The sequence below is a fragment of the Pan troglodytes genome, chromosome X (genome assembly GCF_028858775.2).
Source record: "Pan troglodytes isolate AG18354 chromosome X, NHGRI_mPanTro3-v2.0_pri, whole genome shotgun sequence".
Taxonomy (NCBI): domain Eukaryota; kingdom Metazoa; phylum Chordata; class Mammalia; order Primates; family Hominidae; genus Pan; species Pan troglodytes.
The window spans coordinates 103,683,879-103,755,967 of record NC_072421.2 but is presented as its reverse complement, the minus strand read 5'-3'; the positions used below and the strand labels follow the sequence as shown (position 1 = coordinate 103,755,967).

At 35.9% G+C, this 72,089-nt stretch overlaps 1 protein-coding gene across 8 annotated transcripts; it reads right to left on the bottom strand.

Moving 5' to 3' along the window:
- Positions 1 to 36,852: 36,852 nt before the first annotated feature.
- On the bottom strand, positions 36,853 to 71,870 carry PWWP3B (PWWP domain containing 3B). Of its 8 annotated transcripts, none has more exons than XM_009439446.3 (5): positions 71,743 to 71,808; positions 68,970 to 69,097; positions 62,778 to 62,909; positions 41,741 to 41,926; positions 36,853 to 40,596 (listed from the first exon to the last, which is right to left on the bottom strand). In XM_009439446.3, exon 5 carries the CDS (start codon positions 40,380 to 40,382, stop codon positions 38,292 to 38,294), a length of 2,091 nt encoding a protein of 696 aa, XP_009437721.1. In that variant the 5' UTR covers positions 40,383 to 40,596; positions 41,741 to 41,926; positions 62,778 to 62,909; positions 68,970 to 69,097; positions 71,743 to 71,808; the 3' UTR covers positions 36,853 to 38,291. The 8 variants fall into 8 exon arrangements, with proteins under 8 accessions (XP_009437721.1, XP_001142997.1, XP_009437717.1 ...); XM_001142997.4 differs by having other exon boundaries at positions 71,684 to 71,804; XM_009439442.3 differs by having other exon boundaries at positions 62,778 to 62,903; positions 71,684 to 71,804.
- Positions 71,871 to 72,089: the final 219 nt, after the last annotated feature.

The following is a 72,089-nucleotide window of genomic DNA, read 5'->3' as shown; positions in this document are numbered from 1 at the left end:
AAACTAGTGCCATTAGAGGGGATAGAATAAGTAATCTAAGGTCTAGGCCAAAGTGGATTATGCTGTCAACCAAAGAATGAGATGGATCTAAATATATTAACATAAAAAAATCAGATGCAAAAATCAGATCAGCCAACAAGGAAATAAAATGATACTGTTAATTTAAAAATCCCATATGGATGGAAAACAATACTTTATATTCTTCTCTTACAACATAAAGAAATATACATATCCATAGAAAAAGGTTTTTTTTTTTGTTTGTTTTTGTTTTTTTTGACAGAGTCTCACTCTGTCTTGCCCGGGCTGGAGTGCAGTGGTGCAATCTTGGCTCACTGAAGCCTCCGCCTCCTGGGTTCAAGTGTTTCTCCTGTCTCTACCTCCTGAATAGCTGAGACTACAGGCATGTGCCACCACACCTGGTTACAGGCTGGTCTCAGACTCCTGACCTTAGGTGATCCACCCACCTCGGCCTCTCAAAGTGCTGGGATTACAGGCGTGAACCACCGTGTCTGGCCTGAAAAAGGTCTTGAATAGTATATACCAAACTGATAAAATGAATTTGATCTGAAAGAAGTGGAGGAAGAAGAGAATAGGCAGGTGATGGAAGTCAACTCTATTATTACAATCATATTGTAAGATATAACTAGAAGAAAGCATTTCTATTTATTTATGCACTTAAATAATGCCTTCTGAAAAAAACCTGAAAAAATATAAAAATATATTTTGAGAATATATTTTAAAAATCAAACAATGGGCCAATATTAATACAATATTTTAAAAATTGAAAGGCAATATCCTTGAAAAGTACAGAAAGAAATTTTATATTGATCAAAGAAACTATTCACCAAAATTGTATATAGCTAAGAACACAGGTTAAATTAAAACATTTTTAAAAGTAATAGAATTACATGTAGATAGTTGCGTAATCAATAGTAAATAATATTTATTGAAATGTGAAATAGAGAGTTTTAAAATAACAGATAGGCACAGTGAAAAAGAGAAAAAGTAAATGGATGATAGATAAAAAGAAATGGTCAGTCACAGTGGCTCATGCCCGTAATTCCAATACTTTGGGAGGCCCAGGCTGGTGGATCACTTGACCCCAGGAGTTCGAGACCAGCCTGGGCAACATAGTGAAACTCTGTCTCTAAAAAAATTACATCAAATTTAAAAATTAGCCAGGCGTGGTGGCATGCTCCTGTAGTCTCAACTACTCAGGAGGCTGAGGTGGGAGGATCACTTGAGCCCAAGAGGTGGAGGTTGCAGTGAGCCGAGATCATGCCACTGAACTCCAGCCTGGGTGACTGGGTGACAGATCAAGACTCTGTCTCAATAAATAAATAAATAAATAAATATTTTTAGTGATGAAGGCCAAGAAGCCAACATTATATGTTCTCACTTGTAAGTGGAAGCTAAGTTATGAGGATGCAAAGGTATAAGAATGATATAATGGACTCTAGGGGCTGGGGGAAAGGATGGGAAGGAGGTGAGGGATAAAAGACTACACACTGGGTACAGTGTACACTGCTTGTGTGATGAGTGCCCCAAAATCTCAGAAATCACCACTAAATAACTTACCATGTAACCAAACACCACCTGTTCCCCCAAAACTATTGAAGTAATAAATAAATACGCCAAAAAAAAGAAAATGTGAATAACAATATAAATTTATAGGACATACTGCAAAGGAGAGTTGAAAGGGATTGTAGAAGAAGTAATATTTGAAAACAAAATGGCTCAAAATTTCTACAAAAATAAATTATGAGAAAAACCAAGCTGCAGATTCAAGAGGTGACCCTGAAATGCACATGCTCAGAAGAAAACTGAAAACACCGCAGGGGAAAAAATAAGCATATAATATTAGGCAAAGTCCTTTCAGAAACACGTGTATATCAATCAAGGTGCTCTCAGGGAAACGGAAACAACACAGGTTAATAAGATTGAGGATTTAATAGAGGGAATTGTTTAAACAAACTTGGGATGTCTAAGTAGACATAAAGGAAGGCTAAAGTTGTACAAAGACCGAAAGGGCAAGATGGAACTTCCACCCCTAGAGTGGGGCAAAGCAAGGAAAGATCTAGTTGTTCTGAGAACCCATAATAGGGGAGGATGGACCCTCAGAGCTAGGACTCAGACCTCTGAGGAAAGCAAACTGCCCAACTAGTGGTGGTTTCTAAAGGGACTCAAGCAGGAAAACCACAAACTAGGGAATTCTATCTCTGAGGAGGGACAGCTGCCTGGATTGTGCTAAGCCTCAGAATCTCAGAAAACGACCTTGACCTGCATACCAGTTTGGACCCAGACTTCTGAACAAAGAGACATCCACAAGCAGGCGGCTGCTGCGGGGCTTTATGAGCAGGCAAAATTGAACACCTTGATGTTTGAGGATAAACAGTAAAATGGACATTCCTGAAGGTCCTCTATTGGGACGACACTAAGCAGCATGGAAAGCAGAGGGAGGTGTACTCTCCCTCTTCCCCCTACTCTCCCTTTCTCTCTTTTCTTCCCTCCCTCCTTCCTTCTTCACCTCTCTCCCCCTCCCACTTCTTCCTCTCTCTCTTATTCCCTCTCATTCTCTGTCATATACATACACACGGAGTTATTAATCCTGATTGACTTTATACACCAGTAACAGTAATTTGATCATTAAAGTGTTATAATGAATAAAAATCAACCAATGTTAATCTATTCCAAAATGCTCACGGTTGTTGAGTTTAAACAAGCATCAAAATAGCTATTTAGCTTTAACTCAAATCCACCCAAACTAGCCATAATGGTTGCATACAGGCAAATATTAAAGCTGGCAGATCCATGCTCTATATTTTTACAATCCATTGTCAATTATTTTCATCCAATGACTACCAGGAACAGACACTTAGATAAACAAGTTGGATTTACTACTTCTTGCAGGGAAAAAGAACACTAACAGGAAATACAGTAGTCTCAGTAAAAGAGTATTAGAAAGGACATATAGGATTTGGGCTTTGCGTCTATATTTTGGAGGAGGGTATGAGGAAGCAGGGATTTTACTTTAGTTTAGATGTTAGAAAGTGGGCACAATTCTGACTGGAAATTTTGTGGGTAGCGCAGTTACCAGGGTTTTTTTCTGTGGTTAGACAAAAATATAAAGTGGTCTCATTTTCTCTTATTTTATCATGATCTCAGAGTGACCTTCTCTGAGAACGGTATTCTGTGAGATTGTTTTGGTTTGATAGAAGAACATGGACTACCTGGTAGTGCCAGGTCAGCTTTATAATGTCAGGGGCTGCTTTCTCTCTCTGTTTCTTGCTAGTCCATATCATCAAGAAATAAAGTGAGTAGCTTAACATTTATTTTTTAACGTGGTAAATGTTTTTAATAAACAACAATTAACAAATATTGTTAACAAACAATCAGAGAAAGAAAGTCTTAATTAAAAATTAAAAGATCCTTAGCCATAGAAGTCATCTTTCCTGAAGCAGAGGCCTGGGACTTTAAGATATATAGGATTTAAAAAATTGATGAACACTGTAAAATCCAAATGATGGTGACAAAAGTTAAAAAGCAGAGCTTGACGTGACTTGCTTGGGAGTGAATAGAAGATGGCTTGAGGAAGAACAACCTCGATAACAATGACACTTTCAAGTTTCACAAAATTTGCAAATACCACTTATAGTTCATTTTTTTCTTCCATAAATTGCAATGAAATATAAATACTGAGAAGATCTTTACAGTTCATTATTTTAAAAATACAAAACCAACATATTAGCTAGAAATGATCACTTCTCTGACTTCTTTACTTTCTGAAAATTTCACTAGCCAACAATTGCGGTTATTTCTCCTGCCTGAGCCATTCTACGCAAAGTGAAAAAACAATTTATCAGGTCTTGGGAACTCCTATATACTTAATAAGAAAAAGACAAAAAAATACTCTTTGAACTTTAGGTTCACTCTCAAATTAAACAGCTTTCACTCTTGAACAAGTCTCACAATATGTGCAGAATATGTATCACAAAAATGGGAGAAACCACAAACCCCAAACAAGAAATGACATTTACAGCATGGTATTTAAGATCAGGGGTTCTGGACCAAAATTGCCTGTGGAATACTTAGAATTTTGCCTGGAATATGGTAAGTGTTATAATTTCCAGCTATTAATCCTCTGTAATGTAACAAAAATACAGAACATGTAGGGCAACATCAACTAATTGACAACAATGAAAAAACTTAATTGAAAAATGTGAGGCACAAAATGAAACTTTGAAAGACTTTTTTAGAAATAAAGATGAGCTTGCAGAAAACACAATATTTTATCATATCTTTATTCCAGTTTAACATGCTGAAATTTTACAAGGGTTATCAGATTTATTAGAGCAGATATAACAATCTTAGTTTGGGGGAAGTTTTAGAAACTTATTTTTCCCAATTCTTTTGTTTTTTTTTAACTTTTATTTTAGGTTTGGGGGTACATGTATAGGTTTGTTATATAGGTGAACTCGTGTCACAGGGGTTTGTTGTACAGGTTATTTCATCACCCAGGTATTAGGCCTGTACCCAATAGCTATTTTTTCTTCTCCTTTCCCTCCTCCCACCCCCCACTGTCAAGTAGACCACAGTGTCTGTAGTTCCCTTCTTTTCGTTCATGACTTCTCATGATTTAGCTCCCTCTTATAAGTGAGAACATGTGGTATGTGGTTTTCTCTTCCTGCATTAGTTTGCTAAGGATAATAGCCTCCAGCCCTATCCATGTTACTGCAAAAGACATGAACTCATTCTGTTTAATGGCTGCATAGTATTCCATAATGTATATGTATGACATTTTCTTTATCCAATCTGTCACTGATGGGCATTGAGGCTGATTCCATGTTTTTGCTATTGTGAATAGTGCTGCAGTGAACATTCACATGCATGTGTCTTTATGGTAGAATGATTTATATTCCTCTGGGTATATATCTGGTAATGGGATTTCTTGGTCAAATGGTAGTTCTATTTTTAGCTCTTTAAAGAATCACCATACTGCTTTGCATAATGGTTGAACAAATTTACACTCCCACCAACAATGTATATGTGTTCCCTTTCCTCCACAACCTCACCAGCATCCGTTAGTTTTTGGCTTTTTTATTTTTTACTTCTCCATAGGTTATTGGGTTATAGGTTGTTGGTTATTTTATTTTTCCATAGGTTTGGTTACATGAATAAGTTCTTTACTGGTTATTTGTGAGATTTGGTGCACCCATCACATGAGCAGTATACACTGCACCCTATTTGTAGTCTTTTATCCCTCACCCCCCTCCCACCCTTCTCCCCAAGTCCCCAAAGTCTGCTGTATCATTCTTATGCCTTTGCAATCTCATAGCTTACCTCCCACATATCAGGGAGAGCATACAATGTTTGGTTTTCCATTCCCGAGTTGCTTCACTTAGCATAGTAGTCTCCAACCTCATCCAGGTCACCACAAATGCCGTTAATTCATTCTTTTTCATGGCTGAGTAGTATTCCATTGTATATATACACCACGGTTTCTTTATCCACTCGTTGATCAATAGGCATTTGGGTAGGTTCCACAATTTTGCAATTGTGAATTTTGCTGCTATAAACATGTGTGTGCAAGTATCTTTCTGTACAATGACTTCTTTTCCTTTGAGTAGATACTCAGTAGTGGGATTGCTGGATCAAGCGGTAGTTCAACTTTTAGTTCTTTAAGGAATCTCCACATTGCTTTCTATAGTAGCTGTACTAGTTTACATTCCCACCAGCAGTGTAGAAGTGTTCCCTGATCACTGCATCCATGCCAAAATCTACCATTTTTTGATTTTTTGGTTATGGTCATTCTTGCAGAAGTAAGGTGGTATCACATTGTGGTTTTGATTTGCATTTACCTGACCATTAGTGATGTTGAGCATTTTTTGCTATATTTGTTGGCCACTTGTATATCTTCTTTACAGGATTGTCTATTGTGTCCTTAGTCCACTTTTTGATAAGATTTTTTTTTGCTGATTTGTTTGAGTTCATTGTAGATTCAGAATATTATTCCTTTGTCATATATATAGATTATGAAAATTCTGTCCCACTCTGTGGGTTGTCTGTTTATTCTGCTGCCTGTTCCTTTTGCCATGCAAAAGCTCTTTAGCTTAATTAAGTCTCAGCTATTTATCTTTGCTTCTATTGCATTTGCTTTTGAGTTATTGGTCATGAAATCCTTGCCTAAGCCAATGTCTAGAAGGGTTTTTCCAATGTTATCTTCTATAATTTTTATAGTTTCAGGTCTTAGATTTAAGTCCTCAATCCATCTTGAGTTGATTTTTGTATAAGGTGAAAGATGAGGATCCAGTTTCATTCTCCTACATGTGGCTAGCCAATTATCCCAGCACCATTTGTTGAAAAGGGTGTCCTTTCCCTTTTTTATGTTTTTGATTGCTTTGTCAAAGATCAGTTGGCTGTAAGTATTTGGGCTTATTTCTGGGTCCTCTATTCTGTTCCATTGGTCTCTCTGCCTATTTTTATACCAGTACCAGGCTGTTTTGGTGACTATGGGCTTATAGTATAGTTTTAAATCAGGTAGTGTGATGCCTCTAGATTTGTTCTTTTTGCTTAGTTTTGCTTTAGCTACGTGGGCTTTTTTTGGTTCCATATGAACTTTAAAATTTTTTTTCTAATTCTGTGAAGAATGATGATGGTATTTTGATGGGGATTGCATTGAATTTGTAGATAGTTTTTGGCTTATGGTCATTTTTACAATATTGATTCCACCCATTCATGAGCATAGGATGTGTTTCCATTTGTTTGTGTCATCTATGATTTCTTTCAGCAGTGTTTTGTAGTTTTCCTTGTAGAGGTCTTTCACCTCCTTGGTTAGGTATATTCTTAAGTATTTTAATCTTTTTTGAAGTTATTGTAAAAGGGGTTGAGTTCTTGATTTGATTCTCTGCTTGGTCCCTGTTAGTGCATAGAAGAGCTACTGATTTGTGTACATTATTCTTGTATCCAGAAACTTTGCTCAATTGTTTTATCAGTTCTAGGAGCTTTCTGGAGGAGTCTTAGGGTTTTTGAGGTAACCTATCATATCGTCAGCAAACAGTGACAGTTTGACTTCCTCTTTACTGATTTGGATGCCCTTTATTTCTTTCTCTCCTTTGATTGCTCTGGCTAGGACTTCCAGTACTATGTTGAAGAGGAGTGGTGAGAGTGGGCATCCTTGTCTTGTTCGAGTTCTCAGAGGGAATGCTTTTAATTTTTCCCCATTCAGCGTTATGTTGGCTGTGGGTTTGTCATAGATAGCTTTTATTACATTGAAGTGTATCGGGGGAATCTGCCCCCAATATTTCAACATAGGTCCTTTCTATTTTCCCTAAGTGTGAGCCAGTATGAGAAATAAAGAGAAAGAGCACAAAGAGAGGAATTTTACAGAGGGGCTGCCGGGGGTGACATCACATATCGGTAGGTCCATGATGTCCACCTGAGCTGCAAAACCAGCAAGTTTTTATTAGGAATTTCAAAAGGGGAGGGGGTGTACGAACAGGGAGTAGGTCACATGCTTCAAGGGGCAAAAGGCAGAGCAAAGATCACATGCTTCTGAGGAAACAGGACCAGGGCGAAATCAGAAACTCTTGATAAGGGTCTATGTTCAGTGGTGCAGGTATTATCTTGATAAACATCTTAACAGAAAACAGGGTTCGAGAGCAGAGAACCGGTCTGACCTCAAATTTACCAGGGCTGGGGTTTCCCAATCCTAGTAAGCCTGAGGGTACTGCAGGAGACCAGGGCGTATCTCAGTCCTTATCTCAACCGCATAGGACAGACACTCCCAGAGCGGCCATTTATATACCTCCCCCCAGGAATGCAATTCTTTTCCTAGGGTCTTAATATTATATTCCTTGCTAAGAAAAGAATTTAGCAGTATCTCTCCTACTTGCACATCTGTTTATAGGCTCTCTGCAAGAAGAAAAATGTGACTCTTTTTGCCTGACCCCGCAGGCAGTCAGACCTTATGGTTGTCTTCCCTTGTTCCCTAAAATCGCTGTTATTCTGTTCATTTTCAAGGTACACTGATTTCATATTGTTCAAACACACATGTTTTATGATCAATTTGTACAGTTAACACAATCATCACAGGGTCCTGAAGTGACGTACATCCTCAGCTTACAAAGATAACAGGATTAAGAATTTAAAGTAAGACAGGAATAAGAAATTATAAGAATATTATTAGGGAAGTGATAAACATCCATGAAATCTTCACAACTTATGTTCTGCTGTGGCTTCAGTCAGTCCCTCCATTTGGGGTCCCTGACTTCCCGCAACAGAAGCATGTCCTTTGTATGCCGATTTTGCTGAGAGTTTTAATCATAAAGGGATGCTGGATTTTGTCGAATGCTTTTTTTGCATCTATTAAGATGATCACGTGATTTTTGTTTTTAATTCTGTTTGTGTGGTGTATCACATTTATTGACTTACATGTGTTAAACCATCCCTGCATCCTTGGTATGAAACCCACTTGATCATGGTGGATTACCTTTTTCATATGTTGTTGAATTTGGTTAGCTAGTATTTTGTTAAGGATTTTAGCATTTATGTTCATCAGGGATATGGGTCTGTAGTTTTCTTTTTTGGTTATGTCCCTTTCTAGTTTTGGTATTAGGGCGATGCTGGCTTCATGGAATGAATTAGGGAGTGTTCCCTATTTCTCTATCTTGTGGAATAGTGTCAGTAGGATTGGTACCAATTATTGTTTGAATGTCTGGTAGAATTGTGCTGTGAATCTGTCTGGTCCTGGACTTTTTTTTGTTCTTATTGGTCATTTTTAAATTACCATTTCAGTCTCGCTGCTTGTTATTGGTCTGTTCAGGGTATCTAATTCTTCCTGAGTTAAGGTAGGAGGGTTGTATTTTTCCAGAAATTTATCCATTTCTTCTAAGTTTTCTAGTTTATGTGCGTAAAGGTATTGACAGTGGCCCTGAATGATCTTTTGTATTTCTGTGGTGTCAGTTGTAATATCTCCCGCTTTGTTTCTTACTGAGGTTATTTGGATTTTCTCTCTTCTTTTCTTGGTTAATCTTGCTAATGATCTATCAATTTTCTTTATCTTTTCAAACAACTAGCTTTTTGCTTCATTTATCTTTTGTATTTGTTTGTTTGTTTCAATTGTATTTAGTTCTGCTCTGCTCTTGGTTATTTCCTTTCTTCTGATGGGTTTGGGTTTGGTTTGTTCTTGATTCTCAAGTTCCTTGAGGTGTGACCTTAGAATGTCAGTTTGTACTCTTTCAGTCTTTCTGACGTAGGCATTTAGGACTATGAACTTTCCTCTTAGCACTGTGTTTGCTATATCCCAGTGGTGTTGATAGGTTATGTCATTTTCCAACTCCTATTTCCTTACATTCAGGGAAAATCTTCCCCAAAATTTTTATTAATTTCAGAGTTCTGTTCAGCATTAAAAGGACAAGGGTGGCAGAGCCTCCAAAATGTAAATTTAAAGAAGATAATCTTAAATATTTTGATGGTTAAATTTATTTGTCAACTTGAATGGGCCATGAGGTGCCATATATTTGGTTAAACGTTATTTCTAGGTGTGTTTGTGGATAAAATCAACATTTGAATTGATAGATTGAATAAAGCAGATTGCCCTCCCCGATGTGGGTGGGCTTCCTCTAATCAACTGAAGAACTAAATGGAATAATAATCTGTGTATGAAAGAATTATCTCTCTTTCTGCCTTACTACCTCAGGCTGGGAAACCAGTCTCCTTCTCTGGACTTGAAATAGAACTTACACTATCAGGTCTTCTGATTCTCATGACTTGGGATTAGAACTAGCACTATATAGTTGGCTTTCCTAGGTCTCTAGCTTGCATGCTGCAGATAAGCCTATTCCTTATAGTCAGCTTATATATATATAATATTTTATATGTTATAATATATACTACAATGTATTATATGTACTATTTAACATAATATATATTATTAATATATTAATATATATCATACTAAATAGTATATATAATCTAATATACTATATATTATATATAAATTAAATTAAATTATATATTATATTACATATTATACATAAATATAATATGTAATATATCATATACCATTTATATTATATTACAATATATAATCTATATTATATATTATAGAAAATATATATATCATTTATATTATAATATATAGTATATAATATATATTATACTTTATATATATTATATATTATACTATAATATATAATATATAGTATATATATTATATATTATACTATAATATGTAATATATAGTATATATATTATATATTTTATATGATATACATTATATTTTTATGTAATATATACTATATATTACATATAAATTTAATACCTAACATATACTATATATTACATATAAATATAATATCTAACATATACTATATATTAGATATAAATATAATATCTAACATATACTATATGTTAGATACAAATATATCTAAGATATACTATACGTTAGATACAAATATATCTAAGATATACTATATGTTAGATACAAATATATCTAACATATACAATATGTTAGCTACAAACATATCTAAGATATACTATATGTTAGATAAAAACATATCTAAGATATACTATATGTTAGATAAAAACATATCTAAGATATACTATATGTTAGATACAGATATACTATATGTTCGATACAAACATATGTAACATACACTATATGTTACATACAAATACATCTAAGATATACTATATGTCAGATACAAATACATCTAAGATATACTATATGTCAGAGACAAATACATCTAAGATATACTATATGTCAGAGACAAATACATCTAAGATATACTATATGTCAGAGACAAATACATCTAAGATATACTATATGTCAGAGACAAATACATCTAAGATATACTATATGTCAGAGACAAATACATCTAAGATATACTATATGTCAGAGACAAATACATCTAAGATATACTATATGTCAGAGACAAATACATCTAAGATATACTATATGTCAGAGACAAATACATCTAACATATACTATATGTCAGAGACAAATACATCTAACATATACTATATGTCAGAGACAAATACATCTAACATATACTATATGTCAGAGACAAATACATCTAACATATACTATATGTCAGAGACAAATATATCTAACATATACTATATGTCAGAGACAAATATATCTAACATATACTATATGTCAGAGACAAATATATCTAACATATACTATATGTCAGAGACAAATATATCTAACATATACTATATGTCAGAGACAAATATATCTAACATATACTATATGTCAGAGACAAATATATCTAACATATACTATATGTCAGAGACAAATATATCTAACATATACTATATGTCAGAGACAAATATATCTAACATGTACTATATGTCAGAGACAAATATATCTAACATGTACTATATGTCAGAGACAAATATATCTAACATGTACTATATGTCAGAGACAAATATATCTAACATGTACTATATGTCAGAGACAAATATATCTAACATGTACTATATGTCAGAGACAAATATATCTAACATGTACTATATGTCAGAGACAAATATATCTAACATGTACTATATGTCAGAGACAAATATATCTAACATGTACTATATGTCAGAGACAAATATATCTAACATGTACTATATGTCAGAGACAAATATATCTAACATGTACTATATGTCAGAGACAAATATATCTAACATGTACTATATGTCAGAGACAAATATATCTAACATGTACTATATGTCAGAGACAAATATATCTAACATATACTATATGTCAGAGACAAATATATCTAACATATACTATATGTCAGAGACAAATATATCTAACATATACTATATGTCAGAGACAAATATATCTAACATATACTATATGTTAGAGACAAATATATCTAACATATACTATATGTTATATATAAATATATCTATTATATACTATATGTTATATAAATATAATATCTAATATATACTATATGTTATATATAAAGATAATATCTAATATATACTATATGTTATATATAAATATAATATCTAATATATACTATATGTTATATATAAATATAATATCTAATATATACTATATGTCATATGTAAATATAATATCTAATATATACTATATATTATATAGAAATATATCTAATATATACTATATATTATATAGAAATATATCTAATATATACTATATATTATATAGAAATATATCTAATATATACTATATATTATATAGAAATATATCTAATATATACTATATATTATATAGAAATATAATATCTAATATATTATATATAAATATAATATCTAATATATTATATTTATATTTATATTATATTTACATTATATATTATATTTATATAATATATAATATAACATATATAATATTATATATAATATATAAAATATAATTATAAATATATATATAATATTATATATCATATATATTATATATAAAATTATACATAATATATATAATATATAAAATATATAAAATTATACATAATATATAATATATAAAATATATATTCTATAATGTATTATATAATATATAATATATATTCTATAATGTATTATATAATATATAATATATATTCTATAATGTATTATAGAATATATAATATATATTCTATAATGTATTATATAATATATAATATATATTATATAATGTATTATAGAATATATATTATATATTCTATAATGTATTATAGAATATATAATATATATTATATAATGTATTATAGAATATATATTATATATTCTATAATGTATTATAGAATATATAATATATATTATATAATGTATTATAGAATATATAATATATATTATATTTCTATATTATATGACATAATATTATATATTATATATTATATATTTATATTTTTATTATATTATATAATATATGATATACTATATATTATATGTATGATTATATATTATATTACACATATTATATATTACATTATGTATTTATTATATATACTGTATATCTTATTATATATGATATATAGTACATATATTATTACATATGATATATAGTATATATAATATATTATTATATATAATATATACTATATAACACATTATATATTACATTTATGTATGATATATTATAATATAATGTATTATTATATACTATAATATAATGTATTATTATATATAAATATAATACATAAGGTTTTTATATATTTGATACATTTATACATTTTATATATTAAAGTATAATATATGATATACAATATATATCATATATTATATATACCATATATAATATATAATATATAACACATTTATTATATATAACTTATATAATATGTAAAACATATATAACATATATATTATAACATATATAACATATATATTATAACATATAACATATATATTATAACATATATAACATATATAATATATAGTGTATCATATATTATACTTTAATATATAAAATATATAAATATATCAAATATATAAAAAACACATATTATATATTATATTTATATATATTATATTATATATTATATAATTATATATCATATATAATTATAATATATTATATTATAATTATATTGTAAAAATATTATATTATAATTATATTGTTATATATAATTATAATATATAGCATATATCACATATATTTTATTTATAAAGTATAACATAAATATAAAGTAAGGTGGTATTGCATTGTGCTTTTGATTTGCATTTCCCTGATTATTAGTGATGTTGCACATTTTTTCCATATGCTTGTGGCCATTTGTATATCTTCTTTTGCGAATTGTCTATTCATGTCCTTAGCCCACATTTTGAGGGGGTTGTTTGCTTTTTTCTTGCTGATTTGAGTTATTTGTAGATTCAGAATATTAGTTCTTTTTCGGATATATAGATTGTGAAGATTTTCTCCCCCTTGATGGGTTGTTTGTTAACTCTGCTGATTATTGCTTTTGCTGTGCAGAAGCGTCTTAGTTTAATTAAGTCCTATCTATTTACCTTTTCTTTTTTGCATTTGCGTTTGAGTTCTTGGTCATGAAGTCTTTGCCTAAGTCAATGTCTAGAAAGATTTTCCCGATGCTGTCTTCTGTACTAGAATCTGGATGGTTTTAGGTCTTAGATTTATGTCTTTGATGCATCTTGAGTTGATGTTTTGCATAAGGTGAGAGATGAGGATCCAGTTTCGTTCTTTTACAGGTGGCTTGCCAATTATCCCAGCACTATTTGTTGAATAGGGTGTCCTTTCCCCCATTTTAAGTTTTTTGTTTGCTTCTTCAGAGATCATTTGGCTGTTAAGTATTTGGCTTTATTTCTGCGTTCTCTATTCTGTTCCATTGGTCTATGTGCCTATTTTCTTTATACCTGTAGCATTCTGTTTTGGTGACTATAGCCTTATAGTATAGTCTGAAGTTGGGTAACGCAATGCCTCCATATTTGTTCTTTTTGCTTAGTCTTGCTTTGGCTATGTGGGATCTTTTTTGGTTCCATATGAATTTTAGAACTGTTTTTCTAGTTCTGTGAAGAATAACAGTGGCATTTTGATGAGAATTGCCTTGAATTTGTAGATTGCTTTTGGCAGTGTGGTCATTTTCACAATATTGATTTTACCCATCCATGAACACGGAATATGTTTTCATTTGCTTGTGTTATCTATGATTCCTTTCAGCAGTTTTTTGTAGTTTTCTTGTAGAGGTCTTTCACCTCCTTGATTAGGTATATTCCTAAGTATTTTAACTTTAATTTTTTTTTGCAGCTACGTGAAAGGGGTTGAGTTCTTCATTTGATTCTCAGCTTAGTCGCTGTTGGTATGTAGCGGAGCTACCGATTTGTGTACATTAATTTTATATTCTGAAACTTTGCTGAATTCATTTTCCAGTTCTAGGAGCTTTTTGGATGAGTCTTTAAGGTTTTCTAGATATACAATCATGTCATTGACAAACAGCAATAGTTTGATGTTCTCTTTACTGATTTAGATGCTTTTTATTTCTTTCTCTTGTCTGATTGATCTGATGAGGACTTCCAGTACTATGCAGAATAGAAGTGGTGAAAGTGGGCATCCTTGTCGTGTTCTAGTTCTCAGGGGGAATCTTCTCAACTTTCCCCATTCAGTATAATGTTGGCTGTGGGTTTGTCATAGATGGCTTTTATCACCTTAAGGTATGTCCCTTCTATGCCAGTCTTGCTGAAGGGTTTATTCATAAAGAGGTGCTGGATTTTGTCAAATGCATTTTCTGAGCCTATTGAGATGATCATGGGATAGTTGTTTTTAATGCATGACTTTCAGCAATGAACAGATTATCCAGACGGAAAAAAAATAAGGAAACATTGGACTTAAACCACACTTTAGAACCAATAGACCTAACACAGAGATATACAGAATATCCCATCCAACTGCGACAGAATACACATTCTTCTCAAGTGCACATGCAACATTCCCCAGGATAGATCATATGTTAGCAACAAAACATGTCTTAACAAATGTAAGAAAAATGAAATCATATCAAGCATATTTTTTGAGCACAATAGTATGAAACTACAAATCAGTAACAGGAGGAAGACTGGGAAATTCAAAAATATCTGGAAATTAAACAACACACTCCTGAACAACCAATGGAGAAGGAAGAAATAAAAAAGGACATCAGAAAATATCTTGAGACTAATAAAATTGGTAACACAACATACCACACTTATGGGATGTAGCAAGGGCAGTTCTAAGAAAGAAGTAAGCAAAAAAATTAAAAATCTCAAATAAACTACTGACTTTATACCTCAAGGAAATAGAAAAAAAAAGGATTTATTAAGCCCAAAGTTAGTGGAAGAAAGGAAATAACAAAGATCAAAGAAGAAATCTACAAAATAGATATTAGGAAGACAAAAGAAAAGATCAACAAAATTCACAGTTGTTCCCATAGCCAGGATTCACGGGAAAAAAAAAAAAGCCGGGTGCAGTGGCGTATGCCTGTAATCCCAGCACTTTGGGAGGCCGAGGTGGGCAGATCACGAGGTCAGGAGTTCGAGACCAGCCTGACCAACATGGTGAAACCCTGTCTCTACTAAAAGTACAAAAATTAGCTGGGCATGGTGGCATGCGCCTGTAATCCCAGCTACTCAAGAGGCTGAGGCAGGAGAATCGCTCGAACCTAGCAGGCAGAGGTTGCAGTGAGCCGAGTTCATGCCACTGCACTCCAGCCTGGGTGACAGAGCAAGACTCTGTCTCAAAAAAAAAAAAAAGAAAAAAAAAGAGTTGCTTTTCTTTTTAATAAAAAATTGACAAAAATTTAGCTAGACTAAGAAAAAAAGAGAGAAGACTCAAATAAATAAAATCAGAAATAAAAGAAGAGACATCACAACTGATACCACAAAAATACAAAGATACTACTTTAAACAATTGCATGCTAACAAATTGGATAACCAAATCAGATGAATAAATTGCTGGAAACACACAACTTAACCAAGACAGAATCATGAAGAAATACAAAATCTCGACAGACCTATATGAATAAGGAGATTGTATCAATAATCAAAAATCTCCCAGCAAAGAAAATTGCAGGACCAATGTTATGCCCACTCTTGCCACTTTTATTCACTGTAGTTCTAAAAGCCCTAGCAAGAGCAATTAGGCAAGGAAAAGAAATAAGGCATTCAACTTAGAAAGGAATAAGTAAAATTGTTTCTGTCTGCAGATGACATGACCATATATATACCTGTAGAAAACCCTAAAGACTCCACCAAAAAAATTTAGAATAAACAAATTCAGTGATGTTGTAGGATATAAAATCAACAGCCAAAAATGAATTGTATTTCTATACATTAAGAATAAAGTATTTAAGAAGGAAATTAAAGAAACAATCCCATTTACAATAGCATCAAAAAGAGTAAAATAATGGAGTGTAAATTATAGAGCTAGTATGTGAAAAACAGAATGAAGATTCCTTAAAAAATTAAAAATAGAACTACCATATAATACAGTAATCCCACTTCTGTATATATATCCAAAGAAAATGAAATCACTTTCTTATTAATAATAACATAGTGCATACTTGAAGTTTGCTTAGAGTGATCTTCATTATTATCACCACAAGAAAGATAACTATATGAGGTGATGAATATGTTAATTAGCTTGATTGTCGTAATTACTTCACAATTTATACATACATCAATATGTCATGCTCTGCACCTTAAATATATATAGTGTTTACTTGTCAATTATATCTGAATACAGCCAGGAAAAAACAACTGCCACCTGACCACTTTTAACTCTTCCTGCCTCCAAATCAATACACAAAGAAGTGAGCTATTGTGCTGGCTGGGGTGATTGATCCTGACCACTAAGAGGAAATTAGACTTCCACTTCACAATAGAGGTATGGAAGACTACGTCTGGAATACAGGAAGTCCCTTAGGGCAGCAGTCCCCAGTTTTTTTGGCACCAGTGACCAGTTTTATGAAAGACAGTTCTTCCGCAGACGGGGTGGTGGCGATGGGGGTGGAGGCGATGGGGGTGGATGGTTTCAGGATGAAATTGTTCCACCTCAGATTATCAGGCATTAGATTCTCATAAGGAGCATGCAACCTAGATCCCTCGCATGAGCAGTTCACAATAGGGTTTGTGAACTTCCATGAGAATCTAATGCCGAGGCTGATCTGACAGGAGGAGGAGCTCAGGTGCTAATGCTCACTCGCGCCGCACTCACCTTCTGCTGTGCAGCCTGGTTCCTAACAGGTCACAAACCGTTTCCAGTTTTGTACCAGTCCACAGCCCGGGAATTGGGGACCCCTCCCTTAGGGTGTCTCTTAGTTTTACCAAGCCCTGTGATTTAAGTGAATAGAAAACTATAACAACTGAATCCAGACAGGGCTACTAATGACCCAGACCCTTCAAAAATGCAGGTTTGGGTCACCCCACAAGATAAAGAGCCACAACCAGCTGAAGTGCTTGCTAAAGGCAAAGGGAATACAGAAGGGGTAGCAGAAGAAGGGGGTTATAAAGACCAGCTAGGACCATGTGACAAGTTACAGAAATAATGGCTGCAATTGATATGATTATTCCTCCTTATTTCATGAATATGTGCATGTGTATATCTATTTTTGTACGTCTCTTATTCCCTTATCATGTAACATAAGATATGTTGACTGTACATAATAGTATTTAAGTATTGTTAAATTTACTTTATAGTATTTAAGTTATGGGATATCAAGGAGAGGAGTAAACATCACTCAAGGGCTTTACATCCTTTTCTGGGGAAGGGGTTAGTGTGTTTTTGGTTGTACACAGGATAGGTACATCCTGTTAGGGAGAATTATGACCTAATTGTTGTCTTTATTTGGAGATTAAGTATGGTTTAAGGAGATGTGTATGGGTGCCAAGCTGATAAACGGTAGACCTGTGATTGTTAATTTTATGTGTCAACTTGACTGGGCCACAAATCCCCTAGATAGTTTGTTAAACATTATTTCTGAGTGTGTCTGTGAGGGTGTTTCTGGATGAGATTAACACTTAAATTTGTAGACTGAGGAAAGCAGATTGCACTCCCCAATGTGGGTGGGCCTCATCCAATCCATTGAAAGCCTGAGTAGAAAAAAAATTCTAAGTAAATAAGAACTATTTCTCTTTGCCTGACTGTGTTCAAGCTAAGAAGCTGGGCTCCTCCTGCCTGCAGACTTGGACTCAGGGCTGGAAATTACACCATTGGTTATCCTGGTTCTCAAGCCTTGGACTGGGAGTAGAACTGATTTTCTGGGTCTCCAGCTTGCCTACTGCAGATCTTGGAATTCTCAGTCTCCATAATGGTGTGAGCCAATTCCTTATGGTAAATCTTTTTATATATATAGGATAACAGGTGACATAGATGATGACAGTAAAAATTATTGTTCACATCATATTGTAGGATTTTACATGGAGAATTCATTTGTGTTTACATAGGCACCTAAAAATTTACTTTTTAAAGTCTCTTAGGGGATATAAAATGATATATTGAACATAAGTGAATAGACACACCACAACAGTAATAAATTGTACCCGAACAAAGGCAATTTAAGAACAACCACTCTCAAAAGTTTTTTGAGGGCTATCTCATATCGATTCAATGAATTGTTAGATATGAAAATTTATGTATCAAGCACATAGCTTTAAATTTAGAGAGCAAAGTCTGATAGAACTAAAAAATTAAAACTGATCCAAAAGAAAGTTCTTTATCCCAGAACAAAATTTTTTGAAATAAAATACCTAAAACGACTTTTAAAATAATGTACCCAAGGATTGTATTCAATAGCAGCTTAGACACAGTAAGTGGTATAAAAGCAATTTGAAAGAGAGGTAAGATATAATACAGACAGCAACATGGAGTGACAACAAAGTTGGAAAATGTGGAAGAGTTAATGAGTGATTTACAGGACAAAAAAATAAGAGATATTTAATTAGTGTGAAATGGAGAGGGGAGAGATAATTTGGAAAATGTAATATTTGTAGGATACGTGTTCAAGAACTTTCCACAAAGGATAAAAGGCATCAAGCAGTTCAAGAAGTGCTAGAAAACTCACACGTACCACATTAAAAACAAAAAGTATTTAGTTTATGATTATTCTTTTAAGAACTGCCAAACTGCTTTCCAAAGTGACTATGGATGTACCATTTCACATTGCCACCAGCAATAAATGAGAGTTTCTGTTGCTCTGAATCCTCATCATCATTTGCCATTGTTAGTTTCTTTGATTTTTAACTATTCTAATAGGACTAAAGTGGTAAGTCATGTATGTTGCCATAACATGTTTTTTTTGCAATTTTTGTATCTTCTTAGGTGAAGTGTCTACTCAAATCTTTTCTAAAGCTATTATTGGGATGTTGTCTTCTTGTAGCTGAGTTATGTGTGTGTTTGTGTGTGTGTGTGTGTGTGTGAACATATGTTTTGCCAAAGTTTATCCCAGTTTGTGGCCTGCCTTTTCATTTTCTCAATTGTGTCTATTGAAAAAATAAAAAAATATTTGGTTTTGATGAAATATAATTTACTTTGTTTCTTTTTATCATTCATGATTTTTGTGTCCCATTTAAAAAATCTTTACCTAAACACAGTTCACTGTGATATACACCTTTGTATTCTCCTAGAAACTTTATAGTTTTCCTGTTATATTTGGGTCTATGATCTGTTTGAAGTTAATTTAAAATTTTTTAAAGTTTTATAAATGTATATATACACACTTTTTTTCCGAGCAGTTTTAGGTTTAAAGTAAAATTGAGTGGAAAGTATAGAGATTTCCCATATATAGTCCCTGCACTCATAAGTTCAAGTTAATTTTTTATGTAAGGTATGTATAGGTCAAGGGTCACTTCTTTTTCACATGTAAGATGTTCAAGCACCATTTATTGAAACGGCTATCTTTTCTTTCTTGAATTGCCTTGGTATCGTTGATGAACAACAACTGACATTATGTATACAGTTATATTTCTGGACACGCTCTTTTGCTCCATTGTTCTACATGCCTATATTTTTGCCAATAGCACATTGTCTTAATTACTGTAGCTTTATATAATCATGCAGTCAGGTACAGTGAGTCCTCCAAGTTTGTTCACTTTCAAAATTGTTTTGGCTATTCTGAATTCTTTGCTTTTCCATTTTCTTAGTTTGTTTACTGTTGCTATAAAGGAACACCTGAGGCTGGGTAATTTATAAAGAAAAAGGGGTTTATTTGGCTCATGATGCTGATGTCTGGAAAAGTTAACGTTTGGGCATTTGCATCTAGTAAGGGCCTCAGGCTGTTTCCACTCATAATGGAAGGCAAAGGGGAGCTAGCTGTGTGGAGATCACATAGTGAGATAGGAAGCAAGAGAGAGGGGAAGGAGGTGCCAGGCTCTTTTTTTTTCTTTCTTTCTTTCTTTCTTTCTTTATTATTATTATACTTTAAGTTTTAGGGTACATGTGCACAAAGTGCAGGTTAGTTACATATGTATACATGTGCCATGTTGGTGTGCTGCACCCACTAACACGTCATCTGGGAGGCTCTTTTTAACAACCATCTCTCTCAGGAACTAATAGGAGTGATAATTCACTTACTCCCTTTCCCAGGGAGAGTATTAATCTATTAATGAGGGATCAATACTGATGACCAGAACACTTCCCATTAGGCCCCCCTCCTTCAACATTGGGGATCAAATTCAACATGAGGTTTGAGGGCACAAACATTCAAATTATGGCATCCATATGCCTTCTAGAATCAGCACTCCCATTTCTAGAGAAAAAGCCTACTGGAATTTTGATTAACAATAGGTATTTGATAACAATAGGTGTTTGATAACAATTTTGATCTAAGTATCAATAGATCAATTTGGGGAAGAATGATATCTAGTTTTTAGACTTCCAGTCTGAGACTTTTTAGACATTTTTAGAATTCCAATTATAACTCCTCTCACAGAGTTATAAACTGTGAACACATTATAATTCTTTTTTTATTCAGGTCTTTGACTTCTCTCTGCAAGGTTTTGTACTTTTTGGCATAGAAGTCTTGCAAATAATCTGTTAGATTTATACCTAAGTATTTCATCTTTTGATGCACTTGTTAAATTACTTATTGTTCATTTCAATGTCCAATTTTCGTTGCTGGTGTATAAAAAATCATTGATTTTTGTATATTTTCCTTGTATCCTGAAATCTTGCTAAACTCAATTTATTAGACAGAATAGCTGTTTAATAAGCTCTTTGGCATTGTCTGTGTAAGGAGTCATGGCATAGAAAATAAAGATAGTTTTATTTCTTCCTTTCAAATCTTTGTTTTTTAATCTTTTTTGTTTTCCTTATTGCAATATCTGGGAACACCAGTATTATGTTAAATATATTTGGTGAGAGCAGACATCCTTGCGTAGCTCCCAAACTTAGGAAAAAAGCATTCAGTCTTCTATCGTTTTACATCAGTACCCACTACAAGTTTGAGGAAGTCCCTTTTTATTTCAAGAGATTGGAAGATTTTATCACAAATGGAAGTTGAATTTTGTGAAATGCTTCTTATGTATTGGTTGAGACACCCTTGTATATGTATGGATATAGTAAATTGCATTAATTGATTTTTGAATGCTTGAGCAAGTTTGGATTCTTGGGTAGTTCTTATCTTTGATAATATATCATCATTTTATACATCCTTTTAATAATTACACTTGATATTTTCTTAAGGATATTTGCATCTACATTAATAAGTTATTGGTCTGTAGTTTTCATTTCTTTTAATGTTGTCTTTATGTCGTCAATGAAATTCTGTTGTCATAAAATAAGATGTAAACTAATACTTTCTTTTCTGTTTTACAGAAAAATTTCTATAGAATTAGTAATATTTATACCATAAATATTTCATAGAATTCCCCAGTGAAGATACTGGGATCTGTAGTTTTTATTGTTGGAAAGACATTTACTATGAATATAATTTCTTTAGTAAGTATAGAACTATGAAGGCTATAAATTCCTTTTTGAGTGATCTTTGGTAGTTTCTTTCAATGAACTAGTTCATATCATTAATGTTGTTAAATTTTTTAGCATAAACTTTTAAATAATATTCCCTTATTGTATTTTTAATGCCTGTAGTATCTGTAGTGATGTTACACCCTTTATTTTTATAATTGGTAATTTGTTTTTTTCTTATATTTTTTTTTTTACCTTTTAAAACAATAAACTTGTGATTTCATTCATTTTCTTTATTGATCTGCTTTTTGGTTCTTACTTTTACTTCTGCTCTTACTTTTACTATTTCATCCCTCTTTTTTCTGTAGGTATAATTTGCTCTTCTTTTTCTAGTTTCTTAATTGGAAGCTTACATAATTGATTTGAAATCTTTATTATTTGTTATTCTGAAAATGTTGTGCTTTCTATTTCCCTCTAAGTATTACTTTAGAAGCATCTCAAAAAACAAGAATTGTTATGTTTCATCTTTTCCCTGTAATACATTTTCTAATTCTCTTAAGTCTTCCCCTTTGACATATTGAGTTATTTATGAGTACTGTTTAATTTTGAAATGATGAGGATTGTGAAATATATTTCTATAATATATTTCTAGTTTGGTTCCATTTTGGTCAGGGTAGGTACTTTGTACAATTTTAATTATTTTAATTTTGTTGACATTTGTTTAGTGGTCCAAATACGGTCTATCTTGGTAAATGACGCATGTGCACTTGAAAAAATGTTTATTATGCAAGTTGTTGTGTGGAGTGCTCTATAAGTATTAATCAGATCAGTTAGTTAATAGTTTTGTCTAGATCTGCTTCAAGCTTAAAAGCTTTATTCTATTAATTAAGATAATTTTATTAAAATCTCCAATTATAACTGTATATTTTCCATTTCTCATTTAATTTTTGTTTTTTGCTAAATATATTTTAAAACTTAGTTGTTAGGCACATGCCCATTTAGGATTTTTAGATCTTCTTGATCGATTTACCCTTTACTAATGTTATGTCCGTCTTTATACCTGTTAATGTTTTTTTGTTCTGAAATCTAAGTTTTCAGATGTTAATATATCCACTCTAGAATTCTTTTGCTGAGTATTTGCATGGTATGTATTTTTCATTACTTTATTAAATGGCTTTAAGTGGGTATAACTGACATATAATAAACTGTATGTATTAAAATTATATAATGTAGTTTTTGACACAGGTATAAACCCATGAAACTATCAGCACACTCAAAATAGTGAATATTTCAATCATTCCCAGAAGTTTCCTCATTCCTCTTTGTATTGTCTTACTGTTTCTAGTCCCTGCAACTCCTGTCTTCTTCCCCAGATACCTATACATTTTGCATTTACTGTGATGTCATATTAATATAATCATATAGTAGCTACTTTATTTTGTGTGGCTTCTTTCATTTATAATAATTATTTCGATATTCACCTACCTATGTTGTAGCATACGCCAACCATTCATTTGAATTAATCAGATATATTGATAGATGATAGTTAGCTAGCTGAATAGATGTAGCTATATCGAAGTTTGTATTTTATTCATTTACTTCTTAATAGACATTTGGGTTGTTCCCAATTTACAGTATTTTGCTAATTTAAATAAAGTTGCTACGCACGTTTCTGCACAAATCTTTCTATGGATGTATGGTTTCATGTCCTTCAGGTAAATATCTAGGAGAAGAATGACTAGATCATATGATAGATGTGTGTTTAACTTTTTAAGAAGCCACCGAGATGTCTTCCAATGTGTCTGTACCGTTTTACATTCCCACCAGCAGTGTATGAGAGTTCTAGTTTCTCCATATCCTCACCAGAACTCAGCATTGTCAATCCTTTAGTTTTACCCATTCTGATAAGTGCACTGTGCTAATTCATGGTGGTTTTATTTTTTTATTTTATGTTTTTTCTTTCTTTTTGTTTTTTATTATACTTTAAGTTCTAGGGTACATGTGCACAACGTGCAGGTTTGTTACATATGTATACATGTGCCATGTTGGTTTGCTGCACCCATTAATTCGTCATTTACATTAGGTATTTCTCTTAATGCTATCCCTCCCCATCCCCTCACCCCACGACAGGCCCCAGTGTGTGATGTTCCTCGCCCTGTGTCCAAGTGTTCTCATTGTTCAATTCCCACCTATGAGTGAGAACATGTGGTATTTGGTTTTCTGTCCTTGTGATAGTTTGCTCAGAATGATGGTTTCCAGCTTCATCCATGTTCCTGCAAAGGACATGAACTCATCTTTTTTATGGCTCCATAGTATTCTATGGTGTATATGTGCCACATTTTCTTAATCCAGTCTATCATTGATGGACATTTGGGTTGGTTCCAAGTCTTTGCTATTGTGAATAGTGCCACAATAAACATACATGTGCATGTGTCTTTATAGTAGCATGATTTATAATCCTTTGGGTATATACCCAGTAATGGGATGGCTGGGTCAAATGGTATTTCTAGTTCTAGATCCTTGAGGAATCACCACACTGTCTTCCACAATGGTTGAACTAGTTTGGTGTTAATTTGCATTTCCTTAGTAATTAATGATGTTAGGCATCTTTTGACGTGCTAACTTACTGTGTATATCATCCTTAACAAAATGGTTGTTGAAAATTTTCTCATTTTATGTTGTGTTGTTTATCTTATTGAGTTTTTAGGTATTATTTTATGCTAGGGTTTTAATCTTCATATTGAGTTCTGAGGTTTTTAAAATATATTCTGGATATATGACCTTTATCTGATATCTGATTTAAAAGTAGTTTCTCTCTGTAGCTTGTCGTTACATTCTTTTAACAATGTCTCTTGAGGAGGATAGCTTTAATTTTTATCATGTCCAGTTGATTTATTTGTTCTGTTATGAATCTTGCTTTTGGTGTTACACCTAAGAAAACTTTGGCCTATCTTTTCTTCTAGATGTTCTGCAGTCTTAGGTTTTACATTTAATTTGATGATGTATTTTGTCAAAATTTTTCATATATGGTGTGAAGTGTGTATCAAAGAAGGAAAGAAAAAGGGAGATTATCTGTGCTCTCTCAGAATATTAGGCATTTTCAATTCCTTCAGCCAGAACTAGATGGCGTTCTCTGGAGTTCTCATTTTTCTGTGCCACAATGCTCACTTCTGGGTTTCCGAGTGCATTACATTTGAGTTGGAGGATGCCAAAACAAGAAAACATTAAACTTGCTGCCAGTTCAGGATACTTTGAATGTGGGTGTTCTTTCCCAAATTGCCTTCTGCTATTTACATTTCAGAGTCCTTACATAACTGCTCTATGCATTCTATTCAAGTTTTATGGTTGTATTCAGTGGCAGAGATGAATGAAGTGTTTTTATTTTATATTACCTGGAACCAGAACTGATATTCTAATTTCCAAACATTTCTACCACTACTTTGATCTCACAAACACACACACAACCAAGAAACCAATGCTTTCTTTCCAAAGAGAATGAAATATCAGTGTTGCGAATACCCAGAAGCCAATAACCAAGGCTGGCATTAGAAGACAGAAACCCTGGCAAGTAAAGATATGTAAAATACTCTCCATTGTTCAATGAACAGTCCCAGTGATACAATGGAAGAATTCTGTTTCTCACAAATGTGCCACATAAAACTCTCCCTTGCATTAAAAACAAAACCCTCACATTTTATTATACTAAGTAGTTCAACTACATATTTATCAGCTGGACTCTTAATCCAGAAGCAAAATGTTTTATTATTTTATATCAATCCATGCCAATAACTTACCACAAACTTTCCAAATTTAGATAAAGGTTTTTTTAAACTTCTCATTTAATACTTCTTTGTATCCTAAAATCCCAAATAAAATCAAATGTTCCATTTATATTAAATGATATTTATATAAAATGATGTGTAAATACATCTGAAGGTAATTGCTTTTGAATTACACTTTGGGATTAGAACTATCTCAGACTAATTGTTTCATCTTGCTCATTAAAGAATAGAACTGACAAAAGCCTTTCAAGGGAAATCCCACAGAAAGAGGAATATGCTCTCATGTCCGGTAGAATGATTTTTATATTTCAAACTTTGTCTGAAATATCCCCCAAAGTTTCTAAAATGTAATAATCCACAAAAATTGTATTTCTCACATTCCTCTTCATGCTTATTATTTATATTTATATTAAATCCTTCTAGAAAACTCAGAGATTTAAACTATCTTTTTTTCTGTCTGAGATTAATACAACAGAGATTTGTTAAGTACTTCTTTGTGTTCTCTAGGTCAGAATCGACTAAAAAATAAGACGAGTGACAGAGAGATAGACATCAAAATGTTAGCTTTATTGCTAATAATCTGTACCCAAAATGCTTGCAAATACTTGCTCCCTGAACTAAACAGATTTACTTATCCAGTCTCTGGCATTGCTAGAAAATCACTGCTTTCACCATCTTTCAGCAGCACAGGACAGGTCCATTTTAAATTATGGCACAGAGAAAACCAGAATGGACCCTCCTTGCAGACAGCCAAAAACAAAAGAAGGGTCTGATCCAGTCATACTTAATTTTTTCTCCCAAAGCTCACCAAGCTCTTCAATCATCCTTCCTAAGGGAGGAAAGTTGGGAGAGAGATTAGGAGCGTTACTCTGAAATCAGTTTCCTTCAACAGTGAAGCAAGCAGTAAGGAACATGGAGGATCTCCAACCCACTCTCATTCCAATGTTCCACCAGGTTTTTGTTATTTTAACACATATCTTAACCATTAATTAAGTTTTTGGTAAACGAAGTGTGTAGCTGCACCCTCCTGTCACCAGATACAATTAGAGGTAACTTTTCTTCCTATCCAGCATATTTAAACTTTCCTACTTGTCTGTTGAACCTTGTGTTTCTGGCACTACAGTCCTGAATTGACTTTAAACTTCATCTAGCCACTTCTCCACACTCTCAGAAGCAAGATTTCCCACATCTCTAGCAGCAGACTCTCCATTTACAAGCATAGTCTTGCAGTCTCTGTAGTTTCAGTCTCTTGCTGTAAGTTTACGCCCTGTTCTACTTCCCATCCTATGTCCAGCTATGCTTCTCAATGTGGTACATTAGAGGTTCTAAGATTATAAGATCACATTTAGATAGACCAATAATAAAATGGCAACAATATGGAGATGCTCCAAATTTGAAAAAAAGGACTATTTTTCCTTATGAATTTCCAATAAATAAATTCCAAAAATTAATAAAATTATTCTGCTTTTGTGTGAAATTAAATTAAAACCCCAAAAAACTTAAAGTCTTGCACTGTATCTTTTTTTCTATTTATTTTTGGCCAAAAGTGTCCCTGATGCTTGGATGGTGCTGAGCTTGCTTCAGCAGCTACATTCTGAGATGTGTGCTGTTAGAACTGGATAGTGCTTTTAAGGTCTCAGAAATCACAGGAATTTTACTTTTTTTTCACATACAAGACAGAGCAGGACTCAAGAGATTTGATATCTATACTACTCATTCTTTCAATTCATTTAACAAATACTTACCGAGTACCTCTTATGTGCCAGGCACTGTTCAAGGCACTATAGATGGAACAGAACAAAAGAAAAAATTTCTATGGTCCTGAAGCTGGTATTCTACAAAGCTCTTCATGGGTATAAGTAAAAAAGAGAAGCAACTTGCAGAGTTTAAGACAATTATCCTATGCCAAATTATGTTCCCAGAACATAGTACATGGTTGTTGCCAAAGACCATAGCAGCAACTGAATGTTATATGATGAAAGGGGGGTACATGGGCAAAATATTGGCTTTATTATTGCCAAGTTGTTTTGATGATAAAACCTAATCAATTCAGTGCGAGATTCAATTCTAGAGTTCCAAAAAAAATGTTGATTCTGACAGTTTTTGCTAGCATCTTTATTGCCCCTGTGGGTTGACAGATCCTTGGAGTTCCCTACTCCACAATTTCAGTGATTCCAATAAATTTTTTTTTTTAGATGGAGTCTCGCTCTGTCATCCAGGTTGGAGTGCAGTGGTGTGATCTCAGCTCACTGCAACCTCTGCCTCCCGGGTTCAAGTGATTCTCCTGCCTTAGCCTCCCAAGTAGCTGGAACCACAGGTGTGTGCCACTACGCCCGGCCAATTTTTGTATTTTTAGCAGAGACGGGGTTTCACCATATTGGTCAGGCTGGTCTTGAACTCTTGACCTCGTGATCCGCCTGCCTTGGCCTTCCAAAATGCTGGGATTACAGGCGTGAGCCACTGTGCCCAGCCTCCAATAAATAATTTTTAATCTTCTACATCACATATTGAAATCCACATTGTAAATGTGTATAATGTATTACAATTTTTATTTGCAATTATCTTGAATGAATGTCTGTCTCTCTATTAAAACATTAACTTACTAAGTGACAGGTAAGTGGGTAATCTCCCATCCAACAGGAAATGCGATATAATTTTTATTAAGGGAGCTTCTGCAAAGTGAAAGGGAAATTATGAAAGACGTCTTATTCCCCCTATAAATCCAGGAGGATAGACTTCAACTATCATAGTCATTACTGTGAAAAAAAAGAATATGTGTCAATGTCACCACAAATGAGGTGCAGTTGACATTCTATGAAGTAAAAATGCAGGTAGATCTGGGTTAAGACCTTAGCATTTGTTTTCACATTCAGTTTTTTAAATAAATTAGACTTTCTAACATTTATTCTCACAAAAACCGTATTTCCTTAGGAAAAACAATTCATTTCAGATTTTAACTTTTTAATTGTGTATATTTAGCCATATTATGATATTGTCATATTTCACCAAATGAAGGCTTTTTCTGTGAGCTGTTTTCAAAATTCTAGATTCTGGTCCATATACTCCTTCTAGCAGTTTGGAATGACTTACTAGTCAGCATTTGTATTACTGGAACCAATTGAAACTATTCTACAAATAAGCAAGGTGATAAACCTTGCTTGGTTTGAGACAAATGACTATTTGGAGCTAAAAGACTCAAAATAAAGTGCTTGCTTTTTCTACAGCTTATATTAGACTACAGGAACTCTTAAGTCAGTGTGGAGTCATAGGTCAGGAGCAGCCAGTTCATGAATACAATGATGCTAGCTGCCTTCCACATGGGAGTAGATGGCTATATTAAGAGAATCTCCCTCAGTGTCAGTGAGGAAGACAGCCAAAAAGGCTGTCTGTTTTAAGAAACAATTCAATTGTTAAATAATGGATACTCCCAAAAATGGAATTTCAGGAAAATGTGGATGAACAATCTTGCTGAAGGCTGCCCAAATGATTTATTGCATGCTGAGATTTTATTCACACACATATAGACTGCATACAGATAATGCATCAACTTTATCCTTTAATTGCAGGTTGTTTTCTTGCAAAAACTGTTGAAATTAGGGATAATATATAAGAAAGTTTATCTGCCATTGTTTTGAATTTTCAGAAATTTTCTTAAAAAGAAAATCTAAGAGTTTATATTAATAAGGTAAAAAATTCAATTAATATTTCTGAAAAAAATACATTGAATTTTAAAAATTATTGTTGCTTAATATCTGACACCAGTGCCTTTTCATGTAAAAAATGTGAATTCCATATTAAAATATCAAGTGTATTTCAATGAAATGTTATAAAATAAAATGATATTTTCTTTAAAAATATTTGAGGACTTGGTCCATTTCATTTAAATTATTAAATTTGTGTGCATAATGGTGTTGATAATATTTTATTATCCTTAACAACCATAGGGTTAGTAGTGATGTCTCCTGTTTTATTTCTGTTATTGATAATTTGTGACTTTTCTTTCTCTCTCCCCTTTTCTTGGTTACCCTGGTTAATGTCTTATCAAATCTATTAATCTTTTCAAAGAAACACCTTTAGATTTTACTAATTTATTCTATTTTTCCCTGTTTTTAGCTTTGTGGATTTCTGCTCTAGTATTTATTTTCTTTCTACTGCTCATTTTAGATTTAATCTGCTCTACTTTCTCTAGATTCCTAAGGTGAAAAGTTAGGTTACTGATTTTAGTAGTGGGAATGGGGTAGAAATGTGTATACTTTGTCTTATCCAGAAATGGAAAACTTATTAACTTTTAACAGCTTTCATTTATGAATGTTTAAAATGTTTTATGATGTTACTATACTGTGGTACCTAGTTATATTTTCTAAAATATATACATCATTATTGTTGTTTGTCATTGCCTGAGTGTCCACAAAACAGAGCCTGATACAAGAGTTTGCATGCAAATAGTTTATTTGGCAAGTGGTTTTAGTGAGTCAGAGTGAGAAAAATTAGTGGTGAAATAAGAAAAGAAGAAAATTCAAACAAGGATGTGTTATTAAATTGGACATCACTACAGGCAGGTCGCGCTCAATCTTCTGGGATAGAAGTTGGTATCCACTTTTGTTAGGATGAATAACTACTATGGGTGCAGTGCATTCAACATGGATCCGAGTAGCTGGATGGTGTCTTTGAAGGAAGGTATAGAATTGAGGGCAGAGCATCAGATGTTGCTCTTGCAAAGATATACATTGAGCAGTGGCAGTAGCTTGATCACCTTTGACAAGAGAGAACCAATGCTGTTGAGCTCGTGCTTAGGCTTAATCCCTGCCACCAAGACAATTCATGGATTTATGTGCCAGAAATAAGATAACTGAGGAAAGAAGTTGTTTGACATTCATGGCATGAGTCATTAGGTCCACTTGGTTGTTGAGTGCCTTCTCTACAGTCAGTTCTCTTGCATGGCCATTAAGAATGAGGCACAGAGATACATATGATTTGTTTCCATTCCCATAATTCCATCTATGTGCCTCTAATCCACATTTTCTTTTTTTCAGTTTCCAGCCCTTCTCATTCCAAGACTCAGACACACCAGCCAAGTTGTTCTCCACAGTCCAGGAAACAACTTCAGGCCACTAGTCCCTTTGTAAAGTGAAGTAGCAGGTGTACTGTTCACAGCTTTGCCAACTAAGAGTTTCTCCTCCAACGCTAATCTTCAGGGCTACTCCAACTGAGGCTAAAGTGTAGGAGCAGTACATTTACAGCTATCTGTAATGCTGACATCTGTGCATTCAGCTTGATATTTTCCTCTTCCATCAGTTGGTCATAGATAACCTCCTGACCCATGGTCATAGAAGTGTTTTGAGAGGAGGCATTATTGCAACAATGGTCAATGTCATGGCAGTTTTGTGTAATCTGCTGATTTATTGATGCCTTCTCACTCTGGATCTCATATATGGCATTTCCGTCATGGGGTGAATTGCTATTTACCCTGTCAGCCCTTATCACTTGGTGAATCTAAATGTACATCTTATGATGGGCAGCTCACGTCATGTTGTCACTTGCTGTCTCTTGATTAGGCACTCTATTTCTATTATGCCTTAATAGCATATGAGGGTATGTTTTTAAATGGCAAGTAGTTTACAGGAGATATGGGTTTTCTTCAGAACCTCAGAATTATGTGTTATAGCACCCGTATAATGGCTAGATACTTCATGCTTAACCACCATAGATATCTTAAGCATTATCAGTTATGCTGAGTCATATGGCTTGAGTAGCAGGGCAATTTGCACTGCAGATCTGCAAAATTGGTGGGGAGCCATAATTTTCCACTGCAGCTGCTAACATCAGACTTTGGCTTGCCAGGTCACATCTTTTATTTATTTATTTATTTATTTATTTATCTATCTATTTATTAATTTGAGATGGAGTCTCTCTCTGTCGCCTAGGATAGAGTGGAATGGCATGCTCTCAGCTCACTGCAATCTCCGTCTCCTGGGTTCAAGCAATTCTCCTGCCTCAGCCTCCCAAGCAGCTGGGACTACAGGAGCCCACAACCACGCCCAGCTAATTTTTTGTATTTTTAGTAGAGACCGGGTTTCACCATGTTAGCCAAGATTGTCTCGATCTCCTGACCTTGCGATCGCCCACCTCGGCCTCCCAAAGTCACATCTTTTATTTTTGTACAAAAGAAGTAATACATCAGCCAGCTGTCTGTACATCTAGCCCTGGAATACTACTATCTATAAGGCATTGTCACAGCTTCTGACATTTCTGTCAGTCAAGTTAGCCAGACTCCACTCTGACCTTGCTTTCCATTAAGGGAATGATACCTACCATGCCCCTGAGGTTTCATGCTGTCACCTGGGCCCTACCATTTTGGAATCTTATCATCTCCATTGCAACATAGTTTACTTCCAACCATGATTTGCAAAGGAGAGCCAACATCAAGCTTCTAAAAAATGTTAGTGTTCCTCCTCATCAACACATTCCTTATCAAAATATCTTCTCTGCCCTTTTAGGGAAAATAGTTCAGAGATAGGTCCTCTTGTCTCACTCAATAAGTCACTTCTAATACTGCTACTTCATTTGACCTTCTCACCAATTCCTCAGTACTCTGGCAAGAAAGTTTGAGTGGGCTGTCATGGTCAAGGCTTAAAGATGACACCCTAGCAGCGTTATTAGGCCAGCTCCAAGTCAGTGAACTCTGAATAACAGGTGTGTGATCCCATGCCAATAAGTTTCCCCCTATGATTGCATATTCTGTTCCCTTTCCTTGTTAGTTTTACAACCTCAATATCTGTTCCAACATATATTATCCTAGCTGATGCTAATGCATATTAGCCAGTTCCTGTATTTCCTTCTAAATATAGGGTATTTTCCACCTATTTAGAGATTGTATCTTGCTCCTTGTGCTGTGTAACAACTTACTTTTGTCATGGGTTGGAAGCAATTAAAAATGTCAGTGCTGGATATTGACACAAGCAATTTCTTTTGAGGTAGGTGTCTTAGATGAAGTTATTGGCTTGTCTCCAGGAACAGGGAGGCTGCTCTCCAATAGCATGGGTTTAAGGGGGCTGCTTCTGCTAGGCTGAGGGTTGAGGGGATTTATTCTTACACTTGGCTATTACCAGACTCATGGTTTTATTCTTTCCTCATCAGGATATCTCTATTTCTATGTGTGTATGTATGTATGTATCTATCTATCTATATCTATCTATCTATCTATCTATCTATCTATCTATCTATCTATCTATCATCTATCATCTATCTATCGATCGATCTATCTAAATCTGTAAGCATTATGTATGTGGTGTTCTTGCAGCTCTGTAGACCTGGGCCAGATTAGAATCTGGGCCTGATATTCAGCAGTCTGCCTTATGACTAGAAAAGATGAGGGTTTCCTTAGCCCAGTGGGTTAGGGTGGATAACAAGTCAGGCTCTCCGATCAGACACACAAACCTACATTAGGGATCCAGCTTAGGGCAATCTTAGAGTTGCCTTAACAGCTACTCAGGCTGCAAGGGATCTGAGTCCACAATGTGTTGGAAGCCAAATTCATCCATTTTCACATCTCAAATGCCATTCAATGATTCATTCAAAGAGGAGAATGGATGCATGTTTGAGGCATTCCTCCCTTACTTCACTATGCCTCAAGATAAATGACATCTTAAGAGGGATCAGGTGTCCAATCTTTACTACAAACCAAACAGACACTTGGGAACTCCCAAATATGAGGAAACTCGGGCTCTGGTTTTCAAGTACAGGCAGTCTGTGCAAAAAGTTAATCAATATTTCTCACTATGATGATGTAGTGCATCCTACTCATCTTAGAAATTAGATTTTCATCTGGATCACAGAAGTAACATCTCCTTTCTTTGGCACCTGAAATCTACCCTCAGAGCAGAGCTTTAGCCACAGATCACTTGCTCTCCTGACTCACAATGCTATGAATGAATGAATGAGGTAATAATGAAAATATTAGAACCAGGAGACAGAGATAGCTCCACTGAGAGAACTAAAGGTGGGTATTATATTGGAATCAGAGGGACACAATATTATTGATATGGTTTGGCTGTGTCCCCACCCAAATCTCATTTTTAATTCCCATGTGTTGTGGGAGGGACCCAGTGGGAGATAACTGAATCATGGGGGGACGTCTTTTCCATGTTGTTCTTGTGATAGTGAAGTCTCATGAGATCTGATCATTTTATAAAGAGGAACTCCCCAGCAAAGAGTTCTCTCTTTGCCTGCTGCCATCCATGTAAGATGTGACTTGCTCCTCTTTGCCTTCTGCCATGATTGTGAGGTCCTCCACAGCCATGTGGAACAGGAAGTCCATTAAACTTCTTTCTTTTGTAAATTGCCCAGTCTCTGGTATGTCTTTATCAGCAGCGTGAAAACAGACTAATACAGTAAATTGGCACCAGTAGAGTGGGGTGCTGCTGTAGATACCTGAAAATGTGGAAGCAACTTTGGAACTGGGTAACAGGCAGATGTTGGAACAGTTTGGAGGGCTCATAAGAAGACAGGAAAATGTGGAAAACTTTGAAACTCCCTAGACTTGTTGAATGGCTTTGACCAAAATGCTGATAATGATATAAACAATGAAATCCAGGCTGTGGTCTCAGATGGAGATAAGAAACTTGTTTGGAACTGGAGCAAAGGTGACTCTTGTTATGTTTTAGCAAAGAGACTGGTGGCAATTTGCTCCTGCCCTAGAGATTTGTGGAACCTTGAACTTGAGAGGGATGATTTAGGGTATCTGGTGGAAGAAATTTCTAACCAGCAAAGCATTCAAGAGGTGACTTGGGTGCTGTTGAAGGCATTCAGTTTCATAAGGGAAGCAGAGCATAAAAGTTCATAAAATTTGCAGCCAGACAATGTGATAGAAAAATAAATTCCATTTTCTGAGGAGAAATCCAAGCCAGCTGCAGAAATTTGCATAAGTAACGAGGAGCAGAATGTTAATCCCCAAGACAATGGGGACAATGTCTCCAGGACATGTCAGAGGTCTTCACAGCAGCCCCTCCCATCACAGGCTCAAAGGCTTAGGAGAAAAAAGTGGTTTCAGGGACCAGGCCCAGGGTCTCCGTGCTGTGTGCAGCCCAGGATCCCCATGCAGTGTGCAGTGCTGGTGCCCTGCGTGCAAGCCACTCCAGCTATTGCTGAAGGGGGTCAATGTAGCACTTGGGCCATGGCTTCAGAAGGTGCAAACCTCAAGCCTTGGCAGCTTCCATGTGGTGTTGGGCATTCCAGTGCACAGAAGTCAAGAATTGGGGTTTGGGAACCATTGCCTAGATTTCAGAGGATGTATGGAAATGCCTGGATGCCCAGGCACAAGTTTGCTGCAGGGGTGGGGCTCTCATGAAGAACTTCTGCTAGGACAGTGTAGAAGAGAAATATGGGGTCGGAGCCCCAACACAGAGTCCCTACTGGGGCACCACCTAGTAGAGCTGTGAGAAGAGGGCCACTGTCCTCCAGACCCCAGAATGGTAGATCCACCAACAGCTTGCATCATGCACCTGGAAAAGCCGCAGACCCTCAATGCCAGTCCATAAAAACTGCCAGGAGGGAGGTTATACCCTGCAAAGCCACAGAAGCGAAGCTGCCCAAACCATGGGAACAAACCTCTTGCATCAGTGTGACCTGGATATGAGGCATGGAGTCAAAGGAGATCATTTTGGAGATTTAGGATTTGACTGCCCTGATGGATTTCAGACTTGCATGGGGCTTATAGCCCCTTTGTTTTGGCCAAATTCTCCCATTTGGGATGGCTGTATTTACTCAATGCCTATACCCTCATTGTATCTAGGAAGTAACTAACTTGCTTTTGATTTTACAGGCTCATACGCAGAAGGGACTTGCCTTGTCTCAGATGAGACACTGGACTGTGGACTTTTGAGTTAATGCTGAAATGATTTAAGACTTTGGAGGACTGTTGGGAAGGCAAGATTGGTTTTGAAATGTGAGGACATGAGATTTGGGATGGGCCAGGGGCAGAATGATATGGATTGGCTTTGTCCAAACCCAAATCTCATCTTGAATTCCCACGTTATGGGAGGGACGCAGTGGGAAATAATTGAATCATGGGGGTATGTCTTTCCCATTGCTGTTCTTGTGATAGTGAATAAGTCTCATGAATTCTGATTGTTTTATAAAGAGGAACTCCCCTGCATGAGTTCTCTCTCTCTTTGCCTGCTGCCATCCATGTAAGATGTGACTTGCTCCTCCTTGCCTTCTGCCATGATTGTGAGGCCCCACCCAGCCATGTGGAACTATAAGTCCGTTAAACCTCTTTCTTTTGTAAAATGCCCAGTCTCTGGTATGTCTTTATCAGCAGTGTGAAAATGGACTAATTATAGAGCAAATAAAGTGTGTTTTATCGAGGGTATAAAATCCACATACAGTGTGATGATGGTTTGTTGTAAATTACTTCTTAGGGCAATGGGGAAGGTATGTGGATTGATAGAGGCTGTATGTCCAAGAAGTCTTGGTCTTTTTTAGTCAGGGTCCAAAGAAGGTTTTGTGGGACATGCAGCTTATAAAATTCGGTAGGCTTTCTATTAAAGTAATACAAAATCAACATGAAAGGGAATACTTATTTAGAATGATAACTTATAGCAAGTGTTAAAATGATGGTAACTACAAGAACCAAAAATTCCAAACAAATCATATATATACATTGTGTGTGTGTGTGTGTGTATTAAATTTGGAGAAACACCACTTATGTAGCTGCACAATTTCAAGTAGGATGAAGTAAAAATCCAAGGTGAATAATATAACAGTTTTATTATAAATCAAAACACCAAACTTTTGCAAACTTTACATAAACGTGTAGCCATATGACTGTATAACAAGAGCCCAAGAGCAACCATTGTCTAACAGGTAGAAATGCAGACAGTTTCATGTTAAGCCTTTAGAATTTCCTTTCATGGCAGGTTTCCAAAATAAACTAACTTTTCTAACATTTATTCTCACAAAAATATATTTCAAGTTAGAATAAACAACTCATTGGCTTCAGACATTTAATTGTATGTATTTAACCATACTCAGATAATTGTCATATTTAGCCAAATGGAGGCTTTTTCTGTGACCTATTTCCAAATTCTCAGATTCTGGTTCATCTACTCCTTCAAGCAGTTTGGAATGACTTGCCAGTTGGCATTTATATCATTGGAACTATTCTGCAAATAAGCCATTTTGATAAAGCTTGCTTGGTTTGAGACAACTATGTATTTGGAGATAAAAGACTCAGAACAAAGTGCTTGCCTTTTCTACAGTTTATATCAAACGAGATGGGCACTTAAGCAGTCAGCCTGGATTCATATGTCTAGAGTGGCCAGGCTGTAAATACAATAAGTCTAGCTGCCTTCCACATGTGGTCAGACAGCTATATTAAGAAGATCTACTCACTGCTGGTTATGAAGATAGCCAGGAGCTTGTCTGATTTAAGGAACTATTCAGCCATTGAAGGATAGACACTCCCAAAAATGGAATTTCAGGGAAGTGTAGAATGAACAATCCTGTTCAAAGCAGCCAAAATTATTTTCTGCATGCCAAGATGTTATTCACACACATAAATACTATATGCAGATAATCTTCATTTTTGAATTACAAGTTGTTTTATTGCAAAAGCAAGTATAGTTATAATATATAGCAAAGCGAATCTATCTTTGGTTCTATATAGCAGATAATTTTTTTTGCAAAAATAAATAGGCATGGCAAGAAAAATACTTCAACTATCTTAAGGGAAAACCCAATATTTTATAAAAATTAAGCAAGGAATATAGAAATGATGTATCTTTCAGACTTTTTTCCAATCATCTTCGTTAATATCTAACACCAGTGCAATTTTAACATTAAAATAATTGTGCAGAATATATTTAACAATACAGCATAGACTCAAAAGTGTCATAAAACAAAATAGTACTTTCCCTTCAAAATCATTTAGGAATTATGCTTTCTAAAAAATGTACGGGAAAGTAGAACTGCTGAAATATGTTGACAAAATTAACTTTGAAGAAGCGCAAGAAAAGGAAATAAAGATGTAATTATAACCACAGATCCTAGAGATCTCAAAAAAAAGTGAACACACTATCCATGCTCCCATTTGCAGAAAATATGTATTAGAGAGAATTGTTCAGAGATTTTTTTCAACTAGTATCCATGAGAGCTCCCTGTCATGGTTTCAACTTTCAGCACATTTAGTGAGCTTCATTTGTTGGTGCTTTTCGTCTCTTTTCATATATTATTTTTGCATCAAATAATTCTCTTTCCCTGTAGCCTAGACATGGTCCTTTTAGATACTTTGCTTCAGCTGCCTCATAATCTAACCCATCAACAGCAGAAATTGAACAAATAATTGCTTCTGGCAGAAGAACTTCTAGGATAAATTTAATTTTATCATCTTTTATCCAAGTTGGCATTATTTGATCTACTTGATTGCAGACTTCTTGTAAATATTTCACCACTTCATCCAACTGATCTTCATCCTCAAAGTATGTTTCAATACAGGGTGTGAACCTATTTGCATTCAAAAATGATTTCAGCCATCTGGATCCTTTTGTGCCATTTATAATGGCCAGAAGATGGTTCTCTGTTCCCTTTGCATTCACAATGAAGTCCACCAGGTTCTTGTTGGCTCGGTCCCGAGCAGCCTTCATCCGGTCAGGGAGAATTTTTTGGAAGGACATTTTCTTGGTCTGGGAAGTTACAGCCATCGGTTCCCTGGCATCTTCATTATGCAGCTTTGGAAATTTGTTCCTGAAAGTATCCTGTTTTGTTTCTTTCCTAACTGGGTAACTAATATCAGCAGCATAATACTCAAGCAAAGAGCCCGTGAAAGAACCACAACCTATTCTAACTCTGTAGTCACAAATTAGTGAGATGCACCAGTCAATACTCTCACTATAATCCTCCCTGGCTTTGTCCACTAGCATTTGTTTCTCTTTACAATCAAATTTCTTTAATCTTCTAAAATTTACTCTAATGCCCTTCTTTTCAGAATTCATGTTTGCCTCAACAAAAAGCACACTTGCTTTCCTCTCTTTTCGTCTGATACTTTTTATCACTGCTGGCCAAAATGGATATTTCTGATATTTAAACCAGACTATCATTCCTGTTTCAAACGGACGTGTCTCATAATGTAAAATGAAGCGTGGAAGTTCTTCGTCTTCCTCATCATCATCTAATAGAGAAAGATTAATGCGACTTGGAAGCAATGACTTGTCAGAGGCTTGACCTTCTTCCTCAAGTTCTTCAAAATCCAGTCTCTGAAAATTTCTTTCACTACTCATAAGATGTGAATAATCCCAGACAGGGTTAGAGGCACTAAATGAAACCTCGCATTCCCTTGAACAACTCCCAGGGCATGCTGCAGCCCCCATCTCTGATTCCATGGAAGGTTGATTCTGGCTGGTATCTAAGCATGGATTTGAGGGACCCTCTCCAGGATCCTCAATATTCTCTGAGAAAGCAGAGCATTCAGAGGGAACAGCCAGGGTCTCTGGGCAGGTATCCTGGCTCTCTTCTTTCAAAGCTTTGGGCATAATGAGGATATCTGATGACAAAGGTGACAAAGGTGGAGCAAACTTTTCATCTTTAACACATGCACTTTCCTCTTTGACTGCAGAATGCACAGACATAACTGCTGAGATAACAATCTTATTCTTGTTCTCTTTTTCATCATTATCTTCTGAAAGTGAAGGGAAAGTCTCGCACCAGCTAGAGTTTTGTAATGACTTTGTTTCCACTTCACTTGGAATAGTATCGACCATTGTGGGTGCTTGTGATTTATCATCATACAGGGAATCATCACTCTCTGAAGATGCTAACAAGCATGCTGAGTTTTCCCTTTCCTCAAGACACCCTGGTAAGTCACCTTCATCCTGCCGGTATTTTTTATGAGGGGGTGAATCGGACTGTTTTTGTGGTACATTTTGAGACTGCATAGTGATCTCCTCTTCATCTGAAGTGCTTGCTTGACTCAAATTTGTTCTCTCATTCAGAATACCCAGTGCCACTTTTAGTGATCTTCCATAGGCAGTTTCCTCTGTAGGTGGAGCACTGTCCTCTGACTGTAGTCCTAATGAGGCAGCAATGGCTTCAATTTGAGATTTATTTAGGATCTTTGTTTCTGTGCTGTCCAATTTAATTTTTTCATCTAGTGAGAGTATTTGAACTTCTAGAGAAAATGCCTTTTTCCTCTTACTGTTTGTTGAAGTTTCAGATCTGGACAAAACTTTTGCTGGCCATAACTGGTCTTTCCAGTTGCATAGGACATACTCAGACTCCATTATGGTTTATATTTGTGTGCCAAGCGTTATTACCAAAGGTTGAGGTGGCTATCTTTGTCACTGCTAATGCAAGTTCTACCCAAAACAATACTCTTAACAAAGCCTCTTTCGTCTTATGACTACAAAGGGTTTACAGCTTGTGTGGCCTGTTCTCCACCTCAATTTTCCAAGGATGCTTGAACATGTTGTTTGAATAGGATGATACCGGAAGATACTGAAATAGGGAAAAGGAAAAGAATAAAAGTATCAGCAAATACGATTATTTCGCCAAAACGGGAGGTGAGCAATTACAAATGGAGAAGGGATAAAAGAACAATGCGCAGTGGGGCATGAGACAGAGGAGGCAGCATAATATAAGATTGCGGGGGGGAGGGGTGGACAAAAACCAGAAAAGTTGTTTTATAATACCTCAGATTGAAGAACTTGCCCTCATTATTGAACATGCTTACTAAGGAGTGAATGTATGTACATGGCAGCAGAGGCGGGAGAGCTTGTGATGGGATGTCAGGAACTCTATGTAATTACATACTTTGGTACTTTTGTGTCCCTAATGTCATCCTTATAGCAGTGGGTCTCCAAACTTAACATGTGTCAGAATCATCTGAAGGACTTATATTTCTAGGCCCCATCATGAGAGTTTTATTCAGAAGGTTTGGCTTGTGCTCAAAAGTTCGTATTTCTAAAAAGTTCTCAAGTGCCTCTAATGCTACATGTTTAAAAAGAACTCTTTGAGGAGCAATGTTCTAGTTGAAAACACAGCTTTGTATTTTTTAAGCTGCAAGTGCTCCACTGTTCACCTGGAGCAGGCAGACAAAGACAATAGGGTCTGTATCTCCTGGACCCAGACAAAAATACAATGACTCTTTTAAAAGCATAATTTTAGAAGGCAGAGATTCAGAATTACTGCTATGACAACTTCTTGGATAGGATCATTATAAAGGATTGGAGAGTCAGGCCATTGGCCTGAACCTCAGGGAGACACCTGAATAGCCTCTTGCGTGATTTCTTTATAATCGTTTAAAAAGTGAGATTCTTCTCCAAACTAGAAGTTACGACTTTTAATTATAAAGTGTCATGGCTGCAGAACAGGGGGCAAAATGAATTGTACCCCAAATCATCAACCTAACATGATTCTAACATGAAATATGGCTTTTAATTTAAAATGCTAGGATGGCTATAGAGCAGGGGGCAAAATGAATTGTACCCCAAATCATCAACCTAACATGATTCTAACATGAAATATGGCTTTTAATTTAAAATGCTAGGATGGCTATAGAGCAGGAGGCAAAATACATTATTCTCCAAGTTCTCAACATGTTTCTACCGTGAAATGTTTTATGAAATGGGAAGAGTCTTACCCACTGTCATGTGGATCCTGGTGGGTCTGGTCCTGTGGTCCGGCTGTCTTGATTTTCACTCCAACTGCTTGTCCAGCAGGGCCTTTACCCAGCTCGGCACTTCTGTGGTTGCACTGTCTTTCCAGGGCTTGGCTGGCATCACATGCAGATTGCCCAGGTCATGTGCTTCTCTGATATTAACCTATGCTGTTCAAAAGGAAGGCAGGGAATAAAACCAACGAAATGGGAAAAGTGTCAAGAATTTTCCCTACCTAAACTTTAACAGGCATGTCATTCTAAAACATAGGAATGAGGCAAAATTTCATCCATGATGTAGATGCCATGTTTATTTTCCTTCTTATTTTTATAATTTGAAATGCTCTCTGGGATAAATTTATGCTATTTTGTTTATGTTGAAATCATCTCTGAAAAAAAGTATGGTGGAGTGGAGATAGGCAAAAAAGAAGTAACAATTGTCTTGTGTATACTATGAGTCAGAATGTAGATTTTGTTTGAATGCTCACATCAGTTATCATGTGGAATTTTTCTTCTTTACACATACAATTTTTTTTCAATGGAATTGCAATTACATGCTGTCTCATAGTTTACTAATACAAAATAGATTCATTGCTTTGTTTGTCTACTTCATAACAATGGTTGGCTGGAGAAAATTTAGAAAATCTGTCTAGTGCCCTCTTATGATGACAACCAGAACTGCTCATGAGTTGAAGGGGACTTCACTCACTATCAGATGTAGTTTCCATCCTTATTCCGTAAGGACTACATACAGCTAGCCAGGAGTCTTCTCAGGCTTCTAGAATTTTCTATGTTAAATTTAAAGGTTTTGTTGTGTGGGATCCTAACCAGATCATAATGTCTTCAACTACAGTGTTTCTGATTATGAAAACATCCAGAAGCTTATTAAAAATTGAGAAGATGCAAAAAGGTATATGTAAAATAAAGTACAACTCTAGACAAATAACCACTATCAATATTTACTATATGTATTTCTAGAAGTTTTTTTACATATAAAGATAAATGTATCTCATTTGAAAATTTGAAACCAGCTTCAGATTCCACTCAAGAGCATAGCTTGAACATCATTCACCTAAATATTTTCCACATAATTTGATATAAATTACTTTAAATGAGGTTTTCCCCCAAGCCTGTAGCATTTATCTCAATATTTCCCCGAAGATGTAACAAACCCCAGATAAATATATATTAATAATTTTAAAAAGTAGAAAATGGTAAAGCCATCCCTGTCTCTACAACTATGCAAGTAATCCTGTTAAAACTTTCATAGATATGTTTTTCCTGATTTGTATGTAGTAACATACATAGGTATACTAACATACATATTTATTCTTAGGTGAGAACATATAGTATGTTCTATTATATAATTTTTTTCACCTTATACTGTTTCTCAGGCATTTGCCAAATGCATAGTATTTCATTGTACAGATGTACCATGCCATATAATATTTTGAAAACTGCGTATAGAAATAAACCAAATCCTCTGTTTCTCACTCTTAAACTTAGATGATACAGAAACATGGCTCTTCCTGACCATGCTGGTATCTGTAATCTGAAAGAATAAACTGCAGGGAGGACACATGCAGGCCTGTAGTTGACACGGCAACTGCGCTACCCACTTGATCAAGTCCAGGAAAATTTCCACTATTGGCAGAAGACAGGGGGGATATGGGAGCATGTCTTTGTGTGTCTATGTGTGTTTATGTATTTGAAACAAAATGGGTATGCTGTTTCAGCTTCCTTTTTCTTTCATGATTATAAAAATAATCACTGAGTAATCTACTCTAAAGATGCTGAAATAGGTTAAAACATAATATTAAAATGGTGACCTGGCCACATAGAAATGCTGTTAACATGAGAGATTATCCAGATTTTAAGAATCACATATATACATGCATATATTATGTGCAAGTATCTTCACTCAACTACATATTTGATCCCTTTTCCATGCTCATGTACATGTGACACATACAGTCTTTTTATGTATCAATCAACTTATAGGTGTATTTCCCCCCATACTGTCAAATACTTCTAAGTTATTTTTCTGTGCAAATTAATAAATGCCTAAATATTCAAACAATAACGGAGTGTCTAACAATATAAACAGGGGATGCCAACTCAATAAATTAGCAGGAACAGTCATGCTGCACTGAAGCCTTAATTTAGAGGCTGTAATCTGATCACTCCTTCTCCCACTGTGGACTTCTAAAGCATTGGAAGATACAAAAATTCCAGAGGATTAACTCCTTCAAAATGCCAGCAATTCTTAAAACCACACACCTTTCCCACCACTGCAAGACTGCCATCCCTATTTTTCTTATCTTTACTCTAAGAACCTGAGAAGTCACTAGAAAATAAGTAGCTTTGAGACAGCCATTACCTTGAAGCTTCTTGTCAGCTGCAGCCTGGTGAAATGCAGCTCCTCCCCCAAGACTGGCCAGGCACAGTCCTTTCCTAGAGGCTCAGAGGAGGGTCCGCCCCCTGGCTGTATGAAGAACAGAAAGCCCCTGCCTGGATCAGGGGAGGGGGAATTGCCAAGAGAAACCTCTGAAGTGTTGAACTGCAGTAATGTTCCTTTTTAAAAAACTTTTAAGTGAAATGTCAACAAGTGTGCTTAATTTCTATTCAAACCCTTAGGGTGTGTGATTTCTTGAAGAAAAGAGGTAGCAAATCACTTTATCATATTTCAATCAAAACACAGTTACTAATATTCCTTACATATTTTTTTCTTGCCATCTCTGGCATCTTAACCCCATAGGTGAATTTTAAACCCAGCTGGTCAAGTCCATTAAAATAGACCGCTAAGGATATTGATTTGGATTACACAAAAACTGTACATTATTTGAGGGAGACTTTATTTCTTTATAATTCTTTTGTTTTTCTTTCTGTTTCCAGGACATGGTACGTCTCTACTTTTATTCAGTTCTTCTCTAAAACCCTTCAGGAAAGTTTCACAGATTTCTTCACATATGTGATTATTTCTTGCTAGATGTTAAAATCATTGGCTTACCAGGAAAGCACTCATTTCATATTCCCTCATCAATAATTAACAATTGTTTCTTTTTTTATTTTTATTTTTTATTTTATTTTATTTTTTTTTTTGAGACGGAGTCTTACTCTGTCGCCCAGGCTGGAGTGCAGTGGCGCGATCTCGGCTCACTGCAAGCTCCGCCTCCCGGGTTCACGCCATTCTCCTGCCTCAGCCTCCCGAGTAGCTGGGACTACAGGCGCCCGCCACCATGCCCGGCTAATTTTTTGCATTTTTAGTAGAGAAGGTGTTTCACCGTGTTAGCCAGGATGGTCTCGATCTCCTGACCTCATGATCCGCCTGCCTCGGCCTTCCAAAGTGCTAGGATTACAGGCGTGAGCCACCGCGCCCGGCCAGCAATTCTGTTTCTTATGTTTTGTTGTTTTCACTTGGGTGATTCAATGTGAGGGGAATTAATTTTTAAAAATTTATGTCTTTATTTACAGGTCCAAAATATACTTTGTACATTCTGTTCATCAAAATTCTATGTTAAATTTAAGTATAGATTTCTGATTTAACTCAGAAAGTCAATTGTAATTATCACTAGTGATGATTTGGGGAATAAAGTATTTTATTTGGCTTCTGTATCATATAATATGTAGTATTACTCATATATACATAATTACAATTTTAACATTCACCTTTATATAAGCATTAATATTAAAATAAAAATACCAATAAATCAATGAAAGCCATCTCTAGGCTGGTGTATTACTGGGGACTCTAATAATTAGAGTATATAATGCTGTGTGCTATAAACAACCCCTAAATCTCAGAGGTTCAATCCCCCAAAAGTTTATTTTGCTGATGTCAAGGTTCAACGTAAGGCATCACGTGGCCAAATAGGGGCAAGTTTCTCTGTTCTAAGCAGTCATTAAGAGACCCAATCTTCTTCCATCCTGTGGCTCTACCATCTACTTGGGTCTTACAGACCTTCATTACATTCTTTGCATCTAGCTAACAGCCTAAACAAGAGGGAGGATGGAGAGCCATATGGAAGGTTTTAGTGGTCAGGTCTGGCAAACATCACTGCTAGTTAACAGTCCACTAACCAGAATTTAGGCATGGATCCCCAACTGGCATAGAGGCTGGGTAATGTAATCTCCCTGTGACCCCAGGAGAAAAATGAGACAGAGGTTGACAAACATGTAGTGTTCTCTCTGTCACAGGAAATTTTCCCTTACAATCTTTTATAGACTTCTGTTACTGGTTTAATTTTTGTTTACAATCGTATATCGTATTTGTAATGAATGAGACAGAAACTTCTAGTTGCTCACCCAAGATCCACTCTTTGCATTCTTCCTCATTAGCAGAACACCAGTTGTATTGAAGGTGGCAGTTTAATCTCCTAAAATATTGTCTTTCCCAGACTCCCTCACTGCAAGCCATGGTCATGTGATGGAATTTCTTGCCAAAGAATGCAAGCAGAAATTGCTGTGAAGATTCTAGAGAAGGCATCTCTAAAGGGGGATAAATAACCAGCTTCGGCTTTTTTTTTTTCCACTTTCCCCCTTTCTCTTGCTTTCCAGAATTTGATCATGATAGAGAATTCAGGCAGCCTTTCTGGACCACAAAGTGACTTCGGAAAAGGATGCAACTCACTAGGGACGTGTGACCCTAAACCACTCAATAATGGGGATCACCTCATTCCAATCTCTTTAAGTTAGTGGAACATTAAACTTCTATCTTACCAAAGCCTCTCTGTTTTCCAGTCTTTTTTTCTAGTACTAGAACAAAATAGTTGATCTTATACAAATTACAATGAAAAGGCTGGGCTCAGTGGCTCATGCCTGTAATCCCAGCACTTTGGGAGGCCGAGACAGGTGGATCACGAGGTCAGGAGATCAAGACCATTCTGGCTAACACGGTGAAACCCCGTCTCTACTAAAAATACAAAAAAAAAAAAAAAATTAGCCAGGCTTGGTGGCGGGTGCCTGTAGTCCCAGCTACTTGGGAGGCTGAGGCAGGAGAATGGCATGAACCCAGGAGGCAGAGCTTGCAGTGAGCCAAGATAGCACCACTGCACTCCAGCCTGGGCGACAAAGCGAGACTCTGTCTCAAAAAAAAAAAAAAAATTACAATGAAAATAACATAATTCTTATTATACAATTAATCCTTTCAATGCTTTCAAGGTATTAATACATAATCTAAAGAGGATTATCAGGCCAATATATATATGGCTTTATTTAAATGAAGAGATTTATTTTATTATATATTTTATAATGCAGTATTTTTCATTCTGCCTTCATTTCACATGTTTGGAAAAAAACAAATGCCCACAGAGTATGATAATTATGTTAAAATATTTTTTGCTTTATTTTGGATATTTTCTAGATTGCACATAAATCAGGAAATGCTATACTACGGCACCATTTTCAAAATGAAATGCAAAGGAAAAGATTAATTCCATGAACAATATTTTCTATTTCACCAATTTGTAGAAGGAGGTGGACAAAAAGGATAACTAATAATAGCAAATGCTAATACTGCAATATTAATATTTTTATGATAAAGATAGATAACATTACAGATATAATAATATCTAATACCTACACAAGTTTTCTATGTGCCAGGCAATGTTCTCAAGCACTCGACATATGATCTTATTTAATAATTAGATGGTTATTTCCTGGAAGAGAGGGCCATAACCAACTCACTCTGTATAACAACATTAGTATTATTATTAATAATGACAATGACGATAGAAGCCAAAAGTGTTTTCTTACCATGGGGATTATATAAGGGGTGGGTCACCTAGGGTGTGTTTACAATACCTTGTGATTTCATTTATATGACATTTTCAAAAAGACAAAAGTATAGCTGTGGTGAAAAGATCAGTGTTGCCAGGTGTTACAGGTGGGGAAGGGTGTGGCTATAAAAGGACAAACCAAGGAAGTTGTGAGGGTGATGAAACTTTTCTGACTGTGGTGGTGGTTATATGAATCTTTATATATGTTAAAATCCAGAGAACCGTATACAAAAAATGGTCAAGTATAGTGTATTATACTTTAAAGTATGATTTTAATGTATAGCAATTCAAATAATAAAAATTTAAATAAAAAATGTAGTAATAACCATTATATAAAAAGCAAGTCTTTGCAAGTATGCCTTAGAAAGCATCTGCTTCTTCCTAAAGCATACTTAATAACAAAAATTCCCCAAATAAGACCCATACGTATATTTTTTCAAAAGCACCAGTTACACTTCCACTTAGGATATAAAAAGCTGTAAAGGAATGTCATTCATAACTTAATAATGATAAATCTCTAGATAACATACGAAATCATAACTTTCCTTGAGCCTATCAGGGAACTGAGTTAAAGTGAATTCCAAAGGGTAATCAGCCCCTTTAAAGAAAGACAAAACATATGAACCTCTGTCCAAGCATGGAGACAGAAGTGACTGTCATACAAGCTGAAATTTTAATGAACTTTTAAAAGTAAAGCATGCGTTAGCTTTGTCAGTTTGGAATATCTGGAACCCCAACACGTACACACTTACTGCCAAGTTCTTTTTCACAGTCTTTAACCAGAAGCTCAGAAAAATGACTCAGGACAAAGCAGGAGACCTAAAAGAGTCCATGTCACTGGTTCTGGTATGCAGAAGGTAATCAGCTGTTGCTGGGGGACAGACATACAACCCCACAGAACCTTTCTGTCATGAGAAGCAAAGCCTTAAGACACTAGAGGAGAAGCAGCAAACCCTCTCCTGAACCCAGGCAAAAATCCCTTGCTTCTGGTGGAAGGGTAGAAGCAAAACTTACTTGCCTGGGAGGGAGAGATAGGAAACCCCCTAATTTCCAGGACAAAGGCAGAGATCCATTGCTGCTCAGGGAGAAGTAGAAGGGAAAAACCTCTGCCCTGGAGGGAACCCTCTCTAACCCAGTTCTTACATGAATGAAAAGCAGCCTGAGAAAGAGGCAAGAAAATATATCTGACCAAAGACCAACCACATATACAAATCAGAGGTTAGCTGCCATGGGGAGAGGAAAGAATGATGAGAAAGCCTTACCCTAAAGGTCCATGTTCATAGAGCCCCGCTAAGGCTGTGGCTAGACAGGACAACAGACAGTACTTCCTACCTCACCATGAGCCTAGCACCTGATAATAACAGCAGTCAACTGCTGTCATGTGAACAAGAGTAAGAAGAGAGACTCTCTGCTGGTGGCACAAGTATGAAGAGACTACTGAAAATTTAGAGTGGAAAATCGTTGAAAAAAATCTTGTAGCACTCCAGGCTCCAACTGAAGCACAAATAATATAAGTTATGCAAGCCAGATGACAATTATGTGAGGAAAGGAAGAAAAACTCTTCAACATATTTTATAATACCAGCATTAACCTGATACCCAAACTAGAAAATAACAAATAAAGAAAAATTCAGATCAATATCTCTCATAAACATAGACAAAGAAGTCCTTAACGAAATGCTATTAATCAAAGCTGATGATAAGGAAAAAGAATAATACATTATGACCAAATGGAGTTTATCCTGGGAATGTATGGATGGTTCAACATTTGCAAATCAATCAATCAATATTATTCACCATATCAACAGACTAAAATGGAGAAAAAAATCATCTCAATTTTTACAGAAAAAGCATTAACAACATTCCACAAATAATGATAAAAGACATTTAGCATAGTAAGAGTTTAATGGATCTTCCTCAACCTGATTAAAGGCATTTACAAAAAAACAAAAAATAAAAAGCCTATGATTAATATCATATGGTAAAACATAGAATGCTTTTCCCCTAAAATCAGAAACAAGGCAAGGATGTTTGCTTTCACCACTTTTATTTAGCATTACATTGGCGATCCTAGCCAATTACAATAAGGCCTGAAAAATAAATAAATTATGTACGGATTGGAAGGGAAGAAGTAAAATTGCATTTACAGACAAGATGATGTATGTAGAAAATCCCAATGGAGCTACCAAAAAAAAGCTATGAAGCTATGAGACCTAATAAGTAAGTTTAATAATAATGCCAGACACAAAGTCAATATAAAATAATTTATTTTATTTCTACACAATAAAATTTGGAATTTCAAGTTTTAAAGAGTACCATTTGTAATATCATCAAAAACTGTGAAATACTAAGGGAGGATAACTATGTACAAGATTTGAATGCTGAAGACTTCAACACACTGATGAGATAAATTAAATAAGACCTAAATAAATAGAGAAATATACCATGTTCTTTGACTGAATAACTGAAATACTAATTTTAGGATGTTGTATCTCCCCAACATTTCTGTAGAATTATTGCAATCTCAATCAAAATCCCAGTAGGTTTTTCATAGAAATTGAGAAGCTAACTCCAAAATGTATGTGGAAAAAGCAAAGGAACCAGAACAGCCAGACAAATTTTGAGAAAAAAATACAAAAGTTATAAGATTCATACTACCTGATTTCAAGGCTATGGTAATTAAGACAGTTTCTTATTGACATAGGATTGACCTATAGGTCAATAGAATGCAAACAGACCATCAAATATAGCCAACAGATTTTGGACAAAGGTAATTAAATGAAGAAATGGCAGTCTTTTCAACAAATGGTACGGAACAACTGGACATCACACACCAAAATATTCTTCTTGACCCCTCAGCTAAGAAGATATACAAAATTACTCAAAATGGGTTAGCGACCTAAATATAAAACCAAAAATTATAACTTGTAAAAAAAAAGTAGAAAATCTTTAAGATTTTGGTCTAGGCAAAGATTTATTAGGATTTAAAAAGCATGGACCATAAAAAATTAATAAATTGGACTTGAAAACAACTTCTTTTCAAAAAATAACATGAAAAGAAAACCCAGATTGGGAGACAATACTTGCAAAACACCTATGTGATGAAGGACTTTTATCCAAAATATATAAAGAACTCTCGAAATTCAATAATAAGATTATTATTGAATAACCAAATAAAAATAGTGAATTTAAACAGACACCTCATCAGAAAAGACATATGAATAGCAAGTGAACACATGAAAATATGCTCAACAGCATTAGTAATTGAGGATATGCAAGTAAAACCACAATGAGACAAATGCCCCTCTCTGACAGCTTTGAAGAGAGTAGTGGGTCTCCCAGCATGAGATCTGAGAACGGGCAGACTGCCTCCTCAAGTGGGTCCCTGACCCCTGAGTAGCCTAATTGGGAGGCACCTCCCAGTAGGGGCAGACTGACACCTCACACGGCCGGATACTGCTCTGAGACAAAACTTCCAGAGGAACAATCAGGCAGCAGCATCTGCAGTTCACCAATATCCGCTGTTCTGCAGCCACCGCTGCTGATACCCAGGCAAACAGGGTCTGGAGTGGACCTCTAGCAAACTCCAACAGACCTGCAGCTGAGGGTCCTGTCTGTCAGAAGGAAAACTAACAAACAGAAAGGACATCCACACCAAAAATCCATCTGTACGTCACCATCATCAAAGACCAAAGGTAGATAAAACCACAAAGATGGGGAAAAAAAAGAGCAGAAAAACTGGAAACTCTAAAAATCAGAGTGCCTCTCCTCCTCCAAAGGAACGCAGCTCCTCACCAGCAATGGAACAAAGCTGGACGGAGAATGACTTTGACGAGCTGAGAGAAGAAGGCTTCAGATGATCAAACTACTCCGAGCTACAGGAGGAAATTCAAACCGATGGCAAAGAAGTTAAAAGCTTTGAAAAAAAATTAGACGAATGTATAACTAGAATAACCAATGCAGAGAAGTCCTTAAAGGACCTGATGGAGTGGAAAACCAAGGCACGAGAGCTACATGACGAATGCAGAAGCCTCAGTAACCGATGTGATTAACTGGAAGAAAGGGTATCAGCGATGGAAGACGAAATGAATGAAATGAAGCGAGAATAGAAATTTAGAGAAAAAAGAATAAAAAGAAATGAACAAAGACTGCAAGAAATATGGGACTATGTGAAAAGACCAAATCTATGTCTGATTGGTGTACCTGAAAGTGATGAGGAGAATGGAACCAAGTTGGAAAACACTCTGCAGGATATTATCCAGGAGAACTTCCCCAATCTAGCAAGGCAGGACAACATTCAAATTCAGGAAATACAGAGAATGCCACAAAGATACTCCTCAAGAAGAGCAACTCCAAGACACATAATTGTCAGATTCACCAAAGTTGAAATGAAGGAAAAAAATGTTAAGGGCAGCCAGAGAGAAAGGTCAGGTTACCCACAAAGGGAAGCCCATCAGACTAACAGCTGATCTCTTGGCAGAAACTCTACAAGCCAGAAGAGAGTGGGGGCCAATATTCAACATTCTTAAAGAAAAGAATTTTCAACCCAGAATTTCATATCCAGCCAAACTAAGCTTCATAAGTGAAGGAGAAATAAAATACTTTACAGATAAGCAAATGCTGAGAGATTTTGTCACCACCAGGCCTGCCGTAAAAGAGCTCCTAAAGGAAGCACTAAACATGGAAAGGAACAACCGGTACCAGGCACTGCAAAAACATGCCAAATTGTAAAGAACATCAAGGCTAGGAAGAAACTACATCAACTAACGAGCAAAATAACCAGCTAACATCATAATGACAGGATCAAATTCACACATAACAATATTAACTTTAAATGTAAATGGGCTAAATGCTACAATTAAAAGACCCAGACTGGCAAATTGGATAAAGAGTCAAGACTCATCAGTGTGCTGTATTCAGGAAGCCCATCTCATGTGCAGAGACACACATAGGCTCAAAATAAAGGGATGGAGGAAGATCTACCAAGCAAATGGAAAACAAAAAAAGGCAGGGGTTGCAATCCTAGTCTCTGATAAAACAGACTTTAAACCAACAAAGATCAAAAGAGACAAAGAAGGCCATTACATAATGGTAAAGGGACCAATTCAACAAGAAGAGCTAACTATCCTAAATATATATGCACCCAATACAGGAGCACCCAGATTCATAAAGCAAGTCCTTAGTGACCTACAAAGAGACTTAGACTCCCACACAACAATAATGGGAGACTTTAACACCCCACTCTCAACATTAGACAGATCAATGAGACAGAAAGTTAACAATATCCAGGAATTGAACTCAGCTCTGCACCAAGCGGACCTAATAGACATCTACAGAACTCTCCACCCTAAATCAACAAAATATACATTCTATTCAGCACCACATCACACCCACTCCAAAACTGACCACATAGTTGGAAGTAAAGCACTCCTCAGCAAATGGAAAAGAACAGAAATTATAACAAACTGTCTCTCAGACCACAGTGCAATCAAACTAGAACTCAGGATTAAGAAACTCACTCAAAACCACTCAACTACATGGAAACTGAACAACCTGCTCCTGAATGACTACTGGGTACATAATGAAATGAAGGAAGAAATAAAGATGTTCTTTGAAACCAACGAGAACAAAGACACAACATACCAGAATCTCTGGGACACATTCAAAGCAGTGTGTAGAGGGAAATTTATAGCACTAAATGCCCACAAGAGAAAGCAGGAAAGATCTAAAATTGATAACCTAACATCACAATTAAAAGAACTAGAAAAGCAAGAGCAAACACATTCAAAAGCTAGCAGAAGGCAAGAAATAACTAAGATCAGAGCAGAACTGAAGGAAATAGAGACACAAAAAACCCTTCAAAAAATCAATGAATCCAGGAGCTGGTTTTTTGAAAAGATCAACAAAATTGATAGACTGCTAGCAAGACTAATAAAAAAGAAAAAAGAGAAGAATCAAACAGATGTAATAAAAAATGATAAAGGGGATATCACCACCCATCCCACAGAAATACAAACTAGCATCAGAGAATACTATAAACACCTCTATGCAAATAAACTAGAAAATCTAGAAGAAATGGATAAATTCCTCGACACATACATCCTCCCAAGAGTAAACCAGGAAGAAGTTGAATCTCTGAATAGACCAATAACAGGAGCTGAAATTGAGGCAATAATCAATAGCTTACCAACCAAAAAAAGTCCAGGACCTGATGGATTCACAGCCAAATTCTAACAGAGGTACAAAAAGGAGGTGGTACCATTCCTTCTGAAACTATTCCAATCAATAGAAAAAGAGGGAATCCTCCCTAACTCATTTTATGAGGCCAGCATCATCCTGATACCAAAGACTGGCAGAGACACAACCAAAAAAGACAATTTTAGACCAATATCCTTGATGAACATTGATGCAAAAATCCTCAATAAAATACTGGCAAATCGGATCCAGCAGCCCATCAAAAAGCTTATCCACCATGATCAAGTGGGCTTCATCCCTGGGATGCAAGGATGGTTCAACATACACAAATCAATAAATGTAATCCAACATATAAACAGAACCAAGGACAAAAACCACATGATTATCTCAATAGATGCAGAAAAGGCCTTTGACAAAATTCAACAACCCTTCATGCTAAAAACTCTCAATAAATTAGGTACTGATGGGATGTATCTCAAAATAATAAGAGCTATCTATGACAAACCCACAGCCAATATCATACTGAATGGGCAAAAACTGGAAGCATTCCCTTTGAAAACTGGCACAAGACAGGGATGCCCTCTCTCACCACTCTTATTCAACATAGTGTTGGAAGTCCTGGCCAGGGAAATCAGGTAGGAGAAGGAAATAAAGAGTATTCAATTAGGAAAAGAGGAAGTCAAATTGTCCCTATTTGCAGATGACATGATTGTATATCTAGAAAACCCCATCGTCTCAGCCCAAAATCTCCTCAAGCTGATAAGCAACTTCACCAAAGTCTCAGGATACAAAATCAATGTGAAAAAGTCACAAGCATTCTTATACACCAATAACAGACAAACAGAGAGCCAAATCATGAGTGAACTCCCATTCACAATTGCTTCAAAGAGAATAAAATACCTAGGAATCCAACTTACAAGGGTTGTGAAGGACCTCTTCAAGGAGAACTACAAACCACTGCTCAATGAAATAAAAGAGGATACAAACAAATGGAAGAACATTCCATGCTCATGGGTAGGAAGAATCAATATCGTGAAAATGGCCATACTGCCCAAGGTAATTTATAGATTCAATGCCATCCCCATCAAGCTACCAATGACTTTCTTCACAGAATTGGAAAAAACTACTTTAAAGTTCATATGGAACCAAAAAAGAGCCTGCATCACCAAGTCAATCCTAAGCCAAAAGAACAAAGCTGGAGGCATCACGCCACCTGACTTCAAACTATACTACAAGGCTACGGTAACCAAAACAGCATGGTACTGGTACCAAAACAGAGATATAGACCAATGGAACAGAACAGAGGCCTCAGAAATAATGCCGCATATCTACAACTATCTGATCTTTGACAAACCTGAGAAAAACAAGCAATGGGGAAACAATTCCCTATTTAATAAACAGTGCTGGGAAAACTGGCTAGCCATATGTAGAAAGCTGAAACTGGATCCCTTCCTTACACCTTATACTAAAATTAATTCAAGATGGATTAAAGACTTACATGTTAGACCTAAAACCATAAAAACCCTAGAAGAAAACCTAGGCAATACCATTCAGGACATAGGCATGGGCAAGGACTTCACATTTAAAACACCAAAAGCAATGGCAACAAAAGCCAAAATTGACAAATGGGATCTAATTCAACTAAAGAGCTTCTGTACAGCAAAAGAAACTACCATCAGAGTGAACAGGCAACATACAAAATGGGAGAAAATTTTTGCGATCTACTCATCTGACAAAGGGCTAATATCCAGAATCTACAATGAACTCAAACAAATTTACAAGAAAAAAAAAACAACCCCATCAAAAAGTCAGTGAATGATATGAACAGACACTTCTCAAAAGAAGACATTTATGCAGCCAAAAAACACATGAAAAAATGCTCATCATTACTGGCCATCAGAGAAATGCAAATCAAAACCACAATGAGATACCATCTCATACCAGTTAGAAAGGCAATCATTAAAAAGTCAGGAAACAACAGGTGCTGGAGAGGATGTGGAGAAATAGGAACACTTTTACACTGTTGGTGGGACTGTAAACTAGTTCAACCATTGTGGAAGTCAGTGTGGTGATTCCTCAGGGATCTAGAACTAGAAATACCATTTGACCCAGCCATCCCATTACTGGGTATATACCCAAAGGACTATAAATCATGCTGCTATAAAGACACACGCACATGTATGTTTATAGTGGCACTATTCACAATAGCAAAGACTTGAAACCAACCTAAATGTCCAACAATGATAGACTGGATTAAGAAAATGTGGCACATGTACACCATGGAATACTATGCAGCCATAAAAAATGATGAGTTCATGTCCTTTGTAGGGACATGGATGAAACTGGAAACCATCATTCTCAGCAAACTATCCCAAGGACAAAAACCAAACACTGCATGTTCTCACTCATAGGTGGGAATTGAACAATGAGAACACATGGACACAGAAAGGGGAACATCACACAGCGGGGACTGTTGTGTGGTGGGGGGAAGGGAGAGGGATAGCATTAGGAGATATACCTAATGCTAAATGATGAGTTAATGGTTGCAGCACACCAACATGGCACATGTATACATATGTAACAAACCTGCACGTTGTGCACATGTACTCTAAACTTAAAAGTATAATAATAATAAAATTTTAAAAAAAGGTTCAAAGTTAAAAAAAGGAATAGCTAATATTAAAAATAAAATAAAATACAGATAGTATCGACTTCTAGCAATGATGTGTATCAACTGGAACTCTCATACATTGCTGGTGGAAATGCAAAATGTCACAGCTACTTTAGAAAACAGTTTGACAATTTCTAATGTAGTTAAGCACACACCTACCATAAAACCAAGAAATCCCATTCCTAAGTATTTACTCAAGAGAAATGAAAACTTATGTATACACAAAGACCTATTCTAGAATGTTTAACAACTTTAATCATAATTGCCAAAAACTACAAATCTACTGGTAATTGGATACTCAAATTGCAGAACATCCATATGATAGAATACCTCTCAGCTACATTAAGGAATAAATTACTGATATATGCAACAACATTGGTGAAAAATTTAAAAATATGCTAAGTGAAAGAAGCCAGAAGTAAAAGGCTATATACTTTATGATTCCATTTGTATGACATTCTGGAAAATGAAAAACTATAGGGACAGAAATCAAATCAGTGGTTGTCAGGAACTGACAGAGATATGGATTGACTACAATGGGGCAGGAGGCAACATTTTGGAGTAAAGGAAAGGTTATACAGCTTTCTGTATTGGTAGTTACATGATGGTATATTTTTCTCAAAGCTCTTCAAACTGTACATCTAAAAGAGTGAATTTAACTCTATGTAAACTATAGCTCTTTAAACCCGGGTCTTAAAAAGTCATTCAATCAGAATACGACCAATATAAGACATTTGTATTTTACTGTGAGAGTAATCCAGATACATATAGGGATTTTGATTTGTACTTTGAATCAGTGATTGCCAAAGAAGGCTGTGGGTTCCACAAGATATGTTTAAAAATACCCTCTGTAGTGTAGAAATAATATGTTAAAAATGTAAATTATTTTGATCTCTTTTATTAATTTTTATTAACTTGTACTTCTGAATTGCTTTAAAACATGGGGGGGGCACCTACAACACGTGACTTTTGATGCAGTTATATAACTTTGTTAAAACACATGTCTTCATTAATTATCTCTTTCATTGAGAGTTAGTACAGGACATATGTCAAGAAACCAGATGACATCAGCATTGTACAGTACATGAAATTTATCCCCATTGGCAGAGTCTCTAACCATACTGAAGTTCTCACATGCCACTAAACCATATGAGTGGAAAGAGAGGAGGGAAGGAAGGAAGGAAATAGGGAGGAAGAAAGAAGTAGAAAACAAAATGCTACAATCTGGAGATAATGATATAGTTAAGAATATGTACCCAGTTAAAAGCAGAAGCTGAGTAACGTATGACAGGGAAACACAGTGGTCATAGAATAAATAAATGTCATTATTTTAGTGCATAAGGTCCATATAACAACTATAAACAGTCCAGTTAGAACACTCCCAAAGACAATGAGGAGGCCACAGACATTGGTAAAGCAAGGAATCTTAGACATTTCATAGATATTCAAAATATTCAATGCCCCCCAAGGCAGAAGCACAAACAAGTAACAACTGAATCTCACTGCAAAAAAAGAGTTCAATCCTATTAATGTCAACTGACTGAATATCAGCCCACCTGAAGAGGAAGAACATCAGGAAAACCTTAGTAATAATGATCAACCCAAGTATAGAAAAAGGTAAGCCAGATTTAGTGATTCACTGCCAGGGTCAAAGAGACTCCATAATCCCTGGTAAAATGTATATGAATAAAAAGAAAAATTACCAACTAGTGACTTAGAGGGACAAAGGGATAAACCTGCCACATTGGAGATTTTATACTTCCCAGGCAATGTGTAGATATTCCCAGGCAAAACTTACACATGCCAATAAACAAAATTATTAGGAGTCAAGACACAGGATGATGGAATGGGAAACATTTTTTAAAGGAATAAAATGGAAACAAGTTTGACGAGGACCTCACAACCCCATCATTACAGTGCATAGACGAATAAACCTCTACTGCACTCTGCATGTTCCAGTAGACAGAGTAAACTTCAGAGTTCTTCCTGGCATAAACAAGCAAGAAGGAAGACCCATCTGGGGTTTGCCCTGGGGAATTTAAAGAAAAAAGGAGTCCTCCCTTAATCCCACCATTCTCTGAGACACCCATAGAAAAAAAACCAGGACAGGACAAAAATTATTCCTGCCACTGAGAGATGAAGCCAGCTGGACTTCCTGGGTCGAGTGGGGACTTGGAGAACTTTTCTGTCTAGCTAGAGGATTGTAAATGCACCAATCAACGCTCTGTGTCTAGCTAGAGGATTGTAAATGCACCAATCAGCACTCTGTAAAAATGCACCAATCAGTGCTCTGTGTCTAGCTAAAGTATTGTAAACGCACCAATCAGCACTCTGTAAAATGGACCAATCAGCACTCTGTAAAATGGACCAATCAGCGCTGTGTAAAATGGACCAATCAGCACGACGTGGGCGGGGACAAATAAGGGAATAAAAGCTGGCCACCCCCAGCCAGCAGTGGCAACCCACTCGGGTCCCCTTCCACGCTGTGGAAGCTTTATTCTTTCACTCTTCACAATAAGTCTTGCTGCTGCTCACTCTTTGGGTCCGTGCCACCTTTAAGAGCTGTAACACTCACTGCGAAGGTCCACAGCTTCATTCTTGAAGTCAGTGAGACCAAGAACCCATCAGAAGGAAACAACTCTGGACACACCACCACTCTAAATAAAGGTACTTATCAGTTCTTTAGTAAGGAGATATGAGACACTGTTGAAGATCCAATATCTAAACCTCAGAGTTCCTCAGGCAAGTATTATGGCAAAGTTTTTACATATTCCAAATTCACAAACAGATATAGAGACATGGGTTTAGGACCTAGTTCTGACTTTATTAGTGGACTGGAGGAACAACTAGTGCTACCAGATATCAAAATATATTACAAGGTTAGAATAATTTTTTAAAGTTCAGTGACAATTTAAGTGTGAAGCAAGAGGTCGATATAGACATAGAAAAGAAGGGGACAAGAAAAAAGGTTTCAAATAGACCATAGATCTGAATTATTATCTGGATATAGGTTAGAAATCAGTCAGTGAACTTTCAATCATCTAACAAAAATTCTTAGGTCACTGGTCTGCGTTTGTCTGGTTTAACCAGAAAACTAGTGGTTTTAGAGGCCTCTATTGCCTTAGGGCTACTAAAGAGTTTTCTTCTTCTGTAGCTTGTTCATGCCTCCCTGAAAACTCACAAGGAAGCTTGAATAAGTAATTTCAAATAGGCAATACTAGAGGGTATACATTTAAAGGAAAGGCAAAGAAAAAAGAGAATAAGCAAACGGATTTCTTCTCTCAAAGGAGTAGGAAGATGGACAATGGAAATGGAGAAGACAAAAGATGAATAAATACTGGGCACAAGACAAATAAACATATTGTGGTTGGGGGGGAAATATTTAAAAATCTAAGAAAAGAAGAGTAGTTCTATAATGCCCCAGTTTGTAGCCCTTATTATAGTTATTACATCTAAGGAATGAATATACGTGTGTATGAGAGGGTGGTGAGAGATGCCCAGGGAAAGCTGGGGAATATGTTGGGGACACTATTCCTATTAATGAATATTTTTGTACTTTGGAGTCTCTCAAGGCTTATTCTAGGGGAATTCTTTTTAGACTCTTCTAAGCTAACGGTGCTGCCCTGTATACCCAAGGCAGCCAGACACAGATACTGGGGGTCTGCATCCCCTGGACTAATCCAGACAGCAATGACCTTGTTAAGAGAAAAAACTTAGAAGTCAGAGATTCATAATGGCTGCCACGGCCACCCATTGGAAAGGATTGTTTTTAAGGATTTCGTGAGAGTCAGGCAGATGGCTGGGGCATCCAAGTCTTCCATAATTAGACATCATTATGACTGTTTGCATACTTTTCCTACAGGAGTTTAGCATATATAATTCTTTCCCAACATTAGAATCTGTGGCTTTTAGTTTAAAATGTTATGGCTACTGAGCGAGAGTGAAATCAGTTGTATCCCATATTCTCAACTTAGAATGTTTTTACCATGAAATGCTTTGTGAAATGGGAAAAGCCTTACCCACTGTCACACAGATAGTAGTGGGTCTGGCGCTAAGATCCAGCTGTGTTAATTCTTACTCCAACTGCTTGTCTGGCAGGGCCCTTACCCTGCTTGGCACTTTTGTGGTTCCACTGTTTTCAGAGGCTCACCTGGCATCACATGCAGATTTCCCATGTCAAGTGCATCTCTGATAAAGGCAGAGAATCAAACCAACGAAATGGAAAAGGTGTAAATAAATTTCCCTGCCTAAACTTTAACAGGCATGTCATTCCAAAACACAGGAATGAGGGGAAATCTCATCTGTGATGTAGATGCCATCTATTTTCACTTCATGTTCTTATAATATGAAATGCTCTCTTTGTCAGTTATGTTATTTGGCTCATGCTAAAATAATATCATTCAGGAAAATTACAAGGTGGAGAAAGGAGAGAAGGGAAAGGACAATTGACTTGTGTCTAATATGGGGCAGACTATGTAGCAGCATTTTTAATGATTTCTGTTTGAGGCTTCACATCAGTTCTTGGGTGGGGTTTTTCTTTTAGACATATACAATTTTTTGAGTGGAATTTGAATCACACTCTACATGCTGTCACATAGTCTGATAATAAAATACATTTCATTGTTTTGTTTGCTCACTTCATAAAAATAGTTGTCTGGAGAAAATTTAGGATATCTTGCAAGCACCATCTTGTGACGAGAAACAGAACTGTTACTACAACATCCTTGTGGGAGAACGGTGGGAACTACATCCTGCCAGCAAGCAGCTTTCTCAGGCTTCTAGAATATACCATCCTCAAATTTAGTTTTGTTATGCATTACTTAAAAAATGGAATCCGAATCTCTTCACCTCCAATGGTCGGATTGCAGAAAAATAATTGCATGGTTACTGAAAATTGAAAATATGAGAAAGATATATAAAAAGAAAGTATAATTCTGGAAAGATATTATTTCCTGTATATCTTTCCATATTTTTCTTTACATAAACGTATGAATGCATATTATTTCAAATCAGCTTTTTGTCCTGCTTAAGCTCATGGTTTAAACATTTTTGCATACTACTAAGTGTTTTCAATGTGATTTTTTAGTGAATCACTTCAAATGCAATTTTCCCCCAACTTTGCAACATTTTACCTCAATCTTTTTTCTGATTTTGTTTTTAAAAAAGGCTAAATACGTATTAAGAATTTTTCAAAAATAGTGATAGTAAAGCCTGCCCTATCTCTTCAACTGCACAAATAATTCCATTAGCAGGCTGGTTTATATTTTTTCTGATTTGGTTACACATGTATTAATGTAGTCTTTTATGTTTAAATGACATAATATGGTGCTTACCATTCTGCAGTTTGCTCTTTTTACTTCTCAGACACCTTTTCAAGTCACTACAAGTTCATACTTTCATTTGTCAGCTATATAACGTGCCATTGTATGGATGCACCATAGTACATAATACTTTTAAAACTGTTCATAGAAATAAACCAAATCCTATCCGTTTCTCACTCTTAAACTTAGATGATATAGAAAAGTGGTTCTTGCTGACCATGGCTGTACCTGTGGACTGAAAGAGCGGGCTGCAGGGAGGACACATGCAAGGCTGTGGTTGACACAGCAACCAGGCTACCCACTTGATCAGGTCCAGGAAAAATTCCACTATTCACAAAAGACAAGGGAGTATGGGAGCGTGTCTGTGGTGTCTATGTGTGTTTATGTATTTGAAACAAAATGGGTATACTGTTTTGGCTTTATTTTGCTCTTATTATGAAAACAAGCACAAATGGAAACAATTCTAAAAATGCTGAAAGTAGTGAAAAATAGATTTTAAAAAAACTTCCATAATCTGAACACTCAGAGATGAACACTCAGAGATGCTGACTGTTAACTCGGGAGTCTAGTTCCCTTCCTAAGGAAAACGAATATACATCTTTACAAGTGTTACCACTCGACGGCATATCTGAATCCCTTTCCATGTTCATGTACATTTATATTTGTGTCCCTATATGTCATTCTCTTTGTGTGTTTACATTTTTCTATCATTTTTTGTGTAGAATAATGTGTTTAAGTCAAAATATAATAAAATCTGTAACAAAGATAGAAATATGTAGTGCCACGTAAAAAATTAACACGAACAGCACGTCTCACCGAAGTCTTAATTTAGAAACTGTAATTTGATCGCCCATTCCCACACGGAGGACTTTAAAAATATCGGGCGAAACAAAAATTCAGAGGATTAATTCCGTTCCAATAACAGCTGTTCAAACAAAACCATTCCATTCCCACCTCTCTCAGGCAACAATCTCTATTTCTTTTCTTTCCTTTTTTTTACTTTAACACCAAGGCCCGAAGAAATTCCCAGAAAATAACTGGCTTTAAGACAGCCATTACCTTGAAGCTTCTTGTCAGCTGCAGCCTCTTGAAATGCTGCCCCTCCCCCAATACTGGCCGGGTACAGCTCCCGAGCGGCTCCGACGAGGCTCCGCCCCCTCCCAGTGACGGGAATAGCAAGGGGACCTTTCCCTCAAAGGGAAGAGAATCACCAAGTTAAACTGCAATTCCCTTAAAGCGAAAAGATTATCATTTTTAAAGCAGTTGAAAGCGGAATGGCAACATGTGTCTGTTTAATTTACATTCAAACTACAAGAGTGGGTGATTTTCTGGGAAAAACAAAAGGTAGAAATGCCTTTACCATATAATAAAGACTCAGTAAAGAACATCTTTTACATATTTTTCTTGCCTACTTTGGCAACTTATTTCTAAAAACGATTTCAAGATCTGACTGGTCAAGCTCTATTAAAAAGCCCCTCTACATCCTTATTTGTACTGCAATGAATTAATACATTATTTTGTGGATAAACAATTCCCTGATATTTTAATTCTTCTGGCCCTGGCACATGATGTATATCTCTCTTTTTATTCAGGTCTTCTCATTCATCTTTCAGAAAGTTTCATCGTTTTTTTCAACTAAAGTCATTTCTAAACATAAAACATCAACCAAAATCCTTAAAGAGATATGTAGGTATCTGAATATCCTGAAATTGGAAACAAAAAAATTCTTATTGGCAAAAACACAATAAACCAAATTTGAAAATATAAGAACAAAATTGACAAAACTGTTTTCAACGCAAAAATATCACTAAAGTAGTTCTTACATATTAATAAGAAATAAATGGCAGAGTAAAAATGGGCAAAAGATATAAATAGACAATTCACAATGTTCTGAGAGTATAATTTTTCCCCACTCCTAATATTTACTTCCTTGAGGGCAAGCTCATATGGTGCCACCACAGGAATCTCTGTCCCTTCCTGTACAGCTACAAACCTCTAGGCTATTTTGGTAGGTTTGCTTAAATTTGGAGTTCTGTTATCAAGCCTGTAATCCCAGCACTTTGGAAGGCCGAGGTGGGCAGATCATTTGAAGCCAGCGGTTCGAGACCAGCCTGGCCAACATGATGAAACCCCATCTCTACTAAAAATACAAAAATTATCCAGGCGTGTTGGTGGGTGCCTGTAATCCCAGCTAATCAGAGGGCTGAGGTGGGAGAATGACTTGAACCCGGGAGGTGGAGGTTGCAGTGAGCTGAGATCGCGCCACTGCACTCTAGCCTGGGCAACAGAATAAGACTCCATCTCAAAAAAAAAAAAAAATAAAATAATAGTTAATATATAAGCCCATTTGATTCTCACAATAATCAATACCCCGCAACTTCCTCTTCCTCTTGTACTGTTGTAATGTTGACATTTTGGCTTCCATCTGCAACTCCATTTGTTTTATATCTATCTATCCAGTTTGTTCAGTGGAGAAAGGGAGGTGCTATATATCGGGACTCCTCAAAACCCAAATATTCAAAATAAAGATTAAAACTAATACATAAAAGATATTCACCTTCCCTAATAATCAAAGAGATGCAAATATAAAACAGCAATAAGATGGCATTTTTCTACCTAAATTGACTAAGAAGCAAATAAATGATACAACTAATAGAGATCCAGGAAACAAGGGCACTCTTGCTAATGCCACGGTCACAAAGCTAGGAAGAGGGTGAGACAAAATCGGAGCCAAAGTCTGACTCCAAAACAGGAGGTATGCCCTCTTTCCACCACTATTCACTCCCTCCTGGGCTTGGAATCCTGTTTCTTTGGTAGAACCAAAGATGATGTCGCTCACATTCAAACTGTGAGGAAATTGGTGAATATAACCCCAGCGTGGCCGGGCACGGTGGCTCACACCGGTAATACCAGCACTTTGGGAGGCCGAGGTGGGCGGATCACGAGGTCAGGAGATCGAGACCATCCCGGCTAACACGGTGAAACCCCGTCTCTACTAAAAATACAAAAAATCAGCAGGGAGCGGTGGCTGGCGCCTGTAGTCCCAGCTACTCCGGAGGCTGAGGCAGGAGAATGGCGTGAACCCGGGAGGCGGAGCTTGCAGTGAGCCGAGATCGCGCCAGTGCACTACAGCCTGGGCGACAGAGCAAGACTCCGTCTCAAAAAAAAAAAAAAAAAAAAAAAAAAAAAAAAAAGAAATAACCCCAGCGTGAGTGTTGCTTAGTCTCATGTCTCTGATGGTGAACATATTGGTGAACTACAACCATCTTCAGCAACTACCATGCTTACTATCCTTGACTTCTATCTCTTACATCCATCTACATTCCCACACAAATTAAAAAGTATTTTCATGCACTATGCTTTTTTCTTCTTTTTTTTTTTGAGACAGAGTCTTGCTCTGTCGCTCAGGCTGTAGTGCAGTGGCACGATCTCAGCTCACTCTGCCTCCTGGGTTCAAGTGAGTCTCCTGCCTCAGCCTCCTGAGTAGCTGGGATTACAGGCATGTGCCACCACACCCAGCTAATTTTTGTACTTTTAGTAGAGATGGGGTTTCACCATGTTGGCCAGGCTGGTCTAAAACTCCTGACTTCAGGTGATCTGCCTGCCTCGGCCTCCCAAAATGCTAAGATTACAAGGTGTGAGCCACCACTCCCAGCCTGCACTATGCTTTTGCACTGACCGTATCTGCATGATAGCATTAACTTGGCCTTAGATCAGTTATGAGAAGTCTCTTTTGTGTTATAGGGGCCTGGCAGCAGCTTCCCTTTCAGATATGGTGATTCCTGGACAGGGGCTGAAAATCATTCGTTATACAGAGAATTGCCATTTTCATTCTACCCTCATTAACAATTGGCAATTCCTTGCTCCTGTGCTTTGCAGTTTGCAGCTGCCAATTCAGTATGGGAAAGTTGCATTTTTATCCTCTTTTGCTGAGCTTTTTTATTCACAAAATATTCACAAAATTAAGATTTAAATTTAGATTTTTATTGCCTTTAATGTTCAGGTGTTGTTTCCCAGGAAGCATTAGAGCCTACACATTGCTAATGGATAATGATTCTGAGGTTTAGGTCTCTTAAGATAATGTTATAAAAAATCATAAAACTAGGTAAAGTTGGTGAGGCCCTCACAACCCCATTTGTTATCACAGTGAGTGGGTAAACACATCTCCTGCCACATTCTCGCTATTCAGGTTAGAGACACAGAACTGCATTTGACACATCTCTTCCTGTAATGATCAAATGGAATAAAAGAAAACTGTCTGCGTTGGGGACTCTAAAGAAAGAAGCCATCATTCTTCCAGAGACTCATAACAGAAGGGTCAGCCTGGGTCAAAATTTTCCTGGTAAGCAACTTTAAAATGACACAGAGTTCTTTGGTGAGATATGGATTTCTGTTGGCAGGACCCAATGTTTAGCTTGTAAGAGTTTATCACCAAGGCATTATGACATGGTTATGTTTCTGAATTTTTCAGACAGCCAAAAAATCAGACAGTGTGGGTTTGAAACCTTTATTAGCTCAGCGGAGAAAAACTGTCCAATCCTTGACAACAATGCTAGGTTGTCATCTCCCATATCCTAGAGAGCATAGTCAGCAAGGATGCATGGGTCACCTGTATCTCTATATTAACCTAGATTGTCCAAATATTAAATATTAAGCCATTAATATATTTAAAAATACAATAATAAAAAGAGTTTTAGCTACTTAGTTGTCTAGAAAAGCTGTTTTTTGTTTGTTTTTGTTTTTTAAGAAGCCTCATTCTATTTATCTGGGGATAGTAAATGGTTCTGGTCTGTTGTAGCCTCTTTTATCCCCCTGAACCTTCACAAAGTAGCTTGAATAAAGTATTTTCAATGGGTGATAATTGGATTGCATTAAAACATGGCAAAGAAGAAAAGAGATCAGATAAAAAATTTACTTTCCTAAGTAGGATGAAGGTAGACGATGAGAATATAGACAAGACATAAGTCAGAAGAACGAACAATGGGTATCAGATAGGTGGGGTTAGATGTGTGGAATATATTTGGGGGGGGTACAAAAAAGAGAAGTATTATAACACAAACCCAATATCCCATCGTTATTTTCTCTGTTGTGTAATAAAAAAGGAATTGTGTGGGAGGAGCTTTGGCAGTATCGGGGACATTGTTTTTGTTCTTGGATAATTTGGCCTTTTGCAACCCTCTGAGTTATCGTAAGTGAATGCTGGGTTCTAATCTTTTCTAAGCTGCCACTACTGCCCTGTCTATCCAAGGCAACCAAAGGAGAGCTCATGGACACAATGAGGCTCAGCATCAACAATCTCACTGACAGCACAATGTTATGAGGCACGGATTTGTGATGGTTGCTGGGAAAGAATTAAGTTTGTTAAACCACTACAAAATATTATTTAAGAGAATATAGTCATGTCGTGCATAGTGACATTTCAGTCAATGACAAACTGCATATATGACGATGTTCCTGTAAGATTATAATAAAGCTGCAAAATTCCTGTTGCCTAGTGATGTCGGTCACAGCCATTGTAACACTGAAGCACAATTCATGACTCACCTGTTTGTGGTGCTGCTGGTGTAAACAACCTACTACACTGATAGTGGCATAAAAGTATAGCACATACAATTATGTGACGTACCTAATACTTGATAGTGATAATAAATGACTGTTATTGGTTTATGTACTTACTATACTTTTTAATCTTATTTTAGTATATTCCTTCTACTTAGAAAAAAAAATGCTAACCATAAAATAGCCACAGAGCAGGTCTTGATTCAGGGGGTATTCTAGAAAAGGGCATTGTTATTCTAGGAGATAACAGCACCATGAGTGTTACTGCCCCTGAAGACCTTCCAGTGGGACGAGATGTGTAAATGGAGGACGGTGATATTGACGATCTTGACCCTGCATAGGCCTAGGCTAATATGTGTGTTGGTGTTTAACAAAAAAAAGTTTGAAAAGAAAAAAAATAAAAAATTTTTTAAAATAGGAAAAAAGCTTATAGAACAAGGATATAAAGAAAGAAATTATTTTATTTTATTTTTTTTACTGCTGTACAATGTGTTAGTGCTTTAAGGTATTATTACAAAAGTGTTAAAAGATTTAAAAATTTAAACATTTATAAAGTAAAATGTTACCATAAGCTAAGGTTAATTTATCATTAAAAAATATTTTTTTTTATAAATTTAGTGTAGCCTAAGTGTTCAAGCTACAGTAGTATACATAATGTTCTAGGCCTTCACTTTCACTCACCACTCACTCACTGACTTACCCAAAGTAACTTCCAGTCCTGCAAGCTCCATTCATGGTAATTCCCCTATACAGGTATACCATTTTTTGTCTTTTATGTCATATTTTTACTGTAACTTCTCTATATTTAGATATGTTTGGATATACAAATACTATTATAATGATAATAAATGACTGTTATTGGTTTATGTACTTAGTATACTTTTTAATCTTATTTTAGTATATTCCTTCAACTTAGAAAAAAAAATGTTAATCATAAAATAGGCACAGAGCAGGTCTTTCAGGGGGTATTCCAGAAAAGGGCATTGTTATTCTAGGAGACAACAGCACCATGTTGTAGGCAGTTGTGTTGCAACTGCCTACAGTATTCAGTATTCACCACTGTAGGCAGTTGTGTTGCAACTGCTTATAGTATTCAGTACAGTAACATGGTATACAGGTTTGTGGTATAGGAGCAATAGGCTATACCATATAGCCTAAGTGTGTAGTAGGCTATACCATCTAAGTTCGTGCAAGTACACTCTATAATGTTCTCAGATAAAATCGCCTATTGAAGCATTTCTCAGAATATGTCCCCATCGTTAAGCCATGCATGACTGTACAGGTGATTCAAGAAGGTCGTAAGACCTTAAGCAGGTTCTAAGAAACCTTTATAACTATGTTATCTAGTTTATGGTATGACAACCTAGTATAGTTGTCAAGGACTACAGAGTCAGGCCTCAGGGAGACACCTGCATAGCCTCTTGCATGATTTCTTCATAGTGGTATAATATATGGATTCTTTCCAAAAAGTAGAAGTTATGACTTTTAATTACAAACATGATAGCTGTAGAACAGGAAACAAAATGAAGTACACCCCAAATTCTCAACCTAACATAATCCTTACATGAAATGTGGCTTTTAATTTAAAATGCTATGATGACTTTAGAGCCGGAAGCAAAATACATTGTTCTCCAAGTTCTCAACATGTTTATACCGTGAAATGTTTTGTGAAATGGGAAGAGTCTTACTCACTGTTACATGGATCCTGCTGGGTCTGGTCCTGTGGTCCAGCTGTCTTGATTCTCACTCCAGCTGCTTGTCCAGCAGGGTCTTTACCTGGCTCAGCACTTCTGTGGTTGACCTGTCTTTCTGGGGCTCGGCTGGCAGGGAATCAAACCAATGAAATGGAAAAGGTGTAAATAAATTTCCCTACCTAAACTCTAACAGGCTGTCATTCCAAAACACAGGAATGAGGCAAAATCTCATCTGTGATGTAGATGCCATCTATTTTCCTTCATGTTATTATAATATGAAATGCTCTCTGGGTCAGTTATGTTATTTCGTTCATGCTAAAATCATATCCTTCAGGAAAATTATGAGGTGGAGAAAAGAGAGAAGGGAAAGAACAATTGACTTGTTTCTACTATGGGCCAGACTCTATGTAGCAGCATTTTTTATGATTTCTGTGTGAGTCTTCATGTCAGTTATTGGTGGGGATTTTTCTTCTAGATATTTATAATATTTTGAATGGAATTTCAATCACACTCTACATGCTGTCTCATAGTCGGCTAATACAAAACATATTTCATTGCTTTGTCCACTTCATAAAAATATTTGCCTGGACAAAGCTTAGGAAACCTGGCAAGCACCATCTTGTGACCAGAACCAGAACTGCAGACACTCAGGCTTCTAGAATTTTTCATTCTCAGTTTAAGAGTTCTGTGCATGTGTTATACAAAAATGGGATCATAATGTTCTCGTTTTAATATTTTTCATCATAATATCTCTCATGCAAATTGTATATATCTTTCTACATCTTTTGGATTTCCAAAGAAGAAAGGAAATCTCCACAACAATGGTCAAAATGTAATGGTTTGCTCTGTATATTTCTAGATTTTTTTCTGTAGAGACTCATCAATGTGGAAGCTTTTTGAAACTAGACCCTTTATTCCTCCAGTAATATATTTGAACATCTTTCCATATCAATAATTATTTTCCATATCATCTTTTTGTGAATTGCTTTACAAAATTTTTTCCACATTTCTAAAATTTTATGTTTTTCTCATGATGAAAATTATTCAGGCTTGCTCTTTTCAAAATGAAATTTTTAAAATGGGGAAATGTAATACATAGAAGGTTAAAATATTCTGTCTATTAATTGGAGATATGTGTGGAGATATAAGAACACTTATATCTCCAATTAATAAAGTGGCATGTATTATTTCCAGATTTCTCCAATTAATAAAGTAGCATGTATATTTCCAGGTTTTTATTGCATACACTGTACTAATGCATGCACATTCTTTTTGGTAAACAAATAGGATTACATGATACAGGCCATTCTTCAATTTGCTTATTTTTAGAAACTACCTTGGACATTTACTCTAATCATTGCATTTAGAGTTAACTCATTCCTTTTACAGCTGCGTAGTATTCAACATTATAGATATACTATCCTATATGACTATATCATAATATGTTTAAAACATTTTACGAGTTATTCCTCAGGAGTATAAAGATAAATATGTTCTGCTTGAACCAGAGTCTGGACTATAGCCTCACTAGTTGAATTGCAAGAAAAGCACAAGCAATCAGGTAATGAGCCTTCTCAGACCCATAGAAAAATCCTACTGCAGCTAAAGACAATGGAATGTGTGTGTGGCTATTTGCTCAAGTGTCTGTAACAAAAGTGATTATTCCCTTTTCAGCTCCATTATCGTTTCCAAAAGAATCTAAAAGTACATAAAAATCTAAAGATGAAAATACACATCATCAGTACTCAAACCCTGAGTTGTTCACGGCATACATTTGATGTCTAATCCTTTTTATTTTTTTCCTCATCACATACATGTTTGAATATACTATTTAAAATTACATTTATTTAGCCACATATTTGAACACCTTTCCCTGTTTATATATGAGTTTACGCTATTTTGGGGAAAGTAGCTTTTCCCCATGATTTTAAGTTCTCATCTCAGTTTCTATGCCAACATAGAAACTACATGCTAAGTAAAATGTGGAAGAAAGAAGTGGAAAATTTCCTCCTTTTTCCCCTGACATCCTTTTTTATCAGGCATCCTTTATTACTAAGTATATTGTTTGTTGTGTTTTATTATACTAATGCACGTCTGTTATTGTTATGATCTTTTAGATTTTTTCCATTGCAGTACAAATAGGACTGTACAATTCTCTTGAGAGATAGGTAGAAGTACAGACAAAGATCATATTTTGCACATTATTTAAAAAGCTATTATATTAAGTCATTGTGTATCCGTTGACAAATAACCAAACTAATTCTCAGAGATACTCGAATTTGCACAGTTATGCATTACTTTAAATTACTAACATACTCCACCAAAACAGTAAGATTTGTTAGAAACACAACACATTCAAAGTAATATAAAAAACCAACATCCCCAACAACTTAATTTTTCATTTAAGACTATTACAACCTTTTTCAAAATAAGGAAGATTAACCTCCCAAGTTTTGTTTCATCATTTATCTCAGCCACCACTGCCTTTTGATGGAAACATAAAATGCTCTATTAAAAAGTTAGCTTTTGCTACCTCTTTAAGAATATTTTTCCACAGGTGTAATGTTGATTACCACCTCCCCGACTGTGGACTTTTAAAATAATCTGAAGGAACACAAAACACAGATATTAATTCCCTCACAGAAACAACGACCCTCACAGAACGACACTCCTTTCCCGTTATTCCTAAGCAGCACTCTCTTCTTTTCTCACCTTTATTCCAAATCTTCGAGAACTCTCTGAAAATAACTAGCATTTACGACAGCCATTACCTCCAAGCTTCTCCACGGAAGCCTCCGAAGCCTGTGTGTAATGCAGCTCCTCCCCGAAGACTGGCTGGGCGCAGCTTTCTTCCAAGCTCCTAGAGGATGCTCCGCCCCCTCTCCGTGATGGGGAAAGCACGAGGTTCTTCCTTCGCTTAGGAGAAAAATGACCAACTTAAACCGAAATACAGTTAAAGGGAAGAAATGTTCCTCTTAAAGTACTTTAAAGTGTAATGGTAACCTATGTCTGTTCAATTTCCATTCAACCCCCTAGGATAGGTGTTTTAATGGAAAAAGAGAAGCAACAGCAAATCTCTTTTTCATATAATAAAGATGTGGTTAAAACGTTCCTTACA

What these genes read in the sequence shown, in the direction of transcription:
- PWWP3B (XM_001142845.6), bottom strand. Translation starts at nt 40,382, where the DNA reads ATGGAGTCTGAGTATGTCCTATGCAACTGGAAAGACCAGTTATGGCCA.